The sequence below is a fragment of the Xyrauchen texanus genome, chromosome 8 (assembly GCF_025860055.1).
Source record: "Xyrauchen texanus isolate HMW12.3.18 chromosome 8, RBS_HiC_50CHRs, whole genome shotgun sequence".
Lineage (NCBI taxonomy): Eukaryota > Metazoa > Chordata > Actinopteri > Cypriniformes > Catostomidae > Xyrauchen > Xyrauchen texanus.
Window position 1 is genome coordinate 5417323 of NC_068283.1, and position 72089 is coordinate 5489411.

The following is a 72089-nucleotide window of genomic DNA, read 5'->3' on the forward strand; positions in this document are numbered from 1 at the left end:
GTGTGCATTCCCAGTATGCAGGTCATTTATAAAAAATCAAAAATAATGCACACTGGAACATTTTCCAGTTTTCCAATTTTACTGTTTTGTCACTTTTTCTTCAAAGCCAACAGTCAGTCACCAAGCAAATGATCCAACCGGATCTAAACATCATGGAGGTCACCCCATCTGTGCCAGACGTCATGAAGGTCACCCCATCTGTGCCAGACGTCATGGAGGTCACCCCATCTGTGCCAGACGTCATGGAGGTCACCCCATCTGTGCCAGACGTCATGTATGTACAGGGAGTATTTATGTATTGTTTGACTATTGTTTTGTTTATGTAATAACCTTTCCTGTTTCATAAGTGTTTGAGCAGCACTTGACCAATGACATTATTATTGAAATGTCATATCTTTTTGCACAAACGGATTCAGCTCGCCTGTGACTGTGTGGAGGAGAACAGAACCCACTTTGCTGGGAAAGTTCAATTACCACAGGTCATAAGGCTGAACGAGGATGATGCCTTGTTGGCCATAACAATGCGGGACCTGTTATGACACTATTTTCTATGAAGGTGAAACGGATTAGGATAAAATCCAGGCTCCCTTCCATTTCACCTTTGAGAGAATTGAGGACATGGAGTTTTTCATGCAGGAAATATATGATAAAAGAAATATTATGCACAATCCTCACCTTTATCAAGCTAACTGATGGGGTAGATCTGGGTAAATATTGTTTTGTAAACTTTGTTTTGTATTGTCTTGTAGTTTTAGGGTTTGTAAAATGTCTTGTTTTTTCAACCAATTAAAGTTTTGTGGGGAAAAGTGTTCTTGAAACTTAATATACTATCATTCAGTTTTGTATCTTATATCTTATTATACATTTTGTTCCTAGATTGAAGATTGATTTTTATGTTAGCTGTACATTTTGCTAATAAAGGTTTGAGGGCAGTGAAGTATGTGTCTAACAGATTGTAAATTAAGTAACTCTTCCAGTCTACTAATAAATGTTCCTGGAATGGTTGCCTTGCTATAGTCTCAGAGCACACTTGTCCTCTTGATTTTTTCTTTAGTGTGACATGTGGCTGGTTTCAGACTACTGGACAGGTTAACTGTTAATATTAAACTATTACCATTTGATTAAGACAGTGATTTGATTAAGATGTGGACTGAGTCCATCCAAAATTATATTCCATGTAAATTAAATTCCCAACTACACTGTTGTACACGCATTCATTTTTCTTTTTGAGGTGGAGATCCAAAGTGTACATGTAAAAGGAATAATCGAGATAAGACAAGCAAATAGGTGATCTTTTTATTTTTGTATCACACCTGCAAGGGCAACTCAGTTCTCATGTTTAAAAGCAAATAGCATATTAGGAGCATAATTTACTAAATTAATTTAAATGAGATAAATTCACAAATAGCCTTAATACGATGGGGAAGAAAAAAAAGCAGGGGTGCACAGATAGTCTAGTCATGCCGTTTTTAAAAATGTTTAAAGAAAGGTCAGGCAATATCAGCTATGCCAGCATCTCCAGTTCCATGCAAGTCTTATGGTTACTTTGACCTAATCTTTGCACATCAACAATAAAAAAAAATCCTCATTAGGTTAAGTTCGATCTGACGAAGGTCTTGCATTAACGTTAACAGCCATTAGGTGGCGAATGAGTGGTGCTTCACTAGATCCATTGAGGTGGAGCTAGACTAGGTCAAGAGAGGAGGAGCATACGTTGTAGCTCTGCAGCGAGCACCACCCTTTGCAGGGCTTTGCGGTTGTGGGCGGTGCTATTGCCGTACCAGGCGGTGATGCAGTCAGTCAGGATGCTCTCTACAGTACTGGTGAAGAACTGTGTGAGGATGTGGTGGTTCATTCCAAACTTCCTCAGCCATCTCAGGAAGAAGAGACGCTGGTGAGCCTTCTTCACAACGGCCTCAGTGTGGACGGACCATGTGAGTTCCTCAGTAATGTGGACACCGAGGAACTTGAAGCTGCTGACTCTCTCCACTGGTGCTCCATTAATGGTGATGGGGCTGTGTCCTCTGTCTTTCTTCCTGAAGTCCACCACAAGCTCCTTGGTTTTACTGACGTTGAGGGAGAGGTTGTGCTCCTGACACCAGTGTGTAAAACCTCTATGTAGGCTGTTTCATCATCCAGTTGTGATTAAATGTATGTGGAAAAGACTCATAATTACTTGAAAATTGTTTCTGAAATGTTTATCTCCTGGCAGACTTCTTATTTATGCTACATATAGTATTTTTGAAACAGTGAGATATATATAACGATCTGCCACAACATTAAAACCACCTGCCTAATATTGTGTAGGTCCCCCTCGTGCCGCCAAAACAGCACCAACCCACATCATAATAGCATTCTGAGATTATATTCTTCTCACCACAATTGTACAGAGCAGTTATCTGAGTTACTGTAGACTTTGTCAGTTCAAACCAGTCTGTCTCTGTTGACCTCTCTCATCAACAAGGTATTTCCGTCCACAGAACTGCTGCTCACTGGATGTTTTTTTGTTTTTGACACCATTCTGAGTAAATTCTAGAGACTGTTGCATATGAAAATCCCAGAATATCAGTAGTTACAGAAATACTCAAACCAGCCCGTCTGGCACCAACAATTATGCCACGCTCCAAATCACTGAGATACATTTTTTCCCCATTCTGATGGTTGATGTGAACATTAACTGAAGCTACTGACCCATATCTGAATGATTTTATGCACTGCTGCCACACGATTGACTGACTAGATAATCGCATGGATGATTGTTGGCGCCAAATGACTCCAGTCAGGCTTCCTAAGCAACCAAATTGGCCCGGTTGCTAGGGTGGGTAGAGTCACATGGGGTATCACTAGGACTCTATATATCCTAGTAGTCGCTATAATGTTGTTCTCGGTGGGGCGCGTGGTGAGTTTAGTGTGAGTGCCGCGGAGAATAGCGTGAAGCCTCCGCACGCCCTACGTCTCCGCGTTAACGCGCTCAACAAGCCATGTGAAGCCATGCAACTGAGATTCATTCTCCGCCACCCGGATTGGGTATTCCAAATTTAGGAGAAAAGGGGAGAGATAACTTTTACATTTTGTAATGAAACTGAAAAATCAAAACTTCTGCATGATTAATTTTTTTTTAAATTTAGTCTGATAATTCACTTATTTGGATGCTTTCAAGGCATGTTTTAGTTATTTAGGCCAGATATATTTCCATCAGTAATGAAAGCATGTTCAGTATCAAATATAATGTGATTTATATTTATTTCTAATTTTGCATCATTCTTACATTTCTAATATTGCTAGTCAAAAACCAAACACAAAATATAATTATGTGGAATATAATATGATTGTAGAAATGATTAAAAAATATATAATTTTGTGGTCAAAGCTAATAAAAGAAAACAGCAATGTTGATGTGTCATACAGTACTTGGCTTGTAAGTTGTAACTCACTGATAGTATCTAAAGAAAATAGCGAATGCTAACATAATACTAAAAACAAGCAAACAACTTTTACTTCAGAGAAAAAAAAAAGAAAGAAAGAATTACAGTCAAATAAAGCACAATAAGTAGCAAAGGTTACTTGAACTCGCTGAAAGCAGCAACAATCACGTACTGACGACGCTGTTCAGAGACCCCGTTATAACCTCGCGAGTTCTCGCGATAGCAGCTGAGCGTTATCACGCAGGCCTGTTGTGTCTGACGAGAGACGCTGCGTGGGGGCTTTCGCCTGATGTCATTGGGACAGACGTGAGAGCTGCGTTTACGCCACTGTTTCTCATGCTCCGGCGGCGTATTCTTGCATTTTCGTCCCTTTTACGCTCACACAGCGCTCTTGCACCTCCTCAGGCTGGATTTTGACGTGTTTTGGGAATGAAGGAGATGATGCGGCGGCGCTCGTACAGATGCGCGTGCAGCTGAGGAGAAAGATGGACAGAAACACCGTCGACGAAAACGGCCCGAAACCGCTTTAACACGGTTTCTCCTCCACTCTCGCTCAGATCTCGCCGTTTAGAGCTTGTGTAACATGGACGTGTGGATATCGAGGACGCCAAACAACAAACCGTGAGGCTCTGTAGCCCGTTAGCTCCTCACAGAAGAACACCGCATTGGATGAAGATGGAGAAACAGCCCTGAACTGCTATCAGGAGGAAGATCAGGGACTGAACCTGGTCTTAAGGCCGTTTAGGCTGCTGGACTTCTAGCCATATCATATCATATATCATATAAACCATATCATGCAGCCACACTTGAGCCCTTAATCGTTTACTGTGTGATTTCTAGAGAGAGGTTTGCTCCGTTCTTCAGTCACACATAACCAGATAACCTGAGATGGATAAACTCACCATTATTTCAGGATGTCTCTTTCTGGCTGCGGATATATTTGCTATAGCGAGCATTGCCAATCCAGATTGGATCAACACTGGCGAGTCAGCAGGTGAGATGTGATCAATAACTCTGTAGTATAATGCTTCTATTGATCTAATGATTGCTGAAGATGCATTTCTTCTTTATATAGTCCTGCTGATCTCGTTAGATTACTGTACTCTCTTTATAGTACATTAGCAGCCAGGTAACACTTAAATGGCATTGATTACATTTAATGCTTCAGATATGCATAACCTATTTTTAGCTAATGTTTATTTTATTTCTGCCATTAAAGAGAGAGTTCACTCATAAATGAAAATTCTCTCATCCTTGATGTGTTTGACTTACTTTCTTCTGCAGAACACAAATCATTTTTAGAAGAATATTTCAGCTCTTTTGGTCCTTTCAATGCAAGTGAATGGTGAACAGAACTTTGAAGATAAAAAAGCACATAAATGCAGTATAAAAGTAATACATTAGACTTCGGTGGTTGAATCCATGTCTTCAGAAGTGATGTGATAGATGTGTGTGAGAAACGTATCAATATTGAAGTCCTCTTTACAGTAAATCTCCACTTTCACCTTGTTCTTTTGTTTTTGGCAATTCACATTCTTTGTTCATATTGCAACCTACTGATTGGGGAGGATAATTTTGCGTAAAAAAAAGAATACATTTTGATATGTTTCTCACCCACTCTTTTATAATATCTCTTCTGAAGACATGGATTAAACCACCGAAGTCTAATGTATTACTTTTATGCTGCCTTTGTGCTTTCTGGAACATCAAAGTGCTGGTCACCATTCACTTGGATTGGACCTACAGATTTGAAACTATTCATCTTAAAATCTTCATTTGTGTTCTGCAGAATAAAGAAAGTCTCATATATGTGATGGCATGAGGGTGAGTAAATCATGAGAGAATTTTCATTTTTGGGTGAACTGTCCCTTTAAAGCACAATCACAACTTAGTAATTTATCACTATTCTCTGAATTTGTTTGGCCTGCTTTATAAAATTATTATTGCACACAGTCTACAAAAAATGAAAGTATTCTAAGTTGCAAAGTATACTTTTATATTTAAAATTGTACGTCTTTTTACCTAACTTTAGAGGTTAACCTGATATTAAAGAACCAAAACCGATCAAGTGGGCAAGTGTAACTATTGGTTAAAAACATTGGTCAACCCAATTATTGGTTTGTCTCTAAAATTAACCATGGCTTGGCAAAAATGCTACTAAAAGTGAAAAGTAAAAAAAAAATGCCCCTTGAATTTTAAAATTTTTGGGCAGAGAAAATACTAATGAATAATAGTAGAGAGAATTATTTATTTCAGATTTTATTTCTTTCATCACATTCCCAGTGGGTCGGAAGTTTACATACACTTTGTTAGTATTTGGTTGCATTGCCTTTAAATTGTGTAACTTGAGTCAAACGTTTTGGGTAGCCTTCCACAAGCTTCTTACAATAAGTTGCTGGAAATTTGGCCCATTCCTCCAGACAGAACTGGTGTAACTGAGTCAGGTTTGTAGGCCTCCTTGCTCGCACGTGCTTTTCAGTTCTGCCAACAAATTTTCTATTGGATTGAGGTCAGGGCTAAGCTTTTTAACCAAACTTTAAATTCCTGGCTGATGTCTTGAGATGTTGCTTCAATATATCCACATAATTGTCCTTCCTCGTGATGCCATCTATTTTGTGAAGTGTACCAGTCCCTCATGCAGCAAATCACCCCCACAACATGATACTGCCACCCCCATGCTTCACGGTTGGTATGGACATGCTGGAGGACATTTCTTCAAAAAGTAAGATCTTCGTCCTATGTGCAAACTGTAGTCTGGCTTTTTTATGGTGATTTTGCAGCATTGGCTTCTTCCTTGAGGAAGGCTGAGCAGCCTTTCAGATTATGTCGATATAGGACTCGTTTTACTGTGGATATAGATACTTGTCTACCTGTTTCCTCCAGCATCTACACAAGGTCATTTGCTGTAGTTCTGGGATTAATTAGCACTTTTCCCACCAAACTACGTTCATCTCTAAGAGACAGAATTAATTTACATTTATTCATTTGGCAGACGCTTTTATCCAAAGTGACTTACAAAAGAGGAAAACATAAGTGAATCATCTTAAGGAGACCATGGTACGAAAAGTGCCATATTACAAAGTTTCACTATCATCAGAATAGTATACAAAACAGATTTAAGTGCAACAAGAATTGTAAATAATTTTGGTTAAGACTGATTAAGTGACCGGTTAAGTGCTCTTGGAAAAGATGTGTTTTTAGCTGTTTGTTTGAAGATAGAGAGTGAGTCAGCTTCACGGATTGAGTTGGGAAGGTCATACCACCAACATGGTATGAGGAAACTGAAAGTCCGGGAAAGTGTTTTGGTATGACAAGGCGACGTTCCTTAGCCAACCGCAGACTTCTGGTGGGAACGTAGCTCTGCATAAATTATTTTAGGTATGCTGGAGCAGACCCAGTGACTGTTTTGTATGCCAGCATCAGGGCCTTGAATTTAGTACGTGCATGAACCGGCAGCCAGTGGAGAGAGACAAAGAGTGGTATAACGTGCTCTCTTAGGTTCATTAAAGACCAGACGTGCTGCTGCATTCTGGATCATTTGCAGGGGTCTAATAGCACATGCAGGAAGGCCTGCAATGAGAGAGTTACAGTAGTCCAGTCTAGTTATGACAAGTGACTGAACGAGCAGTTGTGTGGCATGTTCAGAGAGGAAAGGTCTTATTTTCCTGATATTGTAGAGTGTAAATCTACATGATCTTGCGGTCTTTGAGATGTGGTCTGTGAAATTTAGCTCATCATCAATGGTTACCCCTAGATTTCTGACCGTTTTGGAATGCGAAACTAGTTGGACCCATCTGCACGGTGATGTTGTGTTCAACAGCAGGGTTGGCTGGAAAGCCAAGGAGTTCAGTCTTGGCTGGGTTGAGTTGCAGGTGGTGTTCCTTCAGAATTTGTCTCCTTCCTGAGCGGTATGAAGGCTGCGTGGTCCCATGGTGCTTATATTTGCATACTATTGTTTGTACAAATGAACGTGGTACCTTCAGATGTTTGGAAATTGCTCCCAAGGATGAACCAGACTTGTGGAGGTCCACAATATTTGTTATATGAAGGTAGGCCTTAAAATACGTCCACACGTACACCTTTAATTCAGTACACCTAGCTGCTTAAAGGCACAGTATGTAAACTTTTGACCCACTGGAATTGTGATATAGTCAATTAAAAGTGAAACAATCTGTCTGTAAACAATTGTTGGTTTAAAAAAGTGGTAAAAAGTGTTTTAATGACTTCAACTGTGTGTGTGTGTGTGTGTGTGTGTGCATGTGTGTGTGTACGTTTGTGTGTGTATATACACTCACCTAAAGGATTATTAGGAACACCATACTAATACTGTGTTTGACCCCCTTTCGCCTTCAGAACTGCCTTAATTCTACGTGGCATTGATTCAACAAGGTGCTGAAAGCATTCTTTAGAAATGTTGGCCCATATTGATAGGATAGCATCTTGCAGTTGATGGAGATTTGTGGGATGCACATCCAGGGCACGAAGCTCCCGTTCCACCACATCCCAAAGATGCTCTATTGGGTTGAGATCTGGTGACTGTGGGGGCCATTTTAGTACAGTGAACTCATTGTCATGTTCAAGAAACCAATTTGAAATGATTCGAGCTTTGTGACATGGTGCTGGAAGTAGCCATCAGAGGATGGGTACATGGTGGCCATAAAGGGATGGACATGGTCAGAAACAATGCTCAGGTAGGCCGTGGCATTTAAACGATGCCCAATTGGCACTAAGGGGCCTAAAGTGTGCCAAGAAAACATCCCCCACACCATTACACCACCACCACCAGCCTGCACAGTGGTAACAAGGCATGATGGATCCATGTTCTCATTCTGTTTACACCAAATTCTGACTCTACCATCTGAATGTCTCAACAGAAATTGAGACTCATCAGACCAGGCAACATTTTTCCAATCTTCAACTGTCCAATTTTGGTGAGCTCTTGCAAATTGTAGCCTCTTTTTCCTATTTGTAGTGGAGATGAGTGGTACCCGGTGGGGTCTTCTGCTGTTGTAGCCCATCCGCCTCAAGGTTGTGCGTGTTGTGGCTTCACAAATGCTTTGCTGCATACCTCGGTTGTAACGAGTGGTTATTTCAGGCTAAGTTGCTCTTCTATCAGCTTGAATCAGTCGGCCCATTCTCCTCTGACCTCTAGCATCAACAAGGCATTTTCGCCCACAGGACTGCCGCATACTGGATGTTTTTCCCTTTTCACACCATTCTTTGTAAACCCTAGAAATGGTTGTGCGTGAAAATCCCAGTAACTGAGCAGATTGTGAAATACTCAGACCGGCCCGTCTGGCACCAACAACCATGCCACGCTCAAAATTGCTTAAATCACCTTTCTTTCCCATTCTGACATTCAGTTTGGAGTTCAGGAGATTGTCTTGACCAGGACCACACCCCTAAATGCATTGAAGCAACTGCCATGTGATTGGTTGATTAGATAATTGCATTAATGAGAAATTGAACAGGTGTTCCTAATAATCCTTTAGGTGAGTGTATGTATATGTGTGTGTGTATATATATATATATATATATATATATATATATATATATATAAAATGAATGAATGAATGAATATATTTGAATTGTATAGAGATATATTTAATGAAAAAAATAATTTTAGGCCTGTTATACACCATTTTACATAATTTGAGATTAAGAATTTTTGTCATTGAATCGAGTAAATCTACAAATTCCATGTAAACAGATGACAAACAACATATAACGTATGCACGTAACTGTACACATGGGGTGTGCAGGGTGAAGAGCAGTGTTGGGTGTAATCCGATTACCAGTTAGCCAGTTAATGTAATCTAATTACTTATCAAAAATGTAATCAGATAACTTACTGAATTCTTCATTTAAAAAAATAATCGTGTTACTAATAATTTTTCTTTTAAATTACTTTCTAAAACACTCCACAGAAACACTTCGATTTTTCCACTCAATCAATTCAAAATAATGTCAATAATTTCTTCCTTGTTCATTGTCACATGCCCCTCAGCTGTCCCAGAAATACAGATGTACATATGAGCATATGAATTCATACTTTAAAGGAATTACATTTTATTTTACAAATATGCGTAACCCATGTAATATACTTAAGTTATTACATTCATTTAAGTTAGAAAATGTAATCTGATGAGAATTATAATGTAATGTTACACTACTAAAAGTAATTAGGCTAGTACTTAGAAGCGGGTTACTTTTTTGAGAACTGTAACTTAGAACTGGTGAAGAGTGCAGCTGTAAATGAAAATGAATATAAAGTATCGCCATCAGCTTGCTGTGTTCTCTAGACATCATTGTTGATAAAATTGCACCATGTTTCTTCTGTCATACCTAAATATCACACATCATGAATATTGCATTCACATGAGGACTAAAAGCATTGTTTTCCAGGTTTCAAACCTTGAAATAAGCTTGCAGGTGTGCTTTGATTTCCATTCATTCATGAGGTGGAGTCATACAGCTGTTAGTTACTGCTTTTATTCGGTTCTCCACAGCAGCTACAACACCTCCACTGTTATGAAACATCCATGTAAACATGACTGTCCGTGTGCAGGCGGTGCTGTTGATAAACAGCTGCTCTTTGTTCAGTATGCTTAGTAAGTGGGTCAGCAGGGGTTCAAGCACAATCCATTGAATTCAGCGAGAAGGAGCCGATTTGTGTTGTTTTGACACCTGATTCACCACTGTGGTATTTCACTTGCAGGAAAAACAAGCACCCTTTTTTTTTTTTAGGGGTGAGATATGACCAATGATATTCGACCTAAAATCCACTGAAACATAAATTGCCTTGTCCTAATCCTTAATGACTTGATGTTGACAATATAGTTAAAGCTTCATTGCATTGGAAGATGTTTGTTGGTTTTTATTTCTTTTAGCCTGCCCAATGAAGTTTTCAGAGTTCATTGTTCCCTTCATGTACTTCACTAAACTGAATGGGCTCCTTTGTGAGCTATTGTCAGATTCTTTCCTTCCTGTGAATGGTAAAATCATTAAAGTGTTTGTAGCGTCCCTGCCCTCTCTTTGATGTGGTCCACCATTGGATTGAGGCAGAATAATTCACTGATGAGACACTGTTTATGCTTCTTTCAGTCAAATCGCCTCTTCGATCTACATCTTTTGATTGAGAATTCTTTGTTTTAGTTTTGTTTTTAAGGATTATTTATTTATTGGTATTTTGAAAAGTACACAATAAAATATGTTTTGTCTAGGTTCAAGAAACAGTTATTGTCTTTTTAGTTAGGCTAGTGCTGCCAGCTAGCACGAGCATCACTATTACTATTGGGGTTTTGGGCAAAACGTGAAGTATTAAGGTAGATTGTGCAAAGTCAATACACAAAGAATGATGGCAAAAGCTTGTTTATCTGTGTTGTATTATTAATGCATGGCATCTAACAAATTATTAATTAATTTATTTAACCCTTGTGCATCAATTAAAAAAAGTTACACAGGGTCATTATGGACAAAAATGGCCATGTCCAAAAACTGTCATAAAAATATTATAGATTTATATTTTTTTCCACTTTCACTGACATAATTTTTTTTAACCAGCATCAGCTCTAATCATAATGACCAAACATTCATTCATTTTTAGAATTTTAACCCTTTAAACGCTGGTTTGTTTACATAATGCCACTGTTGTTTTTTATAAAAAATATAATAATTATAATTATTTTCAATTTAATAAATGCTAAACAGAATTTTTTTTATTTTTATTATTAGAGCCTCAGACACATACAAACCACACTCTGAAATCCATACAAACACACTCACACAATTATATATTCATAATGTATCTAATTGGCTCTATAATATGCATAAGCCAAAAACAGCAGAAAACAACAACAAAAGCGATGATAATAAGACATGCCATATTCACTTATGCTTTGTTTAATTCTTTTAGTTTGGCTTCTTCTGTATTTTGTTTCCCACTTGAATGCAGGACATGTGATATTAACAATGCCCAACTTGAATGTAGAAGCTTCCAAGGTGCACTTGAAAGCAGCATAAATGCCACTCCAAACACCTTAGCAACCACATAGCAATGCTTTAGCAACACATAACACCCTAGAATTATGGCAACAAAATGGATGAGTGCAGCCTTTGTAGTGTTTATAACCTTTACAAGAAAGGCTTAAATGGAAAATGCTAACCTTTCATAGTCCCCTGGTTTTCACATAAAAAACAAAGTGTCAGCACTACCATAGACATCCAAAGAATTAAGTTGATTTTATATATGTTAAATCCTGAACACACTAACTAAAACTGGCAGTTATAACTGAATGCACTGGGTGGCGCTGTTGAGTGTGGACACAAGTTGATCACATTTGTTGAGCAAACTGTTCAGATACGTCAGTACGTTCAGATGGACACCAGCGAAATGGGTTATTGTGAGAATGTGCTGGATAAGCGGTGTACACTTTACTTCCGTATATGTGCAGCTCGTCTGAAAGCAGCATCCCCGTAGCAACGTAATCCCTGCGACGCTTCTGTAAACAACTAACATGGCATCCGAGAAAGGCTATGCTAGCTGAGGTAAATGAGTAGTTTACTGAGCATGTGTTATTACCTTCATTTAAATAATAGGATAATCGAATATTCGTTTTTTTATGAACTTAAATATTCGAATACCAAATTATTGATGAATGCCCATCCCTATTATACTGTCTCAAATTCATCGACTTCTGCGGAACAACAACGAATATATTTTGAGTTATGATGTAAATATATCCATACAATGCAAGTCAATGGGGTCCCAACACTCCAAAAATTACATAAAGGTAATACACTGGGTCGAGTGGTTTAATTCATGTCTTCTGAAGCGATACAATCAGTATTGAGCTGTACACGCGCTCTGCTTAAGCACAAGAGAGTTTAATCAAGCTTCAAAACATGTTCATGTCTATAGGTGACTGGAGATGTCATACTGAAAAAAAAAAAAAAAAAGAGTTATGTTCTAACCCAAAATCAATTGTATTGCTTCGTTATCCACTTGAGTCTTACGGTTTACCTTGATACTGTTTTTATATCTTTATTGGATCTTGACATTTTTATCTTCGTTTGTAAGTTAAACGAGGTTGTGATGGATGAGGGTGAGTAAATGATGTGAGAATTATAATTTTTGGGTTAACTGTTCCTTTAAGATTCATCACTCAAGTGGACCGCATTAATTACAGGTAATGTTGTTAACGTGTATTTAGTGTTTTATGTAGAGCACCAAAACCTAATTTCGTCCATTGCTCTCATCTCCAACTCCAGGCCCAATCTGTCCCCTTTTAAACCCTAACAGAGTTTTGTTTTTAGAAGAACTCGAAATCAGTTTTAGTGGCATTTTCTGCTCAGTCTCACATCTGCTGTAGCAGTGAGACAGCGATAAGGACTGTGTATTTGTTTACTGTTCTGTACACATGTAATCTTCAGAGATGAGAAATTCTGCAGCAGAGACCTTAAAACTCAACCCGTGACTAAGAACCCAAGGGCTCGTAGGGATAAAACACAAGTTGGTGTTTGTGACATTTAGAAAGTGAAAAAGCCCTCTATGCCTTTTATTCCCAGAGAAACACTCGGAGTGAGGAATGATTAATTCAGCACACTGTCTCTCTGTGAAAGCATATAGTACTCATTTCAGTCTCCTGGCAGGAGGTTGATTGTTTGGAGTTTGTTGTAGTGGCGTCAGAGGCATTTTTAACAGCACTCTTTCTGTTTGCATCAAAATAAACACCCAAGACGAAATGCCGCTTCCTCCTCTTGCTTGTGAATGCAGAACCCTGGAAACATTCTCACTGAAAAACAAAACATTACGGAGTATCTTCAACTGGAGGTTTTAAACTTGGATGTTACTTTCAGAGCCTCAGTCTGCACCTTTTTGCATTTTCTGTTGCTTATTTTGAGGGGGAAACTGTCGAATACAGTGGCAAGAAAAAGTATGTGTACCCTTTAGAATTGTCTGGTTTTCTGCATTATTTGGTCATAAAATGTGATCTCATCATTGGTCATAAGTATAGACAAACACAATGTGCTTAAACAACAAACAAACAATCTTTCATGTCTTTATTGAACACCTCTCATTAAGCATTCCCAGTGCTGTGGAAAAAGCAAGTGGACCTTTTAATTTAATAACTGGTTCATCCTCCTTTGGCAGCAATAACCTCAACCAAGCATTTCCGGAAGCTGCGGATTAGACCTGCACAATATTCAGAAGGAATTTTGGACCATTCTTCCTTTCAGAACTGCTTCAGTTCAGCCATATTCTTAGGATGTCTGGTGTGAGTGGCACTCTTGAGGTCATGGGCCACTCCAAAAGGTGGATTTTCTTTTTTTTTTAAGCCATTCTGTAGTGAATTTACTTGTTTATGGGCATTATCCTGCTGCATCACCCAACTTCTCTTGAGCTTCAACTGGCACACAGCTACCCTGATATTATCCTGTAGGATACCTTTATAAACTTGGGAATTCATATTTCCCTCTGATGGCAAGCGGTCTAGGCCCAGAAGCAGCAAAGCATCCCCCAAATCATGCTGGTATGCGGTGCGCGGTGCCTTTTTTACGCCATATGTAGTGCTGCGTGACTTTACCAAACAATTCAAAAATAGTTTCATCAATCCACTAAGCGTCTTCCAAGTATCATTGTCAAGGTGGTGTTTTGCACACCATCAACTTATCGCTGCAAAGTTTTTGTTGGAAAGCAGCGGCTTCCTTTGTGGTGTCCTGCCACGGACACATGCCTGTAATGTTTCTGTATAGTAGACTCATGAATAGAGATGTTAACCAGTTCCAATGATTCCTTCATGTCTTTAGCTGTCACTCTATTTTTTTACCTCATTGAGTCATCTTGGCTGGACGTGGCTCGTTGTTCGTATTGTGGCAGGTTCCTGGTGAAATTAACTCTAGAGGCTCTATAACAAAGACTTTTATTTGCTTCCACACATCAGGAGTAAAATGGTAGATTATCAGCTTATAAACACTTTTCACCCTGTTCCTCACCAGTGTTGGGAGCAATCTGATTACAAATAGCTACTTAGTTACTGTAATCTAAAGTTTTAGCCAAAAAGTAGTGTAACATATATTATATCTTACATTCTTGTAACCAGATTAATGTTACAGATTTCCAGTTAATGTAAGTACAGTACTTTTTAAAAAAAATTTTTTTATCCCTTTTCTCCCAATTTGGAATGCCCAATTCCCACTAATTAGTAGGTCTTTGTGGTGGCGTGGTTACTCACCTCAATCCTGATGGCGGAGGACAAGTCTCAGTTGCCTCCACTTCTGAGACAGTCAATCCATGCATCTTATCACGTGACTCATTGTGCATGACACCGCGGAGACCCACAGCATGTGGAGGCTCATGCTACTCTCCGCGATCCACGCACAACTTGCCACACGCCCCATTGAGAGCGATGACGTGGAGGTTACCCCATGAGAATCTACCATCCCTAGCAACCGGACCAATTTGGTTGTTTAGGAGACATGGCTGGTGTCAGGATTACACATTTTTAACATATTTATGGATAGTGAATTTAAAATATGAATGTTTTTTTGTCAGGAACAAGGAGGAATTTTAGACATATGTTTTGTATTGAATTTAAGCGGAAAACCAATAACTTTGTGAAAAGTGTTTTAGAAAGTAATTAGTAATGTGATTTAGTTTTTACAATGAGTTAATCTCAAAGGCATATCAGTTTACACTTTAACATGGGTACATATTAGTATCCTTACAGCTTGTACCTTTTAAGAGGCAAATATGACTCCTTGGTGACTAGCTTGTACCTCAGTGTTATGGTACTTTAATGTACCTTTGGAAGAGGTACAAATGTGGCCTTTTAAGGGTACTGCCCCAGTGAAAGGCCCTTTGTACCTTATGAAGGGCAAATTTGTACTCAATACAGCATGCTAAAATTGCCAACATGGTTTAAATCACATTTATTAAATAACATGACATATTTAATAGTTTAACATTTCTCACATTTTTTTCACATTGTCACAGGATTGACTTTTTAAACATTGACTCTTTAAACAGGATACATATACCTTTAGTCAGCAGTTATGCCTAAAGATTACTACACATTCCATTTTAACTAACTTTTTAAAAACTCTTTAATACTTCACAAAAAATGAAAATTCTGTCATTTACTTACTCTCATGATGCTTCATGCCAGTATGATTTTCTTTCTTGCACTGAACATAAAAGGAGAGGTTTTAATGAATAACACAACCTGTCTTTTTCAATACAATGGCAGTGGACAGTGCCTCAATTTAAAGCTTAAAAAAAAAAGAACCAAATGAACATGCGAGCCACCGTGAACGAGCTTCTCTCATGCATTTATAACATGCAACAGACATAAAGATTTTGAATAAAGCTTCAGGTTGTTTCTCACCAAAACCTGTAGTATAACTTCAGATGACTTTAACCTTGATGCACAAGTCACATGGACTACTTATGAAACTTATGTGTCCTTAGGCTTTAAAGTGAGGCTCTATGCACTGGCACTGGATTGCAAGAACTGGCTGTGATATTCAATAAAATATCTCCTTACTGTCCTCACAAAGTCATACAGGTTTGAAATATCATGACGCTGTGTACAATGTAACATTTTTCCTTTTTGGGTGTACTATACCTTTTATAACATTTTAAGAATAACAATCAATTTATCATCAAATGAGTGTCATAGGCCTGAAAGCACATTGACCTTGGTAAATTATATTCCATTCTGGATCAAACGTTTGTATGCAGGAAGTGTAGAACATAAGACATTGAGACATTGTCGCTCCAAACCCGTATAACTTTTTCTTCTCTGGAACACAAAAGCTGAATATTTAAAGTCTTCATAGAGTTTATTGGACAAAATGTAAGTGGATAGTGACTCAGAGGGAAAAATAAAAACCATAAAACCATAGTAAAATGAATAAATGCTACTCGCACTATATTTCAAGTTTGGTCACAGGATGCAATAAAAACCAGTGAGGTTTTCAGCGCTTTATTGCTTTAATTTGTCCGTGAATAATGACTTGGAATACAGGGCAAAATTCATTTAAAATATTTTTACTGTGGTTTATTTATTTATTGTCCTTTTACAAGCTTGACAGACCACTGTTCACTTGTATTATGGCAAATAAACACTGCAAAAAAATTACAAAGTTACACAGAAGAAAAAAGTATGTGTGTTTGAAATGACATTAGGGTGAGTAAATAATGGTAGAATTTTCCTATTTAGGTAAACTGTTCTACAATGTTTTAGCAATATAAAAATAAAGTGACAGCAAAATGATGTGTCCCTCTGATTTCCCCCCTTCGTCTTTACAATGTAGTTCTGAACTACTGTTCCAGGTGCTACACTGAAGTCAAACATGTATTTTGAGCTGAGAATTGACATAAAATTATCTGTAATTATTTGCAGTAATTTGTGCAAAAGGAGCCAGACCAAGTATTGAGTGCATAAATGAACATACTTTTCAGAAGGTTGACATTTCTGTATTATTAGTTCTTTACTCTAATATTTTAAGATACTGGTTTTTTGATTTCCACAACCTTTCCACTATATTCACATTTTTTGAGATGCACCTGTGTATATACTGTAAGCATGATCAAGCATAGCTGGCAAATGTGAATATTCTTGCGTTTATTGTGATAATACTGTGGCTGAGTAAGCAAAAGTGTAATAAATTAATACTGTTTTTATACGTTGGGCATTTGGAATTAAAGCTGGAACACTAATTGTGTGTATTTGAAATGATATTATTGCTTGTGAACTGAAAACAATCATGGACGATACACACTCGCTGTACAATTCCGCAAAGCAGCAGCTCTCTGGTGTGGTGAGCGGCATACAGCGGATAAGTACTCTTAGCAAGATGCTGAATACGTGATGCAAGGAGGCAGTTAGATGAGAAAAAACCCAACTTTTATTAAAGAAAACATGATAATTTTTTTCTTGAGGTGTAGTAACCATGGGATAATTGGAAAGATTGTCTCAAACATCGAATTATTGAATATTTATGCAAACCTGTGGTGTAAGGGCCGCAACGCAATTACCACTATGGGGTGTGCATTAATTCTTAATAATTCAACGGTTTGTCGTCAATTATTCCATACAAAGCTTAAATAGGAAAAAAATATTTTGTATTTTGGCAGGATGGCAAATCTGGTTGGCACGCAAACACATCAACGGCCCCGTCAACGACTGCCTAAATGTGAACATTAATGCCTACTAAACGTACATAAAAAATTGGGCAAATGCACGAAATACCAGCGGATTTTAACCACACTTAAAGTTAAATGTACCTCTGAATTTCTGTGCTTCTTCAGTGACTCATTCCAGCTTGAGAAGATCCTCCGTCGGCAGTCAGAGATCCATCGCGTCCTAAGTGTGGTTGCTGTTCCATCCCAAACTTCCTGCGCACAGCACGTGCAGTGATGCAGTCCCATTGTTGCAGCTCCTCAGTTGTTCTTGTTTAGAAAAGTTTGTATACAGTAGTGGGCTTTATAAAAATGTGTGCTCCTCACTGAAGTTTAATGATTATGTTTAAAGAAAAAATCCATAACATTGAACAGCTGTTGTTTATTTAATATGGTTTAAAATGCCATATTTCTGAACCTGTTTGTTTAATTTCATGATTTTGTTGTATATTAAAAGCCATCATATTTCTTGATTCTCTAAATATAAACAGTAACATCCAGAAACTAGGGCTGAGAATGAATTCCAAAAAGAATAGATTCCGAGGTGTTGGGAAGTGCTGGAGTCGATTCCTTTCGGTGTAACCAGCTGATACCAGTTGACGCACATTTTGGAAGCCTAACAAACAGCACTAATGCAATTTACAAAAGGATTATAAAATGACTGACATGGACCCTTTTTTGGTTGGACATTTATTTGTATCTTATCTATCCCTAAAGAGTACATATTCATACCTTAAGTTGTAAATATGAACCAGTGAGGGTACAACAACAAATTGTACCCTATGTGATCACAAATGTACCATGACTGTACCCTTTTTACTGACAATGTAAGACGATACAGCTTATCGTTTGCATTAACTAACCAACTACATATACAACTTATTCAAATTGTGTGGTCGCTCAACTGATTCTTTACACTTGCGATATAAAGGTCTCTATAAGCGAGCGATACGATCAACTCTCAGGATTTTATCTGTTAACATTCTGTTAAAATGCGTTTTGTCAACTGGTGAGAATTGTCTTGTACCCTCAAAGAGATGATTTACACAAAAAAAAAATTGGGTAACACTTCACAAAAAGGGTCCATTTATTAATGTTAGTTAACTACATCAGTTAACATGAACTAACAATAAATGCCACTTTTATATCATTTATTAATCTTGGTTAATGTTAATTCCAACATGCAGTATATTAATACATTTTCATACATTAAAATAAAAAGTTGGATATATTAACATTAGGTCATGCACTATGAACTAAAAATGAGCATTTAACATGAACTAATATTGATAAATGCTGTAAAATATTGTTCATTGTTAGTTCATGATAGCTGATGCATTATCTAATGATTGAACCTTATCGTAAAGTGTTACCAAAAATTCAAACATCATTACTCGCCTTCATGTTGGTCCAAACCTGTCTGATTTCTATCTTCTGTGGAACTCAAAAGGAGAAGTTGGAGACTGTTAGTTTCAGTCTTTTATGGAAAAAAGATGCAGTGACAGTGATTATTGACTGTGACTAACATTCTGCCAAAAATCTAATTCTGTGTTCCTCAGAAGAGAGAAATTCATACAGGCTTGAGGGTGAGTAATGATTTACAGTCTTTCTGCACTGTGTTCTGAGCTGGGAACAAAAACTGCAGTTAGAGATGGAGAAGGGCCTTCCTGACACTTACATTGTTTTTGACATTCGATTCCAATGTTTGAATATTCTGAAGAATTAAAAGTTTATTGCTCTTTGAAAGGCTGTACTTGCATTATTATGCTATCATATTATCATTATATCAGTGGAATAAAATGGTCATAAAATGACAATAATATCATTTATCGCAATTATTTCTAGGACGATATAGTAAAATCTCACAATACTTCCAGAATTTCTTTTTGTTTACCATGGGTTCATCATGGGCACAGGATGTGTGTGCATCTGCGTGCTTCTGAGAGAATTTCATGCGTTAAAAAGAACAAGCCTGCAGCGGCAAATGCTGCCTCCGCTTTCCACCCTCTGGAGTTCAGAGGCTGTTTGACTCATCTCCATACCGCTCCATATCTCCAGCACTGCACAGCCTGCACTAATGAGAGAATATTGATGCTCAGGAAACAAACACGTTTGCTTCATTTCCTGCTACACGGACAGCTTGTGAACAAGAGAGTGGTCCTGACTGTCTCCAAGAGGTTACTGATGAAAATTTGATCGGCCAATGAAATGCACAGAGCATCCACTCAATATAAGAGACAAAATAGGTTTGTCACATTGTAAAACAAGTTGTTCAGTTTCTAATAGGGCTGCACAGTTATTCAAATTAAAATCTTGTATGATTATCAAACTGCTAGAGAATATGATTTAATTAGGGCTGTCAATTAATTTTTAATAAAATGAATTGTGTGATATGCCAATTAAAATAATCACAATTACCATATACTATATATCAGTTTTTGCTGAATGAGGCCCCTAAATAAAGATAATTTAATTTATAATAATCAAAACGATTATACATTTAAATCTATTAATTATGATAATTCAAATTCTACACGCACCGAGACTCATGAGCCCCGAACACGCACGTAGCACGTCAACTGGTTATTCTGAAGCACATGCAGACCATGATATTCTGCCTTTAATATCAGCCTTTTGCAGTTTACTAATCACATATGACCATATTGCCATTTTGATGTTATTTTGATTAATTGTGCAGCCCTGAAAGATTGCCAAATAAGTCCGCTGACGCTTTCTTTATTAAACTTAATAAAAAAGTATTAGAATCATTGTGAAATTCAAGATATTGCTTAATTTTATATTGTCAGCAAAATCACCACCATTGTTTTGTAAATATTTGATATATCGCCCAGCCCTAATTGGTAGAAAAGTTCCTTATTATGGCGGTGCGATTCATTTTGTTAATTTGAATGTGTTATATTTTATATAATAAACCACACTGAATTAACACGCTTAATCAACATTGACGTAAATCAAAATCAGCAAGTTTGCATGCACTGCATACTTTAAAGTGATGGGATGGCACTATATTCTGTCTGTAGTCTACTACACAAACTCAAAGGGTGTGTCGGGCTTTTGATATCGTGTTTTCACACTTGGTTGGTTTGAGTGGTCTTAGTGCAACTCGCAATATGTGACTGAAAGAAATCGGCTCAGAGTGTTCAGATTCGCTAAACAAAAAGTATGTTTGCCGTTTAAAGAAGACACCAAAGGGGCCGTTCAGACTGAAAAAAGCTTAAATGCGGTGCAATGAATGGAACAGAATGCAGAGGTCTGAAGACATGTTTTTATCAGTTGAAGTCCTGATTAACTTGACACAGCTTCTAAAAAGCGTTGCGCTCCTCCATGAGACACTAACCAAAACAATGAAAAAATCACTTGCACCCCTTTGAGTTGGGTTGTACACGGAACATTTCATATGTGCCATATTTGAAAACACCAGCAGTTCTGGTCTTGTTCTCTGCTTGGGAATTAGGCAGAGCTCCAGCACCCGGACTTGTAAATGAAATGTTCCAGGTTTATTTATCCAGATGTGTTCTTCCAAATGACGTTCCCTTGTGTGAGCAAGTGTGTTTGAGAAAGGAACACTGTATGTGTTTGTGCTCTGTGACCATCTAAACTGCAGTTCTGCCTGTGCAATTCGCTGTCGTCTGTTATTTAATGTACCATAGCGTGCCAGCTGGTTGTAATGAAAAATTTGACATTGAAGTTGTGAATTAGCGCAGGGGATAGGTTGTGCTGTGTAAAACGTTTACAGGATGCAGACAGAAGTCTTTATCAAGTACTTTAAAAGTCTTCCCACTGGACAACATGCTTCTTTCCCATTATTAAGCTCTGGCTTATGGCCATTCAGTATTATGTGTTACAAAACCTGTAATTGCTCATACTGATAAAGGATGGCAAAAGTTGCTCACCTTTCTTACAAAATGCAACATGAAATCCTCGAGTTTGTAATGCAGATGAGCATTTTCGACCTGAGAAGACTGAATAGGCTACCACTATTGGATTTATAGTGCGGTGCTGTAGACACTGAAATATTTATTTTTAGTTTTGTTAGCCAATCTTTACAAAACAATCCTATTATAACCAAATAAGAAACATTTTAATTTAATTTTTTCGTTGTCACGAATTGTAACCTAACCAAATACTGCCTTATCAGTCAACTTTTTCACCCAAGGACGTGATGAGCTCTGCCTCTAGTGCACTTGTTTCATATGGTGATTACAGGAAGAAAATTCCACATACTTTGTTCTGTGTATTGGCATGTAAATACATTTTTAAATATATGCCAATATATTTGCAGTTACGCTACAGTGCAGATAAAGTGAGCACAGGGTGCTTTGTGTTTTCAAAGCATGTATTTATGGATCCACGCTGCAAAGTGCTGCAGAACAAGTGTTCTTGTTCACATACAACCCAAAATGTTTGTGAAGCACCCTGCTGTAAGCAATCAAGAAACTATAGGGACGTGACTGTTTTAGCACCATTTGTGACAACAAAATTAACATAAATTAGTCAAATGAGAATTCTCAATCTCATTCTCTCGCTCTCCTTGGAGTCATTTGCATAAGGTAAACATTGACCTGCCAAGTAACTGACTAGTCGGCTACTTTTTTTGGGCGGTTAGTAAAAGCGAGTAGTTGTGCAAGCCCTGCTCTGTATCAACTCGTAGCAACCGGTGAAAATGGTGGTTCTTGATCAGTGATTCTGAAGCTTAACAGTCTTCACTGCCTTAATACTTGTAGAGCTCATCACATGACTTCCCCAAGATGTCCGATTTTATCTTTGGAGTGACGCACATTCTCGTGCCATTTGTCTTGAAAGCAGCATTTCCTTTAACTGGACATTAGTGTCCTGAGAATAGAGTGGAATATACATTTATTTTGGCCACTGTTGAGTTCTTGTGAAAACTCACTCAGGTTGTTTTACAAGTTTCCACTGAAGAAAAAGTGGTTTTGAGGTGGAAAAAAGGTTTGAATTATCTCTTCTCTGGGAACTGATAACCGGCTTTTGGGTCCTCTTTTAAAAGAGGACAAAAAAAAACTAAGTGTGATTTTTATGACTTTTTGTTCTGTTATTGTTTTTTTTCCGCCTGTATGCGGATGGAAAACTGTAACAAAGTCCTTTTCAAGGCAAGTCAGTTCACTCTGCAGCTATCTTTGTAGCACTCATAGATATTTTTCTATGTAAACAAGCAGCATACAAGTGCAGCTCCTGTCTACTTGAATGGGGAAAGACAAATCTCCAAAACGGTTGGTCAAGATTGTTCAAAGAACATATTTCAAATCAGCAGTAAAATCTGACCGCTGGAATTATAAATTGTGCTTCTTTACCTCACAATAAAACCTCACTTTTCCCGGTTTGTATAGCTAATGCGTGTTCTCGAGTTGACTGACACATGATGTCTGTATCTTAAAGGTGATTGGCTCTTTTCCCTGTAAAGCAGGACTTCATTTTCTACATCCGTTGACCTTTTGGACGTTCCAATTTCTCCCATTCATTTGAATAGAAATGGTCCGTCTCTGCTAACATATCTACTGTAATATGACAGTGATTTCTGCTGGATGTGCATGATTATCGATTAATCACATCTTCGTTAAGCTTTAAATGTTCGACTTGTAAATACTTTAATCGAATATTTAAATTGTATGTTCCTTTGTGACTGCCTGCTGTGGACAACAATGAAGCTTCACTCACCTAAATCTTAATGCGTTGCTTGGCGCTGCGGATTCATTAAAGGAATAGTTCATCCAAAAAGAAAATACTGTCATTATTTAAAGGGATGGGATCACCTCAGATGAATACTTAAAATTTTAAGTAATCGATAGGGCTGTCACGATTTTGAAATTTGGCTGATGATTAATTGTCAAACAAATAATTGTGATTATGATGATTAATTGTCTGTTTTAGGGCTTTCATGATTAATTGTCATATTTCATATTTAACTTATAACAAAGATATACATCAAATAATAAAATAAGGCTAGATGATTTCCTTTTTTAGGCTTTAAAAACTTGTGAATGACATGAAAAATATGTTTTATATATCTAAACACTTTTGTTTTGGAACTTTTGGTATTTTATATTTTATATTTTCTATCAAAAATATTAAAACTACAAAAATTACACATGAATTTTTTTTTCTACATTTTTTCTCCCCAATATGATTAGATTGCTCTACTACAAAATTACTCAATGGCCATCTCTAATGTCCTCTACGCTATTCAGCAGCAACACACTTTTCACTGTCTGAAACTCTTCACTAGTTTCAGTGCAGTGTACTATGTATTACTATGAGAGGTGCTGAGGTATTATTATTCTGACAGGATGTGGCGTAAAGGACAGGATTTTCTCAGTTCCAAGTCCAGGATGTTTTGGTGGATTCCCTGCAATCCAATGCCTGTTTTCCAGATTGTAATGAGAATCCTGCCCCCATCTCTCTCTCTCTCTCTCTCTCTCTCTCTCTCACTCTGTCACTCAGGTTCAGTGATGCATTTAAAATCCACTTACAGCTTCTGTAGACCTGCTCATGCCGTTAACAGACATCGAGGCACCAGTTTCAGTCTTGGCCTCAGAAGGCACTTAAACAACAGCATACCTCATATCAAAATTTTCAATGTCACTCAAAATTAGAGCTCAACAAAATTCCACTTAAAAAATCTGCGGTGCAGTTTTTGCATAGTCGAACTACAGCTGTCTGTCCGTCCAAGTACACATGACACAATGCACGATTGAATATTTGAAGGACAAACATCAGCTGACGAACTGTTAAATGCATGTCATTGCACATCAACTGGACATTTTGGAGCAGGTGCACAACTGTGATGCCAATTGTGTTGCCAACACTGTTAAAATGTTACAAAAGCAGTATTGTTGGGGCCTGGGTAGCTCAGTGAGTATTGATGCTGACTATCACCGCTGGAGTTGTGAGTTCAAGTCCAGGGCATGCTAAATGTGGCTCCTGCAAGCTCTCCTAAGCAACCAAATTGGCCCGGTTGCTAGGGAGGGTAGAATCGCATGGGGTAACCTCCTCATGGTCATGATTAAGTGGTTATCGCTCTTAATGGGGCGTGTGGTAAGTTGTGCGTGGACTGCGGAGTTTAGCAAGAGCCTGCACATGCTGTGAGTCTCTGCGGTGTCATGCACAACGAGTCTCATGATAAGATGCAAGGATTGACTGTCTCAGAATCGGAGGCAACGGAGACTTGTCCTCCGCCACCCAAATTGTTCACCTTTCTCTCTCTGACTGGACTGCGTCATCACCGAAAACTACTGTGGTTGGCGCAAGCTACTTGTGGAATGTGGTTCTTATAATCTTTAAACAATTAGGGGGGGTTTATGGTTGAAATCTTTAATCGCACACTGTGCTCGTAAATAATTTTTCCGGTTCGCACATATCTATTTTTAGGTGCAAATGCGAGTTAAATACTCGAACTGTAGAGCCCTGAACATCTAACCTTGATGTCTTACCTTGACTTCAGATTAAATGTAATCAATTGTGCAGCTCATGGATGTCTCAGGGGTCCAAGTGTGCCGTCCAAGTGTTTTTGATGATTTCTTTTCATCATCTAAGCACATGTAATACAATAAGCAACGATGAGACTTTTCGGCACAAGAGTGAATCTGCACAGCATTTAAAAGATGTAACTGTATATAATGCTAGAATATAATGGACAATTATGCTAAGGGTCCTGATTAAGGTTGAAATGATTAGTCGATATTATCGACAACGGCGACAATAAATTTTTTTCTTAAATAGCACTTTTTGCTAAGTTTTACAAGTAACAGTTTTGCATGTGCTGAAAGTAGTAGTAGTAGAAATAATAATAATACAAAAATCAAACTTAACTTTTCAAGATTCGGGCTCTGTTTAAAGTTTTGTGAGAGTATTAACCTTATTCAGCCCCACCCCTTTTCCACGCTCCGTTCTTCCGAATTTTGTCATCTAACTTCCTGTTTGTATTGAAGCTTCTGAGAAGAGTCAATCAAAATGGATTACGTGTGGGAGCACGTAAAGTATTTTTCACCAAGAGTTGTTGGTCTGAGTCTGCAGAACACCTTTACTTCCTGAAAATGCTCTTGAGGTGTTTTATTTGTCACTCTAAATGTTTTTTATTTCCTATACACACAGAGGTAAATTGGACCTGGCAGATCATATTCAGACAGTTGTGATACTCTGCACTTTTTCATAATACAATTTAAGTGGAGTCAGAGTGAGTCTTGTTCAATTTCTTGCTATGCCGTCCCTTGTGTGGGGTGGTTTGAGGTTGGTTCTCCACTGCAACAAAATCAGAATTCTCTCGTAAACCGTGCATGCAATGACCTTTTTTGTGGTCTGCTATGTCCTGAGGCCTTGTAAATGATCAAGTCTCATGCTCTGTCTCTGTGCTGTTTTGCCCAGGGATGAATCTGTACTTCTGTTCAAGTGACTCAGTCAGTACTCTCTCAGTTTCACAGTGTGGAATACATCACTTTGAGGATGCTGACACTAAGTACGAGTGCAATGAGAATGTTGATTTGTGTACAGCCTCCAGAGGTGATGTGAGTGATGCACCGATACTTTTAACTTTGTCGTGTCTGGTGCTGTGCTCATAGTCATTAATATACTTTGCAGGATATAAATACTACCATACCTAAAATCGATACCTTACAGCATTCAGACAACATCTGTTTTTGAGTTCTGTGAAGTGTCCCGATTTAAGGGGGAGATTGGAACAGCACCCGGCTGATGCAGCTAGATTATAACGTGGTTGCTCGTGACATATTGAATCATAATATATGTCACTGTGCATTTCTTATCATGAAGAAAATTTACTGCACTCGCAGAATTATAACCAAGTGGAAAAAATACACTTATATTTAAGATACATTCTCTTAAAGCAAATAGTCTAATATATATATTATGTTGCTTCTCAAGTAAATGTATCTTGTTAAGGATTTTTAGACATTTTTTTATGGAAAACAAGACAAAAACACTTGATAACAATATCTTTTTTTTGCAGCGAGTTTCTTTACTGAATTAATCTATGTAATTTAAGAGCTAATGATTAATCGTTGTAATGACTCATACGTCATTAATATGCTTTGTGTTTGTGATTCCAGGAGCTCTTACAGTGGGACTGGTGCGTCAATGTCAGACCATTCATGGACGAGACCGAACCTGCATTCCCCCACGACTTCCACCAGAGTGGGTCACCACACTCTTCTTCATCATCATGGGCATCATCTCCCTCACGGTCACTTGCGGACTGCTGGTGGCCTCTCATTGGCGCAGAGAAGCCACGAAGTATGCAAGATGGATTGCGTTCACAGGAAGTGAGTGAACACGCTTATTCGCGGCATTAAGTCTGCACAAAATTGAGGGTTATTCTGGCCAAGAATCACCCATTTAGCACTCAAGAGACTAAAGGCCCATTCACACCAAGAACGATAACCATAACATTTTTTAAATAGTTCTAACTGTCAGTGAATATCGGAGTCCACAACTATAATTATAACGACACAGAGGAACGATATCGTTCGGATCACTTTTAGGGCGTTTTATTTATTTTTTCAGCTTATGAGCGATTTAAAAACATTGACAGCACTCATCTTCAAAATAACCCATTTCATCACCAGATCGCCACTTATAACATGCAAACTAATTGGAAACTCCAGCTCAAGAACCGGTCAAATGACCTCAGGTATCCAGCGCTAATGTCGACAACATTGTCTTGTCTCCTTTGAAGTTGTATGTGGCTGTTTTTCTTTTGGTTTCTATGTGAAACGTGGAGCAGAAGCAGTTCATCTACATCCATTTTCTTGACTGTGAACATAACTGTAGCACGCACTTAGAATACTGTAAACAGAAAGTTATCGTCCGATGGTGTGGACCCTAATATGGTTATCATTACGGTTATCATTATATTTATCTTTCTTGGTCTAAACAGGCCTTAAGGCTGTCAAATTAATCTAATTTAAGTAAAAAAATCGCCCTACTCATAGAAGTTTTAGAGTGTGAGCCAATCTCGCGATTTCAGCCTGCACTAGCCATTTTTGTGTGCAATATGCACCGGTCGGTCACTGAACAGACTGGGATTCCAATGGCCTTACCATCTGAGACTTAGACTAGGAGTTGACTATCGTCAAATAGCTTCTTCGTTTCTCAGCTGGAGATTCATGTTTCCATCTCCCCACTCCATTTCCCCTCTCTGTCTGCATCATTTTCTCAGAATAACACAGTTCTCCACTCTGGCCTCCCCCTCAGAAAGCAGCTGGGCACTGCTCCTCTCAGTAACATTGCCTTTACCCTATCAAATGAGGTATCTGTTCTCAACTGTGGGGAGTGTATAATACCAACCAATTTAAACGCACGTACACAAACAGGCAGTGAGATAGATGATCTGTGTGGTTTGGGGTTTTGAATGGAGCTGTCGAGGTGTTGTGTCTGATGAGCATATGTGCAGCATCTGTTGTTGTGTTTGCTCACCGGAGACAATTAACTTCTCTCTTTTTCAAGCTAGTTTAGACCCTTTGTCTCTTCTGTAAAAAACATCTTAAATTTGATCTTTCTCTCAGGATGAAAATGAATCAACTTTTACAGTGTTTATTGTTTTGGGTGTATATCGAGAAATTCCGATAGTTGAGGTCAACATAAAACAACTATTTTACTTGCCCAATCTGCTATATTGCACAGTGAAAATTGGAGAATGTAGTGCTTGACAAGGGGTGGAACGATTGATTGTCCACCGATCTAAATTGGACGATATTCCTTTAAATCCTGGTATCGACTGATTGCTCCTTAATTCAAGGTCAATTTTTTTTATAGCTTCATTCATCAGTTTAAAAGACATTTGAGACCAAGATAAATATAAATCATATATCAGTCAAAAGTTTTACAAATGTAATATTAGTACTTCATCTGGAAACACGACATTACCGAGGTGAGTCTGAGAACACTTAATCTGCATCAAAATAAAGCATATGATGTCTGCTGTCTGCTATTGCAGTTTGCCACACTTCTAAAGCATGTGTGCCTCGTGGAGGGTTAAACTGCAAAGAATTTAATACAACCAACTTAATTAGACATCTTAAAATGCATCATACTGCAGAGCACATGGAATTCACGAAGCTGACTGAATGCAAAAAGACAGCACAGAATGAAACTGCCACAAATCCAGTAAGCCAAAGCACACTGGTTGTGCACATGCTAAAATTCAGCAATGACAGCAAGAAAGCTAAAGAGAATAAGGGCTGAACTCATAAATTGTTATAGTTCTCGATGACCAGCCATTTTTGGTGGTCGAGGACCGACATTTCAAGAGACTCATGGCACACATCAAACCCCGTTACTCATTCCCCAGCAGGAAGTCTTTTTCTGATGTCTTCCTGCCAGAACTATACAACAAGGTGTACTCACACGTTGATGCTCTCCTGCATGACGAAGTGAGATCCATAAGCTTCGCAACTTAGTCTGGAGCTTGGACGTCAGTCCAACAACAACGCTCAGTTTTACAACGAAGCGGATTGGCATTAACTTTGAACTCCACTCGGTAATCCTGCATGCTCAAGAGCTCCCTGGATCCCACACAGTTCCCGTTCTGACTGCGGACTTCGAAAGGGTGCTTCAAAAGTGGAATATACCCATAAGTACACTTCATGTCATAACTATGACAAGGGATAATGCCAAAATTATTGTAAAAGCGATACAAGATGCAGACGTTCTATGTCTGTCCTACGTGGCGCATACACTCCAACTGGCAGTAAATGATGGTGTTCTCTCTCATCGCTCTGTGAATTGCTGCTTACGTGGCTGCAACATTCACTTCCTACCAGTGGGGCCTTATAGACAATATCATACACCTGCTTATCCCATTTGAGGAGCTGACTAGAGAAATACTTTTGTCGACAGCTTCCACAGCAGATGTTTATCCTGCCATAACTGAGATGCATTCTTTCAAACACAAAACCATTACTTGAAAACCTCAAGATTCCAGCAGATAGAAATGGAACCCCTTTACTGCATGGCTGTAATTCTTGACCCACAGTAAGAAATATTTTTTTTCCATCCAAGCTAATTAATTGATACATTAATGAACAAAGTAATTAATTAATAAATATTGGCAAAAATCATTGATCTCACGATGATCTCAAGACCGCAATCACCGATGTCCAAGATATGCTGGGAAGCACAACTGGTCCCTTTACTAAAAACAATGATTAAGTTCATTATCATCAATGTTTGAAGAAATATTGGAGGAGAATGAAACTGATCAAGAAAGTAGCACCCCTGGCTCTGTTCAGATGCACAGTTACTTGTCGGAAGCACCCATTTTGTCAGGATAAGAGTGCGTTGGCATACTGGTGAGGAAATAAAGAGCACTTTCTGGTTCTTGCAGAATAATTTTCTTTTTGTGTTTTAGGCATCTCCTGTGATATGTAGGCCTACTACCCATGTTACAGTGTTTAACAATATCAGTGTTATTTGACTGACAAAAGCCATATTTAACAACAATCTGTTTTCTAAAACTTTTTTCGATAAATGTTGTAGTTACTCTAAATGGAAATTGGTTTCTATAATATATTACAGTTTGGTTCATTTGGCTACAGAAAATGGCTTGAAGTAAATTAAAAGTAAAAAATAAAGAATATCGGAATCGGCAGCTCACAGTGTTAACAAATCGTTTACCGTATCGGCCTCACATTTGCTGATTGGTGCACCAATATGTGTGACTTTATTATCCAGAACAATTTCCATTAAATTCCTGCATTATGGATGTGACATTTCCAGTGAAAACGTTAAATTTAGCTTAACATATGAATTACTCATTGCCAGTATATTGAGCCATTTGTTCTCTGAAGATAAAATCCAGAAATCTGGGGGGGAAATGTATACAGTACAATAGCGCTTCATGGTTAATCAAAATAAAATCGAAATCGCAATATGACCGTGTGCGATTTATTAAACCGCATAGGGCTGATTTAATTAAACACATTAATTGTCTGCTCATTTCAAAGTTTATGTTTGCTGTCCTATCCTGTCTGTATTAGTTCATTATTACAGTGTTTTCAAAGCGGTTCTATGCTTCACAACACTATCTAGTGCTCAGAGTACCAGTGTCACGAACACGGGTGAAGGCGCCTCCTCCTCGAGCCTCTGGAGATCGCATTCACCTGAGTACTGATTACTCGCCCAGCTGTTGCTTATTACCCCACTCTATTTAACCACGTCTGTTTGTTCCCTCTTTGCGAAGTCTTGTTTAGCCCTGGCGACATTTCCAAGCAACTTAGATACCTCTCTAGTTTCCCTGTGTACCGACCTAGCTGTTCCCCATTCCAGTTTGTTTGCTCCCTGCCCAGTTACTCTAGCCTGTTTACCTACCACGATTGATATCCGCCTGCCCCGATCTCTAGCCTGTTCTTGTTTACGCCTCAGCCTCTCTGCCTCACTCTGTTTGCCTGTCCTAAACCATTGCCTGTACGACCTGAGTTTACTGCCCAATAAAACCGCATATGGATCCAAACCAACCTGAGTCTTCATTACAGAAGACTTCGCCACCCATCGATCCAACGGTGATCACACGCCTGTCGGAGGAACTCTCGGCGCAGGCTAACCAGCTCTCCGCGCAACAGCACCAGCTCGGGCGCCTCGCTTCTGCCATCGAGGAGATAATGCGCACCGTCCAGGCAGCACTCCAACCAGCACCGGCTTCCGCGTCCGCACCCGCGGCTCCTCAAGCTAGCCAAGCGTCAGCCGGCGACCCACTTCCCCAAGCCGCTGCCAGTCCGCGACTCGCCTTACCGGAAAAATTCGACGGCACGCCCTCGAAGTGCAGAGGCTTCGTCATGCAGTGCTCTGTTTTCCTCGCGCAGCTACCGACGATATACCCGACTGATCAGAGCAAGATTCTCTTCATCAGCTCCGTGCTGACGGGCCGCGCTCTCGACTGGGCGACCGCGGTTTGGCACAACCAAGGCTTCACTCACTTTACCTTTGACTCTTTCATGCAGAGCCTGATCGACGTCTTCGGTCACCCCGAATGCGGCAAGAGCGCTGGTGAGCAACTCCTGGCACTCCCCCAGGGAAATCACACAGCAGCAGATTACGCTCTCACCTTCCGCACAATTGCAACGCAAACCGGCTGGCTTGAATGCACCCTCAAACTCCTCTTCCGTCAGGGGCTGAGTACGGATCTGCAGTCTGAGCTGGCGTGTCGTGATGAGGGGACCTCTTTGGAACAATTCATCTCGCTGGCTATCCGAGTCGACAACCTCATCCGTTCCCGACGACCAGCGAGGTGGCTCCCGCAGCCCGCTCCGGCACCCCAGCGCCAAGCGGCCCCGGAACCCAGGTAGACCGCGCCCACCTCACTCCGGAGGAGAGAGAACGCCGCCTCTCCAACCGCCTCTGCCTCTACTGTGGCCAGGCCGGGCACATCCGCTCCAACTGCCCGATGCGTCCGCCTGAGCGACAACAACCTGGGGTGAGTTTGCTCCTCTCTTCCACCCTAACCAGTTCCAGCTTGAAGGTGCCCGTTTTACTCTGTTACCGATCATCTAGCTTAAAGGCCCACGCCATGATTGACTCTGGTGCGGCTGGTAACTTCATTGATGAGAACTTTTGTAAGCAACATGGTATTCCCCTGACTGTATGTGAACCTCCCTTGGCAGTGGCGGCCCTAGACGGACGTCCCCTGGGTACCGGTCGAGTGTGCAACACCACTACCGACATCCGCCTGCAGGTGGGTGTGCTGCACACCGAGACCATCCGTCTGCACCTCGTCACCTCCCCTCACCACCCGGTAATCCTCGGCCTCCCCTGGCTCCGTCTTCACGACCCACGGATCTCCTGGCGGCACAGTCAAATCACACAGTGGGGCACTGACTGCTCGGCGAGGTGTCTGAAAACAGTCCTCCCCGTGACCGTGGGAACCACCAACCTCCTGAAAGCGTCGGACGTCTCCGCTCAGATACCCCCCGTGTACGCTGACCTAAGCGAGGCCTTCAGCAAGGCCAACGCCTCCTTACTTCCGCCTCACCGACCTAGCGACTGTGCCATTGAACTCAAGCCGGGAGCTACACCACCCCTAGGCCGAGTCTTCCCCCTGTCTGAACCCGAGTCCTTAGCCATGAGGTCCTACGTCGAGGAGGAGCTGGCCAAGGGGTTCATCCGGCCCTCCACGTCCCCAGCAGCTGCTGGATTCTTCTTCGTGGGCAAGAAGGACGGCTCCCTTCGCCCGTGCATCGACTACCGCGGCCTCAATGACGTCACCATAAAATTCAGATACCCCCTGCCACTCGTGCCCGCTGCTCTGGAGCAACTAAGGAGCACGAATTTTACTCCAAGCTGGACCTGCGCTCCACCTACAACCTGGTGCGTATTCGGGAGGGAGGTGAGTGGAAGACCGCCTTTTCCACCACCTGCGGCCATTACGAATATCTGGTGATGCCGTTCGGCTTATCCAACAGTCCCTCGGTGTTCCAGTCCTTCGTCAATGATGTGTTCAGAGACCTGCTCAACCGTTGTCTGATTGTTTACATCGACGACATTCTGATCTACTCTAACTCTCTTGAGGAACACATCACTCACGTCCGTACCGTCCTCAAGCCCTTGATACAGCACCAGTTGTACGCTAAGGCCGAGAAGTGTGAGTTCCACCAGAAGTCGGTAGCCTTCCTGGGGTACGTCATCAGCCCAGACGGAGTGGCCATGGACGAACGCAAGGTGCGAGCCATCCTGGAATGGCCTCAACCGGCCACGGTGAAGGAGCTCCAACGCTTCCTAGGGTTCGCGAATTTCTACCGCCGGTTCATCCACAACTTCAGCACAGTTGCCTCCCCTCTCACCGCCATGCTGAAGAAAGGTAGAACCAAACTCCACTGGCCGGTTGAAGCCCTCCAGGCCTTTGCCCAACTCAAGGAACGCTTCACCTCTGCGCCCATCCTGCACCACCCCAATCCTGACCTCCCCTTCGTGGTAGAGGTGGACGCCTCGAACACTGGAATTGGAGCCATCCTCTCCCAGCGCCAAGGTAACCCACCCAAGCTGTTTCCCTGTGCCTACTACTCCCGCAAACTCTCCCCCGCCGAGCGAAACTATGATGTCGGCAACCGGGAGCTCCTGGCCATGAAAGCAGCCCTGGAGGAATGGCGTCACTGGCTGGAGGGGGCCAGGCAACCATTCCAGGTCTTGACGGACCACCGCAATCTTGAGTACCTCCGCTCCGCCAAGAGGCTCAACCCCAGACAGGCCCGATGGGCCCTGTTCTTCACCCGCTTCGACTTCAACATCTCCTACCTGCCGGGCTCCAAGAACACCAAGGCCGACTCCCTCTCACGTCAACATGAGGCCACAGTGCAAAACACCACTGCCGAACCCATTGTCTCGCCCGCGCTCTTCCTAGCCCCCGTCCAGTGGGACCTCATGTCAGACATCTCCCAGGCTCAGGTCTCAGTCCCACCTCCTCCTGAGTGCCCTACCGAACGCACCTTTGTACCCCCCAGCCTCCGGGAGAGGGTACTCCGCTGGGTGCCATCTCAGCTACCACCCGTCTCCTGAGTAACCGCTTCTGGTGGGGGACCCTACCCGAGGACACTGCTGACTTCGTCAAAAGGTGCCCAGCCTGCAACCTAGCAAAGTCCCCAAAAGAACCACCGGCCGGACTGCTCCAACCTCTCCCCATTCCACATCGTCCCTGGTCACATATCGCTGTGGACTTCGTAACCGACCTACCCAACACCCAGGGACACACCACCATCCTCACGGTCGTAGACCGGTTCTCCAAGGCTTGTCGCCTGATACCCCTGCCCAAGCTACCCACCGCCCTCGAAACCGCCGAACACCTGTTCCAGTGCGTGTTCCGCTTCTACGGTCTGCCTGAAGAAATAGTCTCGGACCGGGGGCCCCAGTTCACCTCCAGGGTCTGGAAGGCCTTCTGCCGTCTCCTGGACATCAACCTCTGCCTCACCTCCGGCTACCACCCCCAGTCCAATGGGCAGACGAAGAGACTGAACCAAGAGATCGTCAGGTTCTTACGCACGTACTGTCACCACAATCAGTCAGACTGGAGTAGATTCCTTCCATGGGCCGAGTACGCCCAGAACTCCTTACTCAAACCATCCACCAAACTGACCCCCTTCCAATGCATCCTGGGGTACCAGCCCCCTCTCTTCCCTTGGTCCGGAGAACCCTCGGAAGTCCCCGCCGTTAACGACTGGCTGCAGCGCAGCGAGACAGTACACTGTCCACCTACAGCGGGCCGTGGACCGTACTAAGTCGCAAGTAGACCGTCGCTGCCGTCCCGGGCCCGACTACGCCCCGGGCCAGTGGGTTTGGCTCTCCACCCGAGACTTCCGGCTCCGCCAGCCTTGCCGAAAGCTCAGTCCTAGGTATGTGGGCCCCTTTAGAATCCTTAGGAAGATTAACCCTGTTACTTTCCGTCTTGAGCTCCCCACTAATTACCGAATCTCTCCCTCTTTTCATGTCTCCCTGTTGAAACTGGCCGTTGACCCGGGGGCCGAAGAGGAGGCCACTCTCAGACCCCCTCCCCTGATCGCGGGCGGCGAGGAAGCCTTCCTGGTGTGAAGGCTGCTCGACTCCAGGCGCCACCGAGGTCATTTGCAGTACCTGGTTGACTGGGAGGGGTACGGCCCGGAAGAAAGGTCCTGGGTCAGCACCAACGATATCCTCGACCCAAATCTCATCACAGAGTTCCACCGGACCAACCCGGAGAGACCGGCCCCTCGACCTCGGGGAAGACCTCGGCGCGGGTCGCATCTTCGCGTCAGGAGCCGCTCACAGGAGGGGGGCTCTGTCACGGGTGAAGGCGCCTCCTCCTCGAGCCTCCGGAGATCGCATTCACCCGAGTACTGATTACTCGCCCAGCTGTTGCTTATTACCCCACTCTATTTAACCACGTCTGTTTGATCCCTCTTTGCGAAGTCTTGTTTAGCCCCGGCGACATGTCCAAGCAACTTAGATACCTCTCTAGTTTCCCTGTGTACCGACCTAGCTGTTCCCCGTTCCAGTTTGTTTGCTCCCTGCCCAGTTACTCTAGCCTGTTTATCTACCACGATTGATATCCGCCTGCCCCGATCTCTAGCCTGTTCTTGTTTACGCCTCAGCCTCTCTGCCTCACTCTGTTTGCCTGTCCTAAACCATTGCCTGTATGACCTGAGTTTACTGCCTAATAAAACCGCATATGGATCCAAACCAACCTGAGTCTTCATTACAACCAGATGTGTTCTCAGTTTGGTTTCAATTGCTTTGCTTACGTGCGCTGCATGCATTATATTTTAAGCCAGGTGTGCTCATCATGTCGATCTCAAGACTTCCGTTGGTCGATCTTGATAACTGGCCAAAAGAGAAAGCGGATAGAGATTGAAACGACAAAATTACGATGATCGACTTTAAACATGAACTTTTTACTTCCTCGCTTCTGCAGGCGAGCGCTGTGCAGTGAAGACCAGTAGTAGTTTTGTCACATTTATTTTTTCTGATAGTATAAAGCTGTTAAAATGACGGGTGCACAGATCGATCGGCCACCGATCAGAATCAGCCGATATTAGTCTTAAATCCGTTATCGGCGATCGTCCGATCATGCCTAGATTTGGGGCAGATCTTTTTTGCTGCACGCAGGGAATCACACATACACTGCTACTCTAATAAATGCTCCATCCTTGATTCTTGACAGAGGGGCCTCTAGAGCTGTTGGCGATTCTAAGCATTCTCAAATTTAAACTTTCAGACATTATGTAATTCACATGAATGTGATGTTTTGTTTTTAAAAATGTGTAAAAATTACATGTGTATGAATATTAAGTTGCCCATTTTCTAGAGTTATTATGGTAGTATTTCTGACTTATTGCACAGCGAGTAGTAAGAGTATAAAGAGCCTGCTAACAGGTATAAAAACAAATTTAACAACAAATAAACATGCAAATACAGGACGCGAGTCGTGACAATCAGCGACGTTTTGTTAAGCTATAGAGACTGTTTTTATCTTTACTGTCTTTAACATGAGCGCTCTCTGTGTCTATCAAACATGCGTGCTCTCTAGGTGCTCTCAATATCTCATCAGTCACTCATCTCGGTGCTATTCTGTGAGGATCCCAATTTAAATCAGATTAAAATGAGTCACAATACCACTAATAACAGATATAACGGTTTAACCTTCAGTAATGACACCGCGTCTTCACGCATTTGCTTAATAATTAGTTATTTGTACTTCGGCAAAACTCAAAAGACAGTAAACAATCATAGATATTAATGATTTCTCACTGGCGCACAAAGCTTATAATGGATATATCTTATTTTATATTTTCATATGTCTACCGTGTGTGGTGCTCTCATTGTATGTACTGTTTGCCAGTATGTCACAATGACCTTTTGATATTACAAATCAATGCTAGCCATTAACAATCACTGTAATTTTTTGCAATTTTGGTAAAACTTAATAAAAAGGTTTCATTTCTTTAACATTTGTTAATGCATTAGGTATCATGAACAAACGATGAACAATATATTTTTACAGCATTTGTTAATCATAATGTTATTTAATAAAAATGTTCATGTTAGTTAATAGTGCATTAGTAACATTAATGCTCTATGAACTAACATGAAAATTTTTTTTAAACTTGAACTTTTGATTTTAAAAATGTATTAGTATGTAACTAACATTGAAGTTCATGTTAACTACTTTTTGTAAAGTGTTACTGTAATTTTACTGTGTGGGGCATAAACGTATAACTGCAGCATATTACTTGCAAAAGTGTGGCAAAGGGCACTTTGGAAAAAATCTGTATCGGCTGATCTTGCTTTTAAAAAAAAAAAAATAGGAAATCGTATCGGCCTCATATTTCCTGAATGGTTCACCACTAGTGCATAATATGCAGCTGTTGCCTGTAATCTCATATAGCTACAGATATTTTCAGTTTGGCCTGTAATAGAGCAAATAAACATCTTTCGGATGAACTCTTTCGTTCTTTCTTGTCTGTAGCTTAAACAAAGAAAATAATTGGCTATCGGAATCTGCCATTAAAAATCAGGATCGGTGCATCACTAGTTAAAATGACTCTTAATTTGTATTTTCCGTTCTATTGTTTTAATTGGCTTCTATTCATTGCTTTTATGTTTGGTTGTTCTTACAGACTGTTACTTGTGTTGAATAATTAGACAACTTGAAACAGTACTTGACAGTCATCAAATTTCACTGCAAACTACTAAAATGTTGGTATCGTGACAACTGCTTACATGTACATATTGTACATTGTAGATCTTACTATAAAACATTATGAAAAATTAGATCTCAGTCCATATGTGTGCACCCCTGTTTAAAGCACTCCAGATTCACTTTAATTTCTCTTTTGCATGATTCCAAATATGTTTGTCTGCTTCATGTTAATATACAAATGCACATGTTTCTGATAGAGGGTCAGAATGAGGGTGGAAAATTATCATGTTTTACAAGTATATGTTTTTTGCGTACTAATATTATAAACGAGCCTAAAGGAACATGTTAAAATAAAATACCAAATCATGTCATGACCCTTTTAAGAACTGGAATCTCCAACCCTACTTACCAGAAATGTGCACTTAAAAAGTAAATAGGGGTAACGCTGATTTAAAGTTAAGGGTCTCTCCTTCAATGTCACCCATTTTATTGTCTCCCAAGCAAAAATGGCTTAATTGGTTAAAAACTGTACGATTTATGTGTCATGGTAAACAACCCCTATCCCTTCAGTGTGAGCAAGAATAAAAAAGTGATGCTTGCCTTAGGGAGTGGCGCTAAAATGTTTTTGATTCAATTGAATAAACAAAAGCTATTTTTAATTGGCTGATAACATTAGCTCCTGATTACCTCTAAACATAATTAGTTTAATCAAATGTTTCTATGTTGTGTAATCAAATACCCAAATGTATAAACAACACCGTAGTGTGTCACGATGGTCACGTACGGTCGGATAATGAAATGCATGTTCTTTTTCTTTGTCTGATGGCTGGTATTGTCTGTGCATGCAGAGGGATGCTGTTGAATGGAGAAGTCATTTAGCTGAGTATCGCATACGTAGTGGCATGGTTGCCATGGTGACAAGAAAGAAATGGTCCTAACAGTCCAGGTTCTGCTTACCATTTGTGATCCTCAGTGAGTCACTTGTCTTTTTCTATGGCCGTGCGGGGGTGGTAGTTATGTGGTTTAAAAGAACAACAGCTCCTGAACTAGAACGCCTCCGCAGACAGGGATCATAACCTCCACCATCAAGGGTTGGATTTGAAGACTAATAATAAAACCCTCGGGAAGGTAGCGGGGAGCTCAAATGCAATAATAATAGCTCAGGTTTTGTTGCGGCACAAAACAAAAATATTTTTAGACTGTGCTAGCAGTTGAAAACAACAAATGTACAAGAGCTTTTTTTTTTACTTGGAAACATTTCTCTCGGTGAAGTGTAAAAGGTAAGCATTTTAACAAACAATTATTTAACAGAGCCAAAAACAATTTTGACATTTATGCAATTGTTATGCAAACTTGTCTTTTATCCGAAGCAATTTACAGTGCAAGGTTCAAGCTACTGATTTTGTCAGTGTGCATTCTCTGGGAATTGAACCCATGACTTGTTGATGCTAGCGTCATGTTGGCTACACAAATGGATCAAATATAAATCTACAGCATATATTTAGAAAACCTACTTTACTAGGGGCCTGGGTCACAAGTTCGAATCCAGGGTGTGCTGAGTGACTCCAGTCAGGCTTCCTAAGCAACCAATTGGCCTATTTGCTGGGTGGGTAGAGTTACGTAGAGGTAACCTCCTCATGGTCGCTATAATGTGGTTGTCGCTCTCAGTGGAATGCGTGGTGAGTTGTGCGTGGATGCCGCGGAGAATAGCGTTAGCCTCCACCCGCTAGGCCTCCCAGGTAACACGCTAGACCGCTAGGTAACACGCTCAAGTCAAACGATAAGATGTGCGTATTGACTGTCTTTGACGTGGAGGCAACTGAGATTCGTCCTCCACCACCCGGATTGTGGCGAGTGACTATGCCACCACAAGGATTTAAAGCGCATTCCAAATTGGGGAGGAAAAAAAACATACTTTAAGAAATGTTAATTACATTTTGAATGTCTCCTATTGTCTTACATTGAAAAAAAATTCTGCATTAAAAATGTAACCAACAGTGATGACAATGTGGTATTGCATACTGAGGTGCATGCTATTGGTCAGCTGGTCTCGTAGAAAAGCGCTACGAGAAAAGAAAATTTTAACGTGTCACATTGTATGTAATGTGGCAGTTTTCCGATGAAATGAAAACCTGAAAGTGAACGACTTGTATGCACAAGGATTAAAACAGCATATTATCAGTTCATAAACATTCGACTTGATCCTCTAACAATGCTAACTTATGACATTTACACCCTTTTAATATTGCGCATGACATGTAAGGCAATACTTTAAGGTTTACATTACATAATCTACATTTACAAGCTTGTTTGAGTGTGATCAAACTGATAAACATTAGTTGACATGTTATTCAAAAGTGTCATAGGGGCACCACAAAATGACATGATTGTTGCTTCGGCAATTTAGTTTTTCTTTCTTTCATGACACTAGCAATTAGTTTAAGATTTAGGGTAGGAAAGTAGGTTTTGTCGATTTAGAACTGCTGCAATACTAGAAATAAATGGCGCCAGAGTCACGTAATTTTCATTAGGTAAGGTTTGTTTGGGCTTGTCTTCCTTGCATGCATTCAACCAATTATAGCTGCCTTTATGCTGCACAGTGACAATGTGTTGATTCTTGTGTGCAGCTGACAGAATTAATGCATTAGAGTCATGAGTGTCATAACAAAAGCGAAGCGGCTCTGTTGTGGCATTTCATTTACCAAAGCTTATTACTTGAACATTATTCTTTTGTTTGCAAGCACTGATAATTGTTTTGGCACCGGCATGTCCTTTGGTAGTGCTGGAAGGCCTGGTTACACGAGGTGGGTTGGTTAAAAGCTCATTGCATGAGCGTTCAGGCTCCTGGTGAAGCTAACACAGGACTTAGCTTCTGCTAAGCTGCCACTGGCCTCAAGCCACCCTGACCTGAAAGAGCAGCTTTGTGTGCGTAACACTAGCGCCCTGTGTGCCCTCGCCCCACGCCCAGCTTGACCAGGTTACCTTCACTGCTCTGCGTCTGCGGTCACGTGAGCAGCTGTGGATCTGGCTCACGTTAACTTCATATGGTGTGTCAGTGGAGACAGACGTAAATATTAGCTGCTGTCTGCATAAGCTTGTGTCTTCACCAGAATACAGTGCTTTACAACACCAAAATAAAAAAGCAGTGACCTTCGCAGCGGAGTGAAAAAATAGCACATCTTTTGTTTGTTGACATAGTATTGGTTCATTTGGAGTTATAAAAATAAATACAAAATAGCAATGGCTGGAATCCTGTGAGTGTTTAGATATAGCTTCTAATGTCCATTTATATGTAGAAAGTCACCTCCACTAAACTCCGCTCAGTTGAGACAGACGTTCAGTTTTAGTTGGCCCAAAAATAAAACTTGCAAAAACATTAAAATTATTCGAATGATCGTTAGACTAGCCGTTAATCAAAATAGATATTAGTTGCTGCTCTATATGATAGTTTTGTTTTTAGAAATTGTATAGGTTTACAGGATAGGTTTCAGAACTGGTGAAGCCTATTTCTGTAAGCACTCTGACCATGCAGTTACTATTTTCTTCTTCATTGTGCTCAAAAAAGCACCTAACCTCTTTTCATGGAACACATTATATCTTTTTTAACAGCATGACCATAGGCTGGCATTTACCACAGCAGGAAGTGCGCTGAGGCCATGACCTTTCCTCCAGCAGTCTAGTCACTGCTCATCTCCTTAACCCATTCCTTTGTGTGTCTAAAGAGCCCAGACCTGATAAAGTGGTTTATGCAATGACTGGCGAGTGGCAGAAGCGTAATGATCACGTGGTCAATCGCTCAGTCGGATCGGCACACTTCTCTCACGGCCGTTTAATTGCAGGACAGCGTTCTGCTGAAAGATGCTATTATCCTGCTAATGGGCACCAAGACTGAGCAGAGACTGCACTCAGGCATCGATTAGCAGCTACTGTTTTTATCTTGCTAAAAGCCTTTCCTCCAGGCTAATGTGAACCCATGCTGAACGTTGATCTCTTTGCTCAGGGAGGAGGTCTGTTTTAAAACATGACGGTTCAGAGGTTTGATGGCATGATGATTCAGAAGGGGCATTCCAGTAGTTTGTTGGTGTTAACGGTGTCCTACACTTATTGGGTAGGATCTGAACATTCCTACTGCCAAATTTGAAGTCAGCAGCCCCAGCAGTCCAAATTGTCTGGAATATTTTAGTGGATTCATCCTGGCACCCTGTTGTTTTATTGTACACCTGACTAGATTTTCCACCATTTGGAGTTTTAATGAAAAGTGTGGTTTGTTTTTGTATATCTCCTCCTAAATAGTTTGACAGAATTTCAGCAGACCAAGCCTCACAAAAGCTATCAAATGGATTTTTGATTTTAAAAACCTCATTTAGAATATATTTGACAGTACAGCTAGAAAAACATGTATAATAATATTAAGCAAAAAGATAAAAACTGTTTTTTTTTTCTTCTCCAGCCATCGTAGAGAAACAGAGAAACCTTCATTTTAATCGGTCACTGTAGAAGATTAAAAATGGTAAAATGCAAGATATACAGTATATATACACACTGGCATCCAAAAGTTTGGAATAATGTACAGATTTAGCAGTTTTTGAAGGAAATTGGTACTTTAATTCAGCAAAGTGGCATTCAAAAGAGCATTGTTATCATTAGACAGTTAAAAGTTACAGGGAAACATTGTGAGTTTGTATCGTTCTGTCACGGCTCTGGCCGTTTAAATGAGACCGTGTTTCAGGGAAATATAAAGGAAAGCATCTATCATCAGCTATCATCTTAATTTTTGTTGTGGTAACATGATGGCATGTAACAACAAAACAAACTTAGATTGATCGTTTACATGTGTCCGACAGCTCCTTCACATGCAACCAGACGATTTGTGGCGCTGTCTCAGCTTTAATAAACAAATCAGGCAAACAGGAAAAAAGTTTGCCCGTAATATATCGGTGGAGCACTAGTTATGAGTGATTTCTTCAGTCACGTGACTTTTTTTTTGATGCGCTTCCAGCGTATCCGCACGTCTCATCAAATAAAGATGAATCCACCTCATTGAAGCATGTGCATTTTTATGAGCATGCTGATTTTGGTGCTTCTATCCAGCATTTTTTTTTTATCCCAAATTCGCATGAAAAGTGTGTGGATGGACACCCAGTTAGTGAATCCGTCAGTTTGAACCTATCCACAGAAATGAATCAAACGTGCCAAACTCTTCCACCGTTTTTGCTGAAATTGAAATCTGATTCATTTTAAAACATCTCTACTTTAATACTCTCAATCTCACTGGAATGAAACTAGTGAGATATGGTACAAGTTTGGCCTTTCCTGTATGTTGGCTTGACTTTTGAAATTAAACTTCAAGGAGAAGCTTGAGAACCTGCCCTGATGCTCCATTTCTATAAAATATAATGAAATGTGACTGGTCACGCAGGGAACATACAATTATAGGTTTTCTCTGAAATTAGCAAGTTTACAGTAAATGTATTTTCTTGTTAAACATAATAGAAGTTTTACTGTTAATTATTGGGTAAACTCGTACATTTTACATTAAAAAAAGTCTGAATTTTTGCAATATTTTACTGTAAAATATCACATTGTCTTGTTAAATATTCAGTGTATTTATCATTTTTTCCATATGTTAAGGTTAACCACCGGTTAACCAGTTGTTTTATCTTTTTTTACTGCTGCATTTCTACATAATTTTTCTGTTAAAATTACAGACATTTTTTCAGTGGTGCATTTTTGGGCCTTTTAGTGGAGACACACCCTCTGGTGGTCATAAATTGTAAATATTACTAAATTGTGCTCCTAAAAGTCTTGGAACACCTGATCACTATTCTAGGCGGGGTGGGAAGCTTTTTTTTGTCCACCAACCACAGTGCCTGTTGAATGCAGGATTTTACCAGCCATTTTTATTTATTTATTTTTCATTTCAAATGTATAATTGGATGTGAAATTGAACACAAAGCAATACAATTCTGGCAGCTATCATAGTTTTTTTTTCCTTCGCATTTTATCCTCTAAAAAAAGAACTTGACTACTAGGAACTAAACTAAAGAACCCAAAGAATCTCTGCATTTGCACTGTCCCTGGTTACAGAAGTGGACTTGTTCTAATTGAACATGTGTGTTACTTCAACAAGAGAAATACCAGCATTTGTGTCAGTTTCCCACCCTCATTGTAGCTTACCTCTTCATTCTTGTGCCTTTTTGTACTTTGTAAACATCTGTTACTGACTAGATGATAATACTTTCCTTTTCCTCTTTCACAGTGATCTTGTTTTGTATGGCTGCACTCATCTTCCCAATAGGATTTTACATCAATGAAGTTGGGGGACAACCCTACAAACTCCCCAACAACACAGTGGTGGGCTCCTCATATGTACTGTTTGTGCTTTCCATCTTCTTCACAATAGTGGGGCTCCTGTTTGCGGGGAAAGTCTGCCTTCCTGGCTGAGCGGATGTTCCCAGCATGGACAGCTGGGGTGTTCAAAGCGAAAAATGCAACTAAACGGCACTCAAATTGGAGTGGTATCTCCTGGGGATGAAATAATATATTGAAATAACTCCAAGCAACCAAGACAATTAATGCTCACTACACATTAGTGCTCCCCTTTGCGTGACCTATGCTTCTTTAAATCCCGTCTTTTTGTTGCACGTCCTACGGATTTGGCCATTGAAGTAAGCGGGGCCAATCTGAAATGGAATGAGTGCATCGGTGGTAACCACAGCAGCTGCTTCCACCACAGTTTTGTTTTTGTTGTTGTTGTTCAAGGAATTATCTTCTATTCATTCAAGTTCAGAGTTTATACATGGATTTCACCCCCTGTGAAGAAATGCGACTCTCAGCGGCCCAAGAGCTGGCCAGGACATTGCACTGTTACAAATAAGGGAAAGGAAAAAGAGAACAGTATTAAAAACTTTTTGCTCAAACACTACATGAGGTGAAAGCACCAGGACTGCCGGTCAGGACCCTGCAAGGCTGTGCCTCACTGTTTCACCTGTTACACTCTCTGACATTGATGGATGTGGCTCTGAATCCTGTCTGCCCTCACTTGAGCATGGGGACGTCCAGTTTGTGGTTTGACTTTATACCCAATCATCTTGTCATGATTGCTAGATTTTCAAAACCCTTTACTTGTTTGGTTTGATTTGGTACTGTGCCATAAACCTGTTTTGTTTGTATGAACGCAAAGGGCGTGAGTTTGGGTTCAGTTTTAGGAAGAACTACAGATGTACAAAAAGAGAACTCCTTACCTCATTATTTTGCAGTTTAAACTATTTTCCCCCTTTCTATGACCAAATGTGTGCCCTGTAAGTTATATTCTGCCTTGATCACGGACATTTGATTAAAATGCTGCGATTATGGTACATTATTTAGCTGACACTGAATAAAAGGAGATTAAGAATGATTGTTTATATCAACCCTCTCTTTATTCTCTTTCTCAAACGATCCCTATAATGGAAAACAAAAATGAACTGTCAAGAGTGTATCTTTACCATGGAACAAAATCAGAACTGTTTATTTATAATTGTTGTATAATATGAAGGTTACATTTCCCCAGAAGTCGTTGTTTATTTCATTAAAATATCCTCTGTGTGTTTTTGATTTGAATGTGCTTTGGTTTTTGTTTTATAATAATCCATTAAAAGGGATAGTTTACCCCTAAATTAAAATTCTGTCATCTCACCCTCAAGCTCCCTTTTGATAGTCACATGGAGATGATATGCAGAATGTTAGTCTCAGACACCATTCACTTTCATTGCATCATTTTCTTCCATCAAGTTGAGTAGAATTATTGATTTACTGATTAATCACGATAAGGGACGTTAATGAATAATCATTGATTTGATTATTTTTCATGAATAATTTGATCGATAAGCTTGTTAATCGTCGTTTAATCAATTTCAGCACAAATATGTTCAGTAATTTTGTCAGCAGATAGAGAAAAGACACCTCTATACAGTCATCCACCACTAGAAGGCGCACTGCCACTTGCGTGCTGCATGTCACGTGCTGTCAGCAACACAGAAGCGACACAGATGCGGGATGAATGCGGTCATTGGCTGTGTCTCGTTTGGAAGGCTGAGTCCTACAGAGGATGCATTTGTCTGCTGCATACGTCATCGAGGCTGTCTCGCATCATAAACGCGAGTAGGACACTTCGAATGCGACCTTCTTTCACTGGAATTTGGAGGATGCATGAGGTGTATCCTTCGTGGGCACTCGCAACCCACAATTCTTTGCTTCAACGGAAATGTCTAAAAAACATTACGCCAAATTTGCCCGTAAATATGATGTATATGAAGTAATGTTAATTCTCAATTTGAAGTACCTCAGTAGATGAGTGCAGAGGATATAATATGTATAATTATATTAATAAAAATAAAGTATTAGACCTAAAGTGCACCTGTAAAATCTATTTTCTTTTCTCTTTACATCATTATTACTCAAATAATATGTATCTCATACATTCCCTTCTGATGGGACTTTGTTCCCCTCTCACTAAAAGCATTAACGGCGTGCTGTCATAGCAACCATGTTATTTTCCGTTTCCGTTTGTCCTACAAAGGCCGCCTTGTTTAAACGAGACTTGTTTATAGGAGGACGCTCGATATACTGCAGCCTTCGAAACAAGACAGCCATGGAGTGTTTCTCTATAGGTGGCCATTACGTCTACTGCATAAATTGTGATGTGTATGAAATTACAACATGTCAACAAACATTGATCACATCAGTTTTTGCCGGGTTGAATTCACAACCAGCCTGAATGCATTTAAATACACTAAACTGAAAATACGAATTCTCGCATTATATAAGTGTATTTATTTTTTTAAAAAAAATAAACCGCTGTTTCATGTTTTCACGAATCCTTCTACAGTAAGGAATGTTTCTCAGATGCAATGCTGATGTTTTTAAGTTTGCATTAGAAAGGTTGTTCAGTCAAAAAGCTAACTTTGTATAAATAAAGCTTTGCTGAGGAAAAATATTTGTCTTTTATTTGACTATTTTTATATTTTCAAGCAATTCGCCACTTTTTTATTATTCTATTTTATTCACTTGTTTATTATTGTTATTGTTAATGATGAATACATTTTCATTCATTACCATTAACGATTGTCCATTAAGAAAATTTCTTAAAATTTGCATCCCTAATCACGGTCTATATTTGAATGATACCGATATCGAATCTTAAAATCCCAAGATCAGTCTTTTACTCTTTGATAACTGGCTGATAAATATCACTATATTAGAGGTCGACCGATAACTAAGTTGGTGGAAAAGGCTGAAAACCGATTAATCGGCTGAAAGTTTTTAGAAATTGAGTTATTAAATATTTAAACATCTTATAGCCTTTGCGTCTGTGTATTTATAAGAGTACGATATGAGTAAAATCTCAGATGTGCACTTGTTGTACATCGAAAATCACAATAATTACCAGAAAAAGATTTGATGCATAACAATAAACAAGCCCAGAATACACCGGGTACTTTTATTTTGAAATGTCTGTGCTTCCAGTTCACACAAACACACAAGTGAAACAAAACTCTACAAAATATTACAATAAAATAAACATTGTCATATGGGTTAATAAATACTGTGAGCAGTAGTATATACTGTATACAGTAGGTCGACATTCATCAATAGTAGATAATGAGCGATCGCTTGTTAATTGTCATGTGTCTTTTTTATAACATTTTGCTTTAATAATCATAATTTTTTTTTTTAAATTACAAGGTCACTATCAGCATTCGTTTTTGCAGATAATCGTTAGTTCCAAATGCATTTATCGGCACCGATTAATCTGTAAAACCGATTTGTTGGTTGACTTCTACACCATTTATAGTTACATTTAAATTTTTTATATGTGATATATTCTTATTCGAGACATATTTATTGATTAAATACTTGAAATTTGTACATTTTTAGAAAGCTAAAATGGTGCCAAAATTATGCAAAAATAATGATAAAATTTGTATTTTCATAATTTTAGATGGCCCCCTTGATAATTGACCGCAGTAGCTGAGAGAATTTTATTTAATATGTTAGCAAAATGGACATTATAACAGAAAGATACCCAAATGAATCGGAATTGAATCAGAAAATCTGTATCAAAACTAGAGGCAGTCCGATATATCGGTTTTACCAATTAATCGGTACCGATGGTTTTTTTTTGTAACTCATCAGCCAAATCTGTGCCGATAGTTGCTGATAGTTTTTTAATAAATTTGTCATTTAAAAATAAGAGTCCCCAGTGTGTTTTAGGCTTATTTATACTTAAAAGTCCTGCGTTATGCACCAAATCTGGGATTTTATTTATTTAGGATTGTGCCCGTAATATTGTCTGTGCCTGTAATAGTAAGTTAAATCAATCGGCTGATTATGAAAAATGACCGAATCCGATCCGAACGTAATGATAGGATGTCATTCCTGTTTGTCAATATATATTTGCATACCACCGCGCAACTCGTTCACGCAGACAATCGCACGTCATCAGCGCGGGTTCCTTGACCGTGTGTGTGTGTGTGTGTGTGTTCATGTGTGATTGAGGAGGCGTGGCTTTGGAGACACCTCTGAAGTGAGGGCGGGCTCTATGCTTTCAAAGCTCACTTGCTAACTGCTAGCTTCTCTGGATTACACACCCTAGCTTTAATCGGTTATCGGCCTTTCCCACCACCTTAGTTATCGGTATATGCAAAATCCACTATCCACTCCTAAATGAAAGTGAATGGTGACTAAGGCTGTCGTTCTGCTTAATATTTCATGTTTGCTCAATCAGTCAGTCATATGTTTTTTCTGTGAGGGCGAGTAAATGATGACAGAATTTTCATTTTTGGGCCATCTTCTTTTCTAAATTAATTTAATCAACGCTTTGGAAGACTGCACTTTCCTTGGAAAATGTATGTTAGTTATATGGACAGCAAAAAGATACAAGTATATTTATTCAAATTGCATTGATTCTCATGAATGTATGGGGCAAAAGCATATTCTCTTGGACTGAAGAATTATAAAAGATGTGTTTATATTAGAAATAACACAAAAGAAAAAGACTAATTAAACTCTAATAAGCATTCAGGCAAGAGTTGTACATGACTTTTGGCAAAGGTGCGTCACTCCTCGTAGCACTGGGACCTAAATGAATGTGAACTGTGAGAACATCGGTTGGCCGCAGTGGAAGACGTCGCCTCCATCCTACAGACTGATCCTGCTTAGGATGTTTCTTTTTTTAACCCATCATAAAATTGAAAAAAGTGACATTTGCTTATATGGTAATAAAAGCTATTAAAAAGGGAAGAATGCAAATGTATGAGTGACAGTATTATTTATCTTAGGATGTTAGTGGTCCTTGTGCACAGTTACTGTTAACAGATTCATAACAGAGCTGTTTTCTCTGCTTCTCTTTGTTTTGATATCTCTCTGTATACAATAAAAGGCATAAAAGAAGGCGTACTGCTTGAGTTGACCCACTGAAACCTCTGATAGAAGAATATATTCTGTCCCAACCTCTGCATACTGTAGTGGACAATCAGTTAAACAGTTTAATCAGATCTGTTACATGAGATGCCAAGTGATTGGTCTAATTAATCACATTTATCAATACTTGCTGAGAAAGACCCCAAATAAAGATAAATCAACAACATAATCAAATACAATAACATGCACTGGATTTAAACAATAAAATGTATAAATACAGTTCTATTAAATATAATTCAAATAGTCTGAGATGTGTGAATACACAAATTGGCATAATGCTCGACAAAGCTCGGTCCTTTGATTTGACCATCTTGCTCTATTATATACCCGGTGTGTCCATAAGGAATCCGTGCACTGTTTAAAGTGTCTTTGGCAACATGAGATCGCGAGCTCGGCGCGAGAACTCGTGTTCGAATGGCTCCAGCGGTTGTCATGGAGACGCGTAACACCGCACAGCTGTCAATCATCGACGTTTGCTGATTCCAGCGCGAGGACAGAAACAAACAAGCGCACGATCCGCGCTTCAGAATCACAGCGTTTTGAAAGCAAACATTAATAACATGACGACAGATTTTCACCGTAGTTACTACAACTATTGACAGTTATGACAGTACAGCTGTGGGAATCTGGTGTGTGCCACGACCACTGATCTAAATATATAACTATATATATATATACACTATACTATATATATTTCTGATTATATATCAGTGGCCACGATTGTGATTAAAATAATAAAAAATGTTTACACTGTTTGAAGAAGATTTTAAACAGTACCAATAGCTGTAGAAACTACAGAGTAACTGTTCAGTTCTCAAACAGTCGATAAATGTTAGAAAACCTGCAGCATCTTCAAGTTCCTCAAGACATCTACAATCATCATCAACAGATTCACACTCATATTACTGCATTCATACATGCTTCATAAAGACCTGCCTTCATTTCCATCTTTATGTTCCTTCCTTTCTTTCTTTCTTTCTTTCCATCTTTCCTTTCTTTCTATCTTTCCATCTTTCCATCTTTCTTTCTTTCCATCTTTCTTTCTTTGTTTCCATCTTTCCTTTCTTTCATTCTTTCTTTCTTTGTTTCCATTATTTGTTTCCTTCTTTCCTTTATTTCTTTTTGCTTTCTTTGTTTTCTTCCTTTATTTATATCTTTCACTTCCTTCATTCCTTTCTTTTTTCCTTCATTTCCAAATTTTGTTTCCTTCCTTTGTTTTCCTCCTTCCTTCAATTCCATCATTCATTTCCATCCTTTCTCTGTTTCTTTCTTTCCTTTCTTTCTTCCTACCTTCTTACCTTCCTTTGTTTCCTTCTTTCCATCTTTTGTTTCCTTCTTTCCTTCCTTGCTTTGTTTTTTCTTTTCTCCTTTCCATCTTTCATTTCCTCCATCCCTTCCTTCCTTTCTTAATTTCTGTCCTTCCTTCCTTCATTCCTTTGGTCCTTACTTTTTTCTGTCTTTCGCTTCCTTAGTTTTCTTCCTTCCTTTCCTTCCTTTCTTCCTTACTTTGTTTCATTAATTTGTTTTCAGTTTTCACTTCCTTCCTTTCTCTGTTTCCTTCCATCCTTCCTTCATTTACGTCCTTCCTTACTTCCTTGTTTCCTTTCTTTTCTTCAATTCCATCTTTCATTTCCTTTCTTTGTGTTCTTCCTTTATTTCCAAATTTTGTTTCCTTCCTTCTGTCATTCGATCATTTCTGTCTTTTCTTTATCCTTTTTCTTACTGTTTTCTTTCTTCATTTGTTTCTATCTTTTTCCTTCCTTTGTTTCTTTTCTTTCTTTTAATCTTTCACCTCCTTCCTTTCCTCCTTTATTTCTGTCCTTCCTCACCTCCTTTCTTTGTTTCCTTCCTTCCTTGTTTCTATCTTATATGTCCTTCCTTTTTTAATTTGTTTCAGTCTATTGTTTCCTTCACTGCAAAAAATGATTTTCTAGACAAGTATTTTTGTCTTGTTTTCCTGTCAAATTATCTAAACTTCCTTAAAACATGATTTATTTACTTGTCAAGCAAGATGGGATAAGATATTAAGTCTTGTTTTAAGATAAATCTGACTAAATTTAGTGAACTTTAGACTCAAAACAAGAAAAAAAAAAATCTGCCAATGGGGTAAGCAAAATAAACTTAATTTAAAGAGAAAACAAGTTTATTTTGCTTACCCCCTTTTTTCTTGTTTTGGGTCTAAAGTTCAGAAGTTCAAAGTTATTTAAAGTAAATAAATCATGTTTTAAGAAAGTTTAGATAATTTGACAGGAAAACAAGACAAAAATACTTGTCTAGAAAATCATTTTTTGCAGTGCGTTTGCTATCTTTTGTCCCTTCCATTCTTGTTTCTTTATTTCATTTCCATCTTTCGTGTCCCTCTTTAATTCCTTCACATATTAATCGTCCAGGCTAGAGGACAGTACATTTGTTGTCTGGTCTCACGGGGAGATTGATGAGTCCTCAAAGAATATTGACCTGTTGGTCTCCAGAGACAAACAAACTCAAGGTTTGGTGACTGCATTCTCTACAAGTGTTTTTGCTTGTTTGTTTTTGTGGTTTGTACAAGTATACTTTATACAATCAATTTATACTATGCTGTGTGTAGACTGTTCTATCATTGGCCTGTGTGTCATTATTAATATTCACAGTGTGCAGAAGCACAGGGATTGATACATATGTAAGCTCAGAGGAGCGGCTGGAGTCATGCAGTCTGCAGAGCTAGAAACTCTCTCTATCTCTCTCTCTCCTTCTATCTCTCTGCACCACTGCTCTTATGTAAGTATACATACACACTGTAAAAAAAAATCCCGTAAAATTTACGGTAAAAAACTGGCAGCTATCTTTGCCAGAAATCTACCATAAAAAAATATGGTCGAAATGTTCTTCTGTTTACGGTATACTTAAAAGTGAACTGTAAAATTTATGGTAAACAAACTGGCAGCTATCGTTGCCAGAAATCTACCGTAAAACAGGGATGCAAACAGCGCGATTTTCGGCGCCTCCCGCTTTTTTCACGTCAGTTTGGGTGACTTGTGTGAATCGTGCAGATTCGAAGAGTTTTTTGGGGGGTCTGTCTGATTATAATTTCACCAACAGTAATTCTGGATTGCATCCACCAAACAAGTAAATAGGAAATAAGCAAATCAAAACACGTGCGCGCCAAAACATATCATGCGCGCAAGCGTGAGTCACTAGTGTTTCTTCTGCGTAACTGCCACTTCAACAAATTTCTCCCTGAGGACCAGAGTTCGGCGCCACGAATTACCGTCTTGAGATCACTGGAGGTAAGCATATTTTTGATTTGTAATGTTATATAATGTACTAGTCATGTAATTTATTAAACATTTCAACAATGCCTATTTCAATTGGGTAGGTAATATGTTGTGTGTGTGTGTGTGTGTGTGTGTGTGTAACCTACATATATATCATTACGTTTTAGCTAACGTTACATCAAGTTCACCTGTAAAAGACCTAACGTTAGTGCTTGTTAGCAGATCAAATTATGGATGGCTGTAGCTACATAGAAAAAGTTGTTCGCCTATAATCATGTTCGTTTGCACGTTATGCATTTTAATATTAAATTCCTGACTTGGCTAACGTTACTATCGCCTATCTTGTACAGTAATATTAAACCCTACGTTACCGATTTTCCAATGTTGTTGTTAATGCTAGATTAGGGCTAATGCTATAGAAATGCTGCATGCATGCCCATGGATTTACTATGGTTAATGTGTAAGGAATAACTGACGACAGGCCGTTGAATTATTATAAAAAATAATGCACACCCGAGGTGGTAATGCGGTCACGTTTTTTTAGAGTTAGGAACGGAGGTTTGAGCCACTGATAGCAGACTAATGATGGGGACACACTTACGACTTGCTGAAACATTTAAAGACTGACTGTTTCCATCGACTGTAGCAGGTCTTAAACACCAACTCTGAACACCGACTGAACGCGCTGAACACGCGTTTGGGCATGATCAGTCATAAGTATAAAATTACATTCATAACTGGCCTTAGAGTAAGTGTGTGCCCGGCTTTTATGCAGTTATTAATGCAGTTATTAGAGAGAGAGAGAGAGAGAGAGAGATGTTGCAATAATGAGACAGAAGAGCATGTGCATCAGTATTATTATTTATGTATTAATTCAATTCGTTTTAATTAATTCGTTCATTCTTGTTTTCTATTATTGACAGTAGATAACCTAATAAATGAAACGCACAAAGCCCTTTTAACAAGTAGGCCTATCAATAATTATTTATTTGTTATATTATCTGGAATAATTACGAAAACCCGTGCAGCAGGACTATTAATTTATTTATATATTCAGTTTAATTTTCTATTTATCATAGATAGGGCTATGCTTTATTTATTAAAATTAAACTACATGTGTCCATTGATTGTGAAGTTAGACATAGAAAATTGTAGATCAAGGGCATGGGGCTGCATGTTTTTTCTTGTTATAAATTGTATCCTATTTTCCATTATTACAGTTAACAACGCACAGTGATATGGAACTGTAATGCGGTCAAACCTACTTGAAACTATAGTCGTGTGTTTCCCTGAAAATAATTGCACACCTTAGAACGTTCTCAACCAATCAGAATCAAGCATTCAACAGCCCCGTAGTATAACTAGACATATTGCCCTTGACTTTGCTTACTGTTGGTTAGCTAGCAGCATTGCGTCAAGCATTACTTCTCATAACTTTTTTCTCCATATCCGTGTCCTTGATTTTCTCATAGTAACGTTTTGTTTACGCGATCCTACTAAAAAATAGTTTTGCTATTTTTAAGGAGGTCCCTTTTTAAATGTAAATTGATGCAAATAGACTGCTGACGATGATTTTTAAGTAGTGCAGGGCACTGATGGACCCAAACATTCTTCATTTTATGGCAACCCCAGAATGAACGAGAAATATTGCAGCATATAAACAAGACATTGTAGAAAGGGGCAGAGTGAACTATTTGCACTCCGTTATGATACAGTTTTACAAAAATATTCAACTCTATTCATTGGCAGAATGAGGGAAATTGAGGAAAGTGTGGCACTTCTTGTGCAACAGATGGATCGAGGCTGTAAAAGCAGTTGGAATTGGTCTTGGCTGAAACTTGAAACTACAATCAAGGTCCATGCAGTCAAACACACATTCATACTGTCTGACTTTTTTAAGAAAATTGAAAAAAAGCTGACATCAACATGGGGCCAATTGATAAAACTCTCTGCCGGAACATTAGGGCTGCAGGGAGAAGGGACAAGACCGACAGAGAGAAGAGGATGGAGGCAAAGCAGAAGAGGCAGGCGGAGTATGGCTGCAGTGCTACATGTGAAAGTGCCGAGAAGGCCAAGAGCACTGCTCTGGCCAAAGAGAGGCAGGCACATCTCAAACATGTTGAAAAGAAAATGAATGCAGCCAGACGGAAGGCCCTGGATACGTTGCAGGAGGTGGCCAGGAAGAAGAGGAAGGAGGTGTAAAGCAAGAAGAATAAGTGCTAGATAGTTAAATAAGAATTTATTGTTCAGAATTAAAAAATGAAATTGAAATTCCAAATTTGTGTCGGTGTATTTGATTTTCAGTATTTCATAATACTCTATGTGCCTATAGGGGTGGGCCGGGGATGGCAGGGGTTGGTGGCAATGTAAGTATCTGGATATTTTCCGCGGGGCGAGGGCTTCGATTACCTCTCTCTTTTTTGACCATACATGTGTTTGCATCCCTGGTAAAAAATAAGGTCAAAATATTCTTCTGTTTACGGTATACTTAAAAGTGAACTGTAAAATTTACGGTACAAAACTGGCAGCTATTGTTGCTAGAAATCTACCGTAAAAATATGGTCGAAATGTTCTTCTGTTTACGGTATACTTAAAAGTGAACTGTAAAATTTACGTTAAAAAACTGGCAGCTATTGTTGCTAGAAATCTACCGTAAAAATATGGTCGAAATGTTCTTCTGTTTACGGTATACTTAAAAGTGAACTGTAAAATTTACGGTAAAAACTTGCAGTTTTAGTTAAAAAACATTCAGAATTCTGGTATGAAAAGCAAATTTTAGTTTTTTATTTAAATACCACAAACATAGTAAATACATACTTTGGACAACCATATTCTTCTTAAAACAGCAGTAAAAGAATGTACTTCCTGTTGGCTTCAACTTGCAGAACAAACATTTTGAATAATTGCAATCTTTACCAGAAAGCCACACATCAAATAACCTGACAGAATGGATTAGTCATGAACCAAAAGCATACAGCTTTTTACAATCTCAGATGCACAAAACAAAACTTCCTGTAGGAAAACTTAGATGTATAAATTGAAAGGACATCAAAAGCATAACCATACCAAAAAAAAGTGACATTTTATTTTTGGTACACACAATGTTTTGTTGGTTGCTCAAATCATTACTGGTATAGTACCATATGTACCATAAGTACAAAACTGTATATAAAGCAAAAAATAGCTTTCTAAGAGGACAGACTCTTAGAAAGGTTTTCGACATTCAAAGTTCAAGCATCTTTCAGTGTAAATCCTGATAACAAAGTTGTAAAACATTCTCAGTACCAACATAATCTTCAGACATCTGTCACAAAGTTCTTGTCCAAATTTAATCTGCTCTCCATTCATGATCAGCAAGGTCTGCTATGAGTGTAAGGACTCGGGGTTCACTGGGAGCCGTTTTATTTTTTCCTCGATTCAACTTTGGTGCCCTTCTCTGGGTTTATGCTGAAGAAGCACCTTAAAAAGACAACTGAATGACTGAATTTGTTGCTCATAAATATACACTGATTAAAGGGTTAGTTTACCAAAAAATAAAAATTCTGTCATTTACTCACCCTCAAGTTGTTCCAAACCTGTATGAATTTCTTCTGTTGAACATGTGGGTAACCAAAGAGTTACTGGTGCCTATTGACATCCATAGTATGGGAAAAAATTACTATGGACGTCAATAGGGACTAGAAACTCTCTGGTAACACATATGTTTCAAAATATCTTTTGTGTTCATCAGAAGAAACATGTTTGGAACCTCTTGAGGGTGAGTAAATACCCAGCAACCATTTGGACGTTTAATGACCATTGAAAAGACGTCCCTCTGACATGTCCCATCACGGTTGAAAAATAGTTCCAAAATGAAAGTTATGAAACGTATCTGAATGTATTTTTAGGAAATGTTCGGTGTTATACATTTTTAGCGATTTATGCCGTCCTACCGTGACTATTTTTGGCCTGGGACACGACGTTGCCGTCGGACCAATGTTTGCTGGGTAATGACAGAATTGTCATTTTTGGGTGAACTATACCTTTAACTTTAACAAAACTTTAGTGTACTATTTAGAGAGTACCACTGTAAAGGAAGTCATTTATTAGTCAACTATTGTGCATTGTAACATTCTAGAAAATATATCATTTGTGATCTGCTGAAGTCAGTTTATAGAATGTCATTATTTTCTCACCATCTAGTCAATGTTCCATTTTGCAAGCAGAAGAAGCACCACATCTATCTTCACTGCATCCCTCAGTTTGATGCCTCGTAACTTCAGTTTTGCAGCAGTTTGCAGTACTTTTGTCATCTTTTTTGCACCAACTGTTTTAAGAAAGTTCAGGAGCCGCTGTCCTTTTTTATCCAAGCATTTAAGGAACATCTCCTTCAGATCAATTCCGGTTAGCTGCTTGAAGCGTACACCAACCTCTTGAAATAGAAAAGGCCAGTTCTCACAAAGCTGTTGTATGCTTGCTCCATTGTTTATATATTTCCGTTGTGAGTAGTATGTCGCTTTCAGAAGGTTGCTAACTCCTTCTGGGTCAACGTTTGTTGTTTTAGACGTGATCTTCATCTGTTCTTGTTTCTCCAACTGGCTCTCTTTAGTCTCATTGAGCAGCATACAATTTAAATCCCAATTCACCAAGCCATAAGTGTCTTGAACCATTGAGCCCTTTTTCACAGTTTTCTGTTTTGTTGCGTTTTCTGATTTTCAGCACGTTGGGTCTCTTCACATTTTCTAGGCGATTCTGAATCTGTTGACCAGCGAGTTATACCCGAACCAATTATATCACTGATAACATCCTGCAAGGATGCAGGGTATTTGGCCACTATCTTTTTGGCAATGGCTGTAGAGCTTTGTTTACTGGGACAGTCACATACCTTCATCATTTCAGACATGGCAATTCTGACCATATCTCGTCACAATCTTGGAATTGGTCTTTTCTTCCTTTTTAAACATTGAGTCAATACTTCTGGAAACTTCTGCCATGGAATTTTAATACTGTCGGCCCAGTCTGAAACAACTCTGGAAGCCTTGCCACATGATGGGGATGATGAACATGAAGCACTGCTGCTCTCTCTAGAACTTGACAAGCTATCAGCTCTTTGTTCTAAAAAGACAAAGAGGTCAACATGACATTTATTTGATCACGTATGAAACCAGATTATTTAGGAAAACATACATTTTTTTACATTATGAAATCATAAGATGAAATGTACTTACTGATCTTGCTCCATGCAGATGCAAGTTTTCTGGCCTGAATGGGTCGTAATACTGGCAGGAGATCTGATTCCTGAACATATTGAAAATCTTCAGGTGATGTTACTCCTAGTGAATTCAGTGTCTCCACAACTGATTGCAGCACAGAGGATGAAAGATCTTTGAGTAACTCAGCAATTGCACTGGTTATATTGTTTTACTCTGATTCATCCATGACTAAAACATAAATGAATCATCAATTTGTTAAAGGTATAGTTGTCCCAAAAATGATAATTCTGTCATCATTTACACACCAAGCTGTTACAAACCTGTACGAGTTTCTTTCTTCTGTTGAACATAAAAGAAGATATTTTGAAGAATGTAACCAAACAGTTACTGGTGCCCATTGACTTTCAGTAGAACTACCCTACATCCTTGCAACATGTACAACGTCAATGGGTAAAAGTCAGGCAAGTTCTCAATGTTCAGACGGTGAACCCTTTCACTGGTGTTTCTTAGCGAGTACAAATGATACTCAGGAAGAAAATTGGCTATGAACAACCTGGTCAGCAAATCAACATGCTCCTCAGTAATAAACATGAGCAAAAGTTCACCAAATTCCACTGTCTCTTCATTTCTAATGACAAACAGTTGGTCCTTTTTGAATACAGTTCCTTTATACTGTTTCACTGAAGCTGAACTGACTGACTGCATCTTTGACAGTTTCACTGTAAAGCTCAGAATTAAATGAAGAACAATCTTTCATTTGCAAAAATGGGGGAAAATACCCAGCTGTCAAATAGGCCTGAAACAATTGATGCCTTTCAGAAAGGGTGCAACACAAATTTTTAAAATTCTTTAAATGTCTGGCACATTTTCATATCTCATTGTCCATAATCCGATCAATGGACCAAATTTGAGTATCAGACCTGGATAGTGTCGCAGGTAATGATGTGTTGGTTTTAGATTAACTTCTGGAAAAGCTGCTTTTCTAGACTCCAAGTATTCTTGATAAGAACATCCAAATAAGCAACCTGTGACACTGAGATTTTCTGAGCACAAATCAGTTGAACAATGTCCTTTAGCTGTAGAGTTAATTGCCAAACCTCATCTGCAGGATCCAGCACTCTATTGCCAAGTATAACAGGTAGAAGCCGTAAAAAATTCCAATTTTGAAGGGCCTGACCTGCCAACTTAGGTCCATGTGAACTGACCTCACAAGGTTTTGTAAATGCATCAGAGCCATTATATTTGAACTGCCTGATTTGACGATTAAGAATTGGGTAAGTGAACCACTTCTTCTTAACAAAGTGCTTGATGTAAAGAGCAACAGCATAAGACAACACGCCTTCAAAAATATCGTGACCAAGGCAAGGTGGCAAGCCAGGTTGGCACACTTTAAAGATCTTCAAAGAGTTGAAAACTGAATCAAACTTTATGCCTTGAATTGTTGCATTTTCGGTCTGTAACTTGTTAACAGCAGCACTGTATCCCTCAACAGTGCGTAGTGGACCACATACATTTGGGTCAACACTCTGGAATTCCTCTTTAATAATTAGACCGTACCTGCAAAAATAGCTGGACTGACTCAAATTTTCAGTGAATCCACCAATGCAGTGGGATCCCAAATTGTCTCAAGCAATACAGTAACGAGTGCCTTTTATAACAGATTGATCTGACAAAGTAATGCCACTTTCCTCAAGGTCTTTCAAGTCTGCTACCATCTCTGAGAAAACACTTTCATGGCCGAAGTCTTTAAAGTCTTTCTCTCTGCACAACATAACCAGTTGCATATGTTCTATGCTTGACCTGATATGAGCTGGCAAATTAAACGAGAGGTATACAGCTAAAATTGTGTGTTTCTTTTGTGCAGAACCTAAAGGGTTAACCACCTCAAAAGCATCCTGATAGAGTAGTAGCTGGAGGCTTGGGTTGCCTTGAGGGAAATCTCTACACTTCAGTATTTGGCCATCTGTGCAATCACAAAGTACATCAGTAGAGTTTGTTTCAAGCAGGTGCATCGAAATGCAATTCCTCCCAACCTCTGAATTTAACAGACACTTCAATGTCTCTTTCACAGGTACATAGAATGCAAATTGCCCTGTCAGATTCTCATCTCTACCTAAAAGTATTCTTTTTAGTTCAACATATATGAATACTTTTTTAAAGGTCTGAGTCCTTGAGTACTCTGTTCACCTTATGATGAACAGAAAACAAGTCTGATTCCTTTACAGTAGTACAGATTTGAGAAATAGTCTCCGTGGGTAACGACAAACTCTGCAGAAGTGAATGTAGCTTACTAAAAGTACAGTGCATCCGGAAAGTATTCACAGCACTTTTTCCACATTTTGTTATGTTACAGCTTTATTCAAAAATGGATTAAATTCATTATATTCCTCAAAATTCTACAAACAATACCCCATAATGGCAACGTGAAAGAATTTTGTTTGAAATCTTTGCAAATGTATTACAAATAAAAAAATCACATGTACATAAGTATTCACAGCCTTTGCCATGACACTCAAAATTGAGCTCAGGGGCATCCTGTTTCCACTGATCATCCTTGAGATGTTTCTACAACTTGATTGGAGTCCACCTGTGGTAAATTCAGTTGATTGGACATGATTTGGAAAGGCACACACCTGTCTATATTAACAGTGCATGTCAGAGCACAAACCAATCCATGAAGTCCAAGGAATTGTCTGTAGACCTCCGAGACAGGATTGTATCGAGGCACAGATCAGGGGAAGGGTACATAAAAATGTCTGCAGCATTGAAGGTCCCAATGAGTACAGTTGCCTCCATCATCCATAAATGAATAAGTTTGGAACCACCAGGACTCTTCGTAGAGCTGGCCGCCCGGCCAAACTGAGCGTTCGTTGGAGAAGGGCCAAGAACCCGATGGTCACTCTGACAGAGCTCCATCGTTTCTTTGTGGAGAGAGGAGATACTTCCAGAAGAACAACCATCTCTGCAGTACTCCACCAATCAGGCCTGTATGGTACAGTGGCCAGATGGAAACCTACTCAAACCAGTAAAAGGCACATGACAGCCTGCCTGGAGTTTGCCAAAAGGCACCTGAAGGACTCTCAGACCATGAGAAACAAATTTCTCTGGTCTGATGAAACAAAGTTTGAACTATTTGGCCTGAATGGCAAGCATCATGTCTGGAGGCATCAAGGTACAGCTCATCACCTGGTCAATACCATCCCTACAGTGAAGCATGGTGGTGGCAGCATCATGCTGTGGAGATGTTTTTCAGCGGCAGGAACTGGGAGACTAGTCAGGATCGAGGGAAAGATAAATGCAGCAATGTACAGAGACATCCTTGATGAAAACCTGCACCACAGCGCTCTGAACCTCAGACTGGGGCGAAGGTTCATCTTCCAACAGGACAACGACCCCAAGCACACAGCAAAAATAACAAAGGAGTGGCTACGGGACAACTCTGTGAATGTCCTTGAGTGGCCCAGCCAGAGCCGAGACTTGAACCCGATTGAACATCTCTGGAGAGATCTGAAAATGGCTGTGCGCCAACGCTCCCATCCAGCCTGATGGAGCTTGAGAAATCCTGCAAAGAACAATGGGAGAAACTGCCCAAAAATAAGTTTGCCAAGCTTGTAGCATCATACACAAAAAGACTTGAGGCTGCAGTTGGTGCCAAAGGTGCTTCAACAAAGTATTGAACAAAGGCTGTGAATACTTATGTGCATGTGATAAATGCTTTTGCAATCAACTGCGACACATTTGAAAATGGCGCGAGGTTTGTTACAATGCAGTCTGCAGTGCAGAACATATTCCCTGTGTACATTTTAATGCATGTTAAAAACTTATCCTGAACTCAACCAATAACCAATGCGAAATATTGTTTAAACATGAAGTTGGCCTCGCCATGGTTACAGTTCGACATACGGCTAAATTGCGTTACAGACGTTTCAAATCAAAGAAATTAGAGAGAATTTGTTTATTTCCAATGTGTATGTTTAAATATTAAAAGGATAAAACGTTACCATCTAGACACCCAACAGGTCCACGTCATTTACGATTTACAATGGCATTAAAGATATGAAAATAAAATAAACGCTTTACAACACAAAAGCTGTATTCAAATAACTAAAACCATTACTGAACTTCAACTTTACAGAATTTAATTATTTGTGCTAACCAGACAGATTTCGTGAGGAAATAGTTTTTTAATTCAGCAGCTCGCCGTGGTCTGTGCGTTGCTTCTTGCCTGCTGTCCTGTTCCAGAAAAACCAGTAAATACAGTGTTGTATTTACATTAACAGCATTTAAATGTTAATTAAATGGTTATTTCATGTTTTATAATTTAAAGGTTTTCACCGCTGCAACTTTACAGTCTTTCACCCTAAAAAATACGGAATTGTTTTACAGTGCAGAAACAGTGCACTTATTGCTCCCTGTGCTATTATTTATAAATATATATATATATACACTCACCTAAAGAATTATTAGGAACACCTGTTCAATTTCTCATTAATGCAATTATCTAATCAACCAATCACATGGCAGTTGCTTCAATGCATTTAGGGGTGTGGTCCTGGTCAAGACAATCTCCTGAACTCCAAACTGAATGTCAGAATGGGAAAGAAAGGTGATTTAAGCAATTTTGAGCGTGGCATGGTTGTTGGTGCCAGACGGGCCGGTCTGAGTATTTCACAATCTGCTCAGTTACTGGGATTTTCACGCACAACCATTTCTAGGGTTTACAAAGAATGGTGTGAAAAGGGAAAAACATCCAGTATCGCGGCAGTCCTGTGGGCTGAAAATGCCTTGTTGATGCTAGAGGTCAGAGGAGAATGGGCCGACTGATTCAAGCTGATAGAAGAGCAACTTTGCCTGAAATAACCACTCGTTACAATCGAGGTATGCAGCAAAGCATTTGTGAAGCCACAACACACACAACCTTGAGGCGGATGGGCTACCACAGCAGAAGACCCCACCGGGTACCACTCATCTCCACTACAAATAGGAAAAAGAGGCTACAATTTGCAAGAGCTCACCAAAATTGGACAGTTGAAGACTGGAAAAATGTTGCCTGGTCTGATGAGTCTCGATTTCTGTTGAGACATTCAGATGGTAGAGTCAGAATTTGGCGTAAACACAATGAGAACATGGATCCATCATGCCTTGTTACCACTGTGCAGGCTGGTGGTGGTGGTGTAATGGTGTGGGGGATGTTTTCTTGGCACATTTTAGGCCCCTTAGTGCCAATTGGGCATCGTTTAAATGCCACGGCCTACCTGAGCATTGTTTCTGACCATGTCCATCCCTTTATGGCCACCATGTACCCATCCTCTGATGGCTACTTCCAGCAGGATAATGCACCATGTCACAAAGCTCGAATCATTTCAGATTGGTTTCTTGAACATGACAATGAGTTCACTGTACTAAAATGGCCCCCACAGTCACCAGATCTCAACCCAATAGAGCATCTTTGGGATGTGGTGGAACGGGAGCTTCGTGCCCTGGATGTGCATCCCACAAATCTCCATCAACTGCAAGATGCTATCCTATCAATATGGGCCAACATTTCTAAAGAATGCTTTCAGCACCTTGTTGAATCAATGCCATGTAGAATTAAGGCAGTTCTGAAGGCGAAAGGGGGTCAAACACAGTATTAGTATGGTGTTCCTAATAATCCTTTAGGTGAGTGTATATACTATAAATATTAATGTGCAAAAGTCTTAGGCGCATTATAAAATTGTCATTTTATATATTCTGCTTTTAGTGTATCAGTAGAAAATATGAATTTTAGATTTCAACATTCCCTTTGCAAATACAATTGAAAAGAAGAAAAACAAGGAGCCCTACAACAGATTGGTCCGGATCAGTCTGGGATAACAATTCAATTGAGACAGCCTGAATAGTTAAAAGAATTGTGACAAGTTCTCCAAGAAGCTTGGAATTGGAATTAAAAGAAGCAATACATTTTTGGTCAAATTCTGCAGATATCTCCTCACTGTCTGCTAGCTGTCCGTTCTGTGGGTGGGCTGAAAATCTAGTATTTGTACACAGCCCTGGCTCTGTAAATAAGACAAAAACAAAGTGGATCCGATCAACACAAAACTACTCCAGCCAATCAGCAACTGTGGGGTGGTTCATGCACGTGCACAGGATGGGGGTGGGGGCAGAGCGAGAGGGAAATTAATTAGAAGAGCAACGGCAAATTCTGGCTGATGCAAACTTACTAAACTCCAAGGAGGACAAATGGCTGAGAAACAGACCAAGAGATAAAGGTCAGATGAATATAAAAGAAAAAAGAAGGATTATGATAAGTCGAGAGCTAGGAGCTGCATCAACATCGGCGAGCCTTTTCAGCAGTGGAGAGACCTCAGAGAGGTAAAAGGCTTGAAGACGGATGCATAAGTTGCTTTTCTTCTTCTTGATAAGTGGGTATCATACATTTAGCTATGTTTCACAGAGCCCATATATGCTGTTGTTGTGATTTAGTAGCAGGAGAGTTGTGAGTGTCTGGAGCTGGTGTGCGTAAAACCATCGCACATGCATCAATTTGAGGGGCGAATCTTCCAAAGGAGCACTGAAGGGAGGGATGTGTTTGTTTGGCAGTTGAATTCGAATATCAACAGTGTTTCTCTGGAATCGCTGAGTGCACATTTAAATCACCTCTGTGTATTAACGGCAGGCCTGTGAGAGATGACTTGGAGGAACATCTCCTCCATTTGTATACAGTCACAGTGAAGGCCTTTCATTTATAAGTTACACATCTAATTGTTGGTGGATTCAGTACCGTTAAATTGAGATCTTGATTGAGATTAATGTTTTGATCTGCTTTCTGTAGACCCATTGAGAGATGAATCATGATCAAATAAAGTGGCTCACCCAAGGAAGCAAAATGGTGAACTGGATTTCGAGGATATCTTCACTCCATGAATTACAGATTGGTTCCAGTCAGAGATCTGGTAACCCTTTTTAAAGGGGTATGGTTGAACCAGTTATAAACTCTTGTGCTGGTTTGTTTTCATCTGTTAGATGTTTGGAGTCTTGAACGGATCCCGAGTTGGAGTTCTTGTTGACGCTTCTGATTTGAACTGCTCTGAAGAGAGGCTACAGTTAAGATCTCTTAGTAAGATCCCAAATGATTATTCATTGCTTCAGTTTCCTTGTTTCTTTGCTCATTTATTCAAATAGAATGCTCATTTTGTGGTTTTGCTTAATTTGTTCCTGTTACACCATCAAAGACTCTCATTGAGGAGCAACTACGCTTTAAGAATCAATTGCATCTACTCTCCTATGGGAGCACACAGGTCAGCAGTCTTTGGGAAGAGCAGGTATAAACCTGTCCACTCAGGTGAGTGGGGTTCTTTTAGGTATTTCTACAGTTCCTACAGTGGATACAGTCCCTCTACTTTGCTGCCTGTTGTTTACACCAACAAGCTATATTTAGATGGGTAATTTGAAGGCGAGCAATTATATTATTATCGTGATTCACATGGACAGTGATGGACTGTGATCACGCAAGCTGCTCGTGTTGTAATAATGCCTCTGCCAGGCCATTATCTTCATTAGGATGCTTAGAGTCTATTTTGATAGGCTGGTTGTCTAATTTAGCTTTGTCATTGGGGGATGAGTGGGCATATGAGAGAACATTTTGTACCTGTATTAGATGCCAAGAAACCACTTGGGAGAGACGAGGAGAGGAGAGAATGAGAGGAGAAGAGAGAGTGAAAAAGCGAGCTCAGTTAAAAAATCCATGCGAAAAGAAATGTTGATTATACTTAATTTAATCCTGAAAAATATCAATAATGCAAAATATTTCAGGAAATAGAAAACTTGTTCGCTTGTTAGACAATCATGTCATTGTCTTAGCAACATGCTAATGTAAAATTATATTAAAAATCAATTGTCAATCAAGATTATCATGCACATTGCTTAAGGAGTGCTACAGACCTTTTTCACTCTCCGGGTTTTGGAACGATTGCAGGGTAAACTTCGACAGTGGTAAATAGGAAACCACAGCACATACCCATTTGATGCAAGAGCAAAAGAAAAATCCACTATTACATTTGAATGACTTTCCAGAAGAAAAAAATAGAGAGCGGTGGATTAAGAGTAAAATGGGAGAATATCGCTAGATTAACGCTGTTAAATAAGGCGGAAACACATCATTTCAGTCTGTGAAAAAGGTTTATTTGGTGGTACTTAGAGTTGCTTCCCTATGTACAGTGCTCCAAATTAGTCACTTAAAGGGATAGTTCACCCAAAAACAAAAATTCTCTCATCATTTACTTCCATCCCAGAGAACTATGACTTTCTTTCTTCTGCAGAACACAAATGAAGATTTTTAGAAGAATATTTCAGCTCTGTAGGTCCATACAATGCAAGTGAATGGTGACCAGAAGTTTGAATCTCCAAATATCACATAAAGTCAGCATAAAAGCAATCCATTAGACTCCAGTGTTTAGATCAATGTCTTCAGAAGAGATATGATAGGTGTGGGTGAGAAACAGATAAAAATTTAAGCCTTTTTTAATTTAAATGGCCCTTTCCCAGAAAGAAAGCAAAGTGAATGGCTGCCATTAGCACACTCATGCCTTTACAATAGGTGGTGCTAATCTAAAAGCAATTTTACCCCGGTACGGTAGGTGGCTTTGAGCTGGTCTGCCCATGACGGTCCTTGAGAAGAATGATTTCTCTACAAGCTGCAGAAGTGATGAAGTGTGTGTTGTGGAACTGCTCAACAAGAAAGAAAACATTCGAGACGCTTCACAAGCTATTTCAGTTCACCTGCTGGACAAGTTGACTGACAGTATCATCACGTGTATACAGTCTGAGGAATAATTAGAAAGAATGTTTTAATCTGAACTATACTGATTGTATCTTCTTGCACGTGTATATAAATTTGCTCAAAACATGTTACTAAATATACATGACTGCATTTGAACGATCAAAGAGTCTATAATGTGCAATGGAAAAAACACAACACGCAACAAAAACATCTTCAATCTGACCCATTATTAGATACTAATGCTTGCCAATGACAGCTGTTTACGACTAACAATTGCACAGAAATAATGATTTTGAGAGGACAAAACCACGCTTTTGGATCCACTTTCGGAAAAACTAGGGTGCCGCCATTATCAACTTTGAATGTGGACCACTTCCAGTATCAGACACTTCCAGCTATTTTAGCGGTACAAATATACTACATTATGCTGCTTTTGTAATGTTTAATGTGTGTGTTGATGTATTTCATGTCTTTTATTTTGAAAAGTTTAGTTCCTGTTCATGTCATGTGTTCCCTAGTCATGTGATTCCTGTTTCCGTCCATGCTCATGTGTCTTGTGTTCATTGATTTATTGTCTTTTTACTCATTATCAGATCTGGTTTGTCATTGGTTTAAGTTTATTAGTCTTGTTATGTTGTTTATCAGTTCTGTCTATTAATTGGTTAACTTGTTTGTCTTGTTCTCCCATGTCATGTATTTAAGCCTCATGTTTGCCATTGTCCATTGTCAAGTGTTGAATGTGAATGTAGTTGTTTTGGTCAAGCCACTTTTATGTCCAGCCATTTTCATGTTTATGTTTAATATCGGTTCAACGATACACTGTAGCTTGGTCCTCGGCCACTCCTCCAACCTCTAACGGATTACAGCCATGCCTCCCTGGACGGATCGGAGGCAGTCTTCCGGCTCCTGGAATGCCCCGCCACATTCTCGGGAAACAGAAGGGGTCTCCCCCGCCCCTGGCAGTGGTTCTCCTGCTCCAGGCAGTCGGCCAGGAGCCCCTACCCACTCGCGGTTGGCGGTCTCATACCCCACCGTTTTAGTGGCTGGTAGGGGTCTCCTCGGCCCCTGGCAGTGGCCCTGACCACTCCAGGCAGTCGGTTAGGACCCCCTTCTGCCTTCGCTGTCGGCAGCCGGGCTTCTCTGGCGGCCGGGCTCCTCAGGCTGATGGCTGCGGCTGCTCCTTTGGGGCAGATGGTAGTGGCGAGGACTCTACTATGGTGCATCCCTCCTCCTTCCCGGATTTCGGCACCATTGTAAAGGGATTCATGGACAGGAGGAGGCCAGAACCGGCTTGACAATATAAATAATATTTTCATGATAAACTTAACCAAAAATATAAACACATACACAGGTGTCGGACAGCTGTCCGTTAATCTCTCTCTCTGTCCCACTGCAGTCTCCAGTTGGCCTTTATCCCTCTCTAAGTGTTGATTAGCCTGATTAGGGGCCGGGTGTGTGGAATCATGACCTGGCACCGCCCTCCGCCCTGCCACGGGTATATTAGAGATATAAGAGAACTCACGTAAGATTAAATGCAAAGGAAAAAATACAGCAATTTATGAAGACAATGCATGTAAGATCAGAGAGCTTTTTAAAGGGAATGCATGGCAGTGATGCAGCAATATAATTTCCATGTTAAGAAAACTCACAGGAGAAAAAACTGTTTCTGTTTTTAAGGCATTTGATGCAAATGAAATGCATGTCCTCACTGCCTCAGCGTTTAATGCCGGTTGTCAAAACAGCTTTCTGTGCTTTAGCACCACCTGTTCTGCTGGTTTTGGGAACTGCAGCAGCTCCTGACACGTGATTCACAGCTTAAATATTATTGGTCAGGGTGTTTCTTCACCCAATTCGACACACCATAAAAAAACCTTCAGTTTGTCGGCACGTGATTCAGCGAGAACGTTCGTTCCAGTTGTGAAGAGTGTGTTAGGAATCCATTGTTTCCATAGAACTTTTAATGCGGCACATTTGGTGTGAAAAGGCCTTAAAAGATTACACTACTGATTACTATTTCACTACTGTATTTTGTAATCAGTGTTGGATTATATTTCCTAAGTAATCTACCCAATGCAGTGTAGGCAGTGGAGAGTAAGGCAACTCACTTGAAACAGAGCTGTGATGAATCTTTGTTTGTGTTTAGTGTAAAGAAATATGAATGAGTGTGCTCGTAGTACACATAATTTCTGAGTGCATGTATACTGTCTCAGGCTGAGGGAGAGTTGGGTAAGGGTTATGCAGCTGGGTGCGGGTGGAGGCTGTGACCTCATGAAGGCAATGCAGAGGGTGCTGACCCACACACAGCTGGACACACTACTCATCATCCTGGCCTCCTGGTGAGAGATGAGTCACTGTTTCTTAACTCGAGCCGACAGCCACTTCATCGCCTTCACATTTGCTACCTCTGTCAGGCATTTCTGCAGTTATCCATCAATTTACCTTAAATAGCTTGAGTACTATTATTGGTACTAATGTCTGAAGAGAAGGCTTAAAAAAGACAGCTGAGAACCATTTCCTTCCATAATAGAGTGCAACAGTAGGGCTCTGGAAGTAACAATTCCCATGACTGTTAGTGATAACGTGAAATGGCACAACTCTGAGATTGTAACGCTGTTCGCTTCTGCAGACAACATGATCACACGGCAAATCAACATTCTTTCGAAAGTTCATGTACCCTAGAATCAACCCCATTCAGCCAAATTGTTGACAAGCGTCATCCCTTTTCAGACATTTTTACATAATTTCAACTTTGCACACCTTTCCCTCTAGCGCTACTGACATGGGCTCTGTTCCTGTGGGAACCAGGCAGTAGTTTCTCTCTAAAATCGCGTTTTCTATTTAAAATGACATTTTACTCCACTGATGATTAGGTTTAGGTTTGGGGTTTTGGTTAGGGTGTAGGGTTAATAAAATATGTATTCTATCATTTACAATTAAAAATAAAACTCTCTTTTGGTGCCACCTTGTGGACATTTCCCCTGGAAACTGGAGCTCATGCGTGCACATACGTACAACAAAACTTCCAACTTCAGCCACTGGATGGCATGGATTTGAATTATATATATATAAATTTGTTTAAAAGTTATTTTACTGTTAATTCAGTGTTCATTATATGTTTATTAAATGTTCGACATGTTCAAATGAGATATAATAAACAATAAACATCTATTGAAAAAAGGAGAATAAATGCAAATGGAAGTTATTAGTTATTTGTTTCAAATAATCATCAAAAGAGTTTCAAAGTGAAATTGAGAATAAAAAAAAGTTAATAAAAAAATATATCATAGCTACTCCGATCACTGCTTCTGTAAACCCCAAATAGTCACAAACTCAATATCAGATCGTACCTTAAGTTGTTTTCTACAAATGAGTCTATTTTTACTGGTCTCTCTACTTGTATTCAGCAAATATTCCACTTTTATGTCTCAAATATCCACAAATAAATACAGTTCAGCAATAAAAACTTTCATAAATCATAATTTGAATATGTTCCTGAATATTGATGATACAATGTTATACATAATTGCAATCATGAGGTTCTTATCTTACAAATGACATCAAGATTTGTTGTCCATTTTTAGTCCATTCAGAGGCCGAGATATTCCACAAAACATTCTAGTGTTAGCTCGTGCAATTTAAGACCAAAAGTAGAGAGATAGAGCAAACAGAGCCTATATTATAAGCTTTTGAAATGGAACATAAAACAACATAGGGACTTTTTTGTAGCATTGTGTATAAATACATTTAAATAAATGATATTGCCAGATTCAGCTTACCTCTGTGGAGGATGTCATGAAGTTTCAGGCAGAAAACTTAAAGTTAAGTTGATGTAAATCATGTAATTCAAAAGGGTCAAATTGACCCATAAAACTAAGGAAGGGTTAAGCTGGTCTTCCAGCTAACCAAGCTAGTACTTAGCTAGTTGATCTGGTCTGCAAGCTGATCTCCCAGTCCTACCTGCTAAAAAGTGCCCTAACCCCTCCAACATCAGCCAACGGACCAGTCTGGCCAGGCAACGAGACCAGCTAAGACCAACTAACCAGTTTGTGCTGTTTCTTTATATTTCAATGCAATTTTAATGTTTTGCATATTGCAAAAAAGTATAAATATTTTATACTTAAAATCAATAATTATAGTGAATACATTCATATGTTACTGTTGTTTTTGATTCGATTTAGCTATTTAGCAAAAATAGGTGTGCCAAGCTTGTAGCATCATACACAAAAAGACGCGGAGGCAACTGAGATTTGTCCTCCGCCACCCGGATTGAGGCACTACGCCACCACGAGGACTTGGAGTGCATTGGAAATTCCAATTTGGGGAGAAAAAAAAAGCAAACCCCACTCCAAACTTTTTCCGGTGAAGTGACGACCCAACATGGAACCAAAATTGTTCATTGTTTAATGTCCTGAGTATCAGACATTAAAATTGTTTAATATTACAATGGTCAGCATAGGCTTAACAATATGCAAAAAACATTGAGTTGACAAACTGATGAATATATACAGTAAATGCATAAACAGTAAGTGTTTGGTATCTAAATGTCTGCTTTAACTGTAATGGTTTCATGCTGTCGGCAGGCAATATTTCGCCACATAAAAGACAACCATGTTTATCTTCCCTGCAGGTGAACGTTAATTTGGCCTGCATCATATTTTCTTTTACAAATTTTGTAGGTTTGTTCAAGGTTTTTGAGGATGAAGGCACGTCACACAATCGTTCCATGTTGGCATCTGCATAATTTGACAAGCTTCTATCAAAAGACTGATGAATTTATGCCAAACTACTGGAGAGTTCGACTGGATGTGCGGCTCTCATTAAATAAATAAATAAAGCGTATAAAAATCAAGCATTTTAATAGTCTTTTTAAACGTGGATAAGTCTAACTATACATGATTACATTAATTACATTTTATTATTTATCTTGTGTGATACCCAACCTGGTCTCATTCTTATGCCTACATTTTTGAGCAAAAACCCTCTAACTTGCTTTTAGCGCCACACTGTGGACATGTCATCTCGGAAATGTTTTGATAAGTGTGATGAACCACGTAATATCATTTTGCAAAAATTTCACCACATCCCATAATTTTCATTAGATCAGGCTGTATATAACAGTTGAGATCAGAGGCCTTAGAAAAACTGGTAAAACGCAGACTGCTCCTTTCTCAGGGGCTTATACAATGAGAACTATGACCTTATCGGCAGTTTTTTTAGATCATTAAACCAACTGACTTGACCTAACATGTTAGTCGTAAGATAAACATGAGTATTAGTTCTTATTGATATTCACTCTCCAGCCTTTAACCTTTTTAGAAATCTGTTATTGATGCACTGATGTTCAGATCAGGTCAAGAGGATCAAGTGATACAAGTTCTCTCTCTCTCTCTCTCTCTCTCTCTCTCTCTCTCTCTCAGGGTGCAGGTTCATGTGGATATGTCTGGGATGAATGCCCACTATCAGCTGTACATCCAGCACGCTCTCAGACTACTGCTGTAGGAGCAACTGCTTAATAAACACAGCTTCAATGTCATTGTGTAGGACACACACACACACACACACACACATGGTGACAGGTTGCAATCTTCTCGTCATTTGGACTCCTGGCATGGGTCTACCATCTGTGTGCCTTAGCAGAAATCCATATTCATCAGACCAGG

The 72089-nt window shown here is 39.6% G+C and overlaps 1 protein-coding gene across 1 annotated transcript; it reads left to right on the plus strand.

Annotated features, from left to right (window-relative positions):
* The first annotated feature begins 3697 nt into the window (after window positions 1-3697).
* Window positions 3698-49187, plus strand: LOC127647548 (uncharacterized protein C16orf52 homolog B). Its single transcript, XM_052131841.1, has 3 exons — window positions 3698-4419; window positions 26712-26924; window positions 44019-49187. Exons 1-3 carry the CDS (start codon window positions 4314-4316, stop codon window positions 44201-44203), a joined length of 504 nt encoding a protein of 167 aa, XP_051987801.1. The 5' UTR covers window positions 3698-4313; the 3' UTR covers window positions 44204-49187.
* Window positions 49188-72089: the final 22902 nt, after the last annotated feature.

Excerpts from the sequence above, each read along its gene's own strand:
- LOC127647548 (XM_052131841.1), top strand. The coding sequence starts at position 4,314 with ATGGATAAACTCACCATTATTTCAGGATGTCTCTTTCTGGCTGCGGAT. Across the intron at positions 4,420-26,711 it reads CAACACTGGCGAGTCAGCAG|GAGCTCTTACAGTGGGACTG; the intron begins GTGAGATGTGAT and ends TTGTGATTCCAG. Across the intron at positions 26,925-44,018 it reads ATGGATTGCGTTCACAGGAA|TGATCTTGTTTTGTATGGCT; the intron begins GTGAGTGAACAC and ends CCTCTTTCACAG.